The sequence below is a fragment of the Amblyomma americanum genome, chromosome 1 (assembly GCF_052857255.1).
Source record: "Amblyomma americanum isolate KBUSLIRL-KWMA chromosome 1, ASM5285725v1, whole genome shotgun sequence".
Classification (NCBI taxonomy): domain Eukaryota; kingdom Metazoa; phylum Arthropoda; class Arachnida; order Ixodida; family Ixodidae; genus Amblyomma; species Amblyomma americanum.
The window spans coordinates 48,154,186-48,226,274 of NC_135497.1; the positions used below are offsets into that span (position 1 = coordinate 48,154,186).

A 72,089-nucleotide genomic window follows, 5' to 3' on the forward strand; every position below is an offset into this window, starting at 1 on the left:
GAAAACGCGGGCTGTGAATGAGGGTTTTTGGTTGGAAGAAACCTCTGTCTTCGTCTCAAAGTGTGAGAGTAATTGACGCTACCATATTTAAGTGAGCCGGTGGTGCGAGTTGTCCAGAGCGACATGGCTACCGCTTCTGTTAGGGTGGACTCGGACATCATCACTTTTGCCTGTATGCTCAACGATGAGAAGGCCGTGGACGTGTTTTGCCGGGAATACGGGCTGCTCCCACCAGCACTAACCGCCCCGCCATCGGACCCGCAGCGCCGCGGAAGACTCCTGAACACTGAGCACTTCTGGGGGTCTGCGGAGACCTGGGCTTCAACCCCGGTAAGCCAACCTGCACGGGCTCTGTCGTGACACGGATGCGAAAGTGTCCGAAGGGTCTTCGGCCCACCTTCCGCTGCGGCACCTGCCGGAAAGAGCTCTCCCAACAAAACGAAGAAGCTGTCCTTCACGGCCGTCAGGCCACGGCCAGCTTCTTCGCTTTCAGGGATGCCGTCCACCGGGCCCAAGTGAAGATGTCGCGATGTGAAATCATTTGGCTTATGCACGCAACAGCCAAAGGAATGAACGCCAGGCTAGCTTCTGAGTGGAGCCAGGGGCGGTTTAAGATCGAAAGAGAGGCCCGCACGGATTGGACAAACTTCATTCGTGAAGTTGTGGCCAGGGACCTGCTACAGAGGCCACGCATGGGCGGCCCCGGGGAGGAAGTCCAGGTCGACGAATCCCTGTTCCGCGGTCGCTGAAAGGTGAACCATGGTCGTCTGATGGCTGCGGACGGCGTTCCAGGCCGTTTCAAAGGAAACTACGGCGGTGTGGAGGAACGCCGACCTTGGGTTGTCTGCCTGCATTGGGTTGCTATGGGAAAAACCAGACTTTTTCAAGTCGAGAAGCGGGAAGCGGCACTCTCAAGGCAATAATCACCAACAACGCGCTGCCTCGGAGGAAAATAGTCACTGACGAATGGCGGGGCGACAACAACCACCTGGAAGCTCTGCAGGACGCGGCCTGCGACATGGACCTCGAGCATGACACAGTGTGCCACGAAGTCAGCTTTGTCGACCCGACCACCGGTGCGCACACGCAGAACATCGAGCAAGCGTGGCAGAAAGCTAAGCGCGTGCTGGTGCGCACCGGTGGAACCAGCCGCGCACTCTTTCAGTCACACCTGAACTGGGTCTGGTGGGCAAGCGTAAACGGCCGGACAAAGTGCCAGGACCCATTCCTTCAACTGGCCGAGGCCTTTGCCCTCTAGTACCCCCAAGCGTAACCACAAGGAATGTCACAAACTGCCCTTATCAGGGCCACCCAATTGGTGACTTGGCAGAAATCGCATTTGCGTCCCAGTGGACCGGTGATCCCTCTCTTCTCACTGATCAATATGTCATTAAAGTTATGAAGTGCTCGGAATTAGGCGATCTGAGCTGTATTATTTTACTTTTGCCTCGTTAACGTGGACAGTTTGATTCCCGAGCAACAGCGCAGATAAAGCGAGTCGTTCACAATAACGATTCGTGAAAAACTGGCCACAAAAGTAAAGGTAATTTTTCATATCTGATTGTACTATGTTACTGTTACACTATGTTACATGTTATGCTGTGTTGCTGTGCCAGGTGCACCAGGGGGGACGGGCTTCGTCAGGCTTAATATGCCTTTTGCCCTGCCCCTCAAGTATGTACACATGCTTGGAATAAAGAACTTACTAGTGGGAATTGAGAGATGGAAATTAAGAAGAATCTTCGGACCTCTAATATTATTATCCTAGTTGCCACTCGCTTTTAAAGAATGCTTTGCAGTTTGAATGTCCAAATGGCCTATCAGATGTTTGCAAAACCTGTTAGGGGCGTGACCACGTAGAATTCCTACTACTCCAGTGTTCACATTCCACGAACCGCTAGTACTTTCTACACTCAGTTGACAGCTTCTTAATGTGGATTTTAACACAGCACGAGCTCCAGAGAGCTTTCTTAACCAAGAGAAAAAAAAATAATCTAGCCACTGTGCAGTGACTGGGCAATAAAAGGATGCACGCACATGACGTAACTGTATTGCCAACGCTGCTTCTGTCAACATCCAAATGTCGCACTTTTTTCAAGTGCCCACCATGCTTCACATTCTGCGATTTCCTTGCTTCAGTCAGTCAGTTTTTATTTGCAAGAAAATCACATCATCCTGCAGGTGGTAGAGACTAAAGGCATGGTTGCCTGACGAGGTCTCTGCCCCCGTAACGAAAGGAGCAACCTACAGCAGTACAGCAGAGCTAGTACAAAAAAGAGAAGCTGCGTTACAGATAGTACATGCATACATACAACATATGGCTGTACTCAAGCACTATGGAGTTTTTTTTTAAAATCACATTGAAGATTCACTCAAATATCCCAAAAACACGTAAAGTCAACAGTTGAAAACAAAATTCACATTTATCATTGTTACTCAACAATCTCAATGGAAAACGAAATTGCCTGCTGTTCACGTTAGAACCTTTTTTCTGGGTAGGCAGAAATCTAAAATAGAAGCAGAGTTATTTAACATGTCTATTATTTGGTATTCCAGATCTTGTTTTCCATAATTTGTTCTGACTTTTTATTTCTGCGTTTTGGGTTACAAATATCATATTGAGCCAAAACAGGAGAGTAAACACTGTGAAGTTTCTTTTTATATACTTGCTGTCCCAGTATCCATAGACTTTACTTGCTGGTAAAACATCAAATCTGAGAAAAAGTGGTTGCGCTGACAACAATCTAATACAGCCGGTGTGGTTCACAAAAATTCGGAGGACACGTTTTTGCAGTAGTTGTAGCCTATCACAGTTCCCTTTTGTCGTTGTTCCCCACACCACAATGCCATACAAAAGTTTAGAATAGAACAGGGAGTAATATAATGATTGCTTTAGCCACAGAGGTAGAAGAGAAGCTATTTTTCTAATGCATCCAACAGACTCCGTGAGTTCGGACAGCAGATAATTAACATGAGGGGTCCAAGACAACTCTTCACTAAACCATACCCCAAGGAAGTTTTGCACACTTACTTGTTCTACGATATGTCCTCTGTACTGTAAGTTATTTTTTTATTCTCATTGATTGGCTTAAATATCATGTACTTCATTTACACTGCATGAAACTGAAGTTTGTTCTCACCAGTAATTCAGTTAAACACTGCATAATTGAGTCAAAGTGTCAATTTTGCGTGAATGTGTGCATAACACGTTCATTTGAAAAAATAGCACGCGGCTAACACGCCGTCACATGCTCGCTACCGCCATGCACCGGCAGATTACGCCAGGTGTACCCGCCTGCGCAAGACATCACACAACTGAGTTTCGTGAATGCGCAGATATCGAGTTAATTTCAAGCCCAGCACGGCACTGCCATGCCGCAACACGCTCCCTATAGGGCCATGCACCTGGAGATTACGCCAGGTGTACCCACCTACGCGAGACATCATTTTAATGTGTTGATTTCAAGTATAGCACGCGATTAACATGGCGTAATACGCTCGCTAGGGCCATGCACCGGCAGATTATGCCAGGGGTACCCGCCTGCACGAGACATCACACACCAACTGAGTTGCGTGAATGCGCGCATATCGAGTCTATTTCAAGTGAGCATGGTCCCGCACGAGACATCATTTTCTAACATGACAACCAAGTTGCACGATTTCCTTTCCTCAGAAGAAACTAATTAGACAACCGCCACGGACGTGCTCTCTCGCTTGGTGAACAGGCGACGGCCGCTCCACACTGCGCTGCTCTAACGCGCTTGGCGGTTCCAGCGCGATTGAACGAGAGCGAGGCAAGAATGTAAGACAGAGGGGGTATGGGGCAGTCTGGCCACACTGGGTTGGACCTTATAGTCAGGATAGCTGGCAACAATGGAAGTTTTGTAATCTGGCCACACTGGAATAGCAGATGACGACAGGTACATTTCACGAAACCTTACCCAGCAGGGAATGCATCTTGCAGATTATTGTGTACTTCTAAAGGCATTCAAATTTTGCTGACGTGGCCAGCTGCTGCCGCTAGCCGAACGTTTATTTTTCAGGTGTGTTCTGTTTGGCTGCACTAGTTTTACTAAGTTGTGCACAACCGGGTCAAGCAGTTCAAATGCAGCTTACCACTAGCCCTTTCACCTCCGAGCATTTCAAATGATTCGAAATTCTAATTTGACCATGTTTTTTTTCTATGCCTTTAGTTCCGGCCAGACAGTACAATAACTGATGCTGGTGTTCTTTCCAGGCATAATATAAACCATTCTTAGTTACATCCACACAGAACAATGACTGTTACTAAATTAAGTCCCCCATGACAACAAAAACCTGCAAAGCAAAAACCACTCAGCAGGAGATATTGGTGCAGTTTATGATGTCGTTCATTGGGACAGAACTCTACAGGTGTTATATTGTTCTGTAGACCCCAGGTGCATGTCATGCGAACACCGTCACACAGCTATTGCCATAAGAGGGGATGAGAAGATCAGGGGAAATTCTTAAATTTTTGACTTGGAGATGAAATTCGGCACACTGGCTTGAAATAGCATCAGACAGCTACAAAGTTTCACAATATCTTCAGTAGTTTTTATTTTATCATTATACGTTGCTCACATGTTGCTTGCTCGTGGAAAGCCTAGCGTGACAGCAAAATGGGTTATGGGCATTCTGAAAGAAAAAAGTATAACTGCTCTCGGAATTACGTCCGGAAAGAACAGTAACTACCACTTGTGTGAAAACGAACCAAGCCAAACCTAACCGCTTAAGGTGCAATAAGTATGAAAACAAAACTATGCAGCAATGTACATAGTACATCTTGCAATGCTACGTTCTCGTGCTGGCCTGATCAAGACCTGAAAGGACATTCAGCACTGAGGATCAGTCCTAAGCGGAAAGGAGGTCCTGGTGTGGCCATAACTGAAGTGCCAGTAAATGCTGCCTTTGGACAGAACTTTAGGAGGCTGTTCCATCTCTACGAAAAGCAAGCCACCCCTCTTTTTTTGTAAGTGGTGGCCTACATCAATGAAAAAGAGTTATGTGAAGGTTTTTCCTTTTCTGCCTCAGAAGCAAACCAATTCTCTGCTTCAGCAAAACAGAAAACTGGACGAGATGGCGGTTGCTGAAGATAGGTAGGCCCAAACTCAATGACACGGGAAGGCAAGACAGGACATGCTTCAGTCTTGCAACTGGTTTATTAGGAAAGTGAATGAAAACTTAAGACAACAAGAAACACACTGCTCCTGTATAAGTACAAGCTCACAAAACCATGAGTGTTAAAATCTCAAGATAGTCTCTTTCTACGAGAGCGTGAGAGACAGCTTGGTTACACATTTCGTAGCTGAGCAGACACTCCATTGTGTCCCTTAGTGGTGCTATAAATGGCAAAACAAGATAACCATTTTTAAAAAGATGGGCCAGCAACCTTTGCATGTGCAAAGATTATTTTTGTGCTCTTTGATACGTTTGGCCTATGTATGAATGTCTACACTTGAGAGGAATCTTATAGGCAATACAGGACCAAGTGCAAGCTTTATTGAGTCCAAGCTCACTAAAAATGACGTTCTGTTGTGCTGTCGTGGTGAAACGTGAAGCGCGCAACACGGGGCTAACCAAATGCAGACCACTCGGGCTTGCATGTGCTGAAATCCTCCCGCATCTAGCTTCTCCACAGCTCAATCATTGTCCTTCTGATGCGGGGGAATTCCGTACTACACCAGTGTTTGCCATTGAGTTCTGGTTCTGTTATACTGCTGGCTAAGATTAAAGAGGTGGGTGCTGATGTTTCTCTTGAACTACTAATGCAAGAGGATGCCATGGCCATGCATAGGTTGCCCGCACAAAGGGACAGAACTCCAGTTATTCTTGTCCGCTTTTCTCGTCAGGAGCTTAGGGACAAATAGGTTGCAAAAAAGAGTGCCCTGCATGATGCAGATAGTTCTGTCGTCAAAGAGAACATGCCTAAGTATTCACGAGACCTGCTTAGGATAGTGAAAGAACGGGCGAAACGATTTGGCTTCAAATTCGCATGCAATGTAAGTAGAATAATACAGTTCAGAAAGAAGAGAGGGGTCTCTGCATTTGCCATTCAGTCAGAGTGTGACCTTGCTCTGTTAGCCCAGTATCCCGCCTCCCCAATGTAAAGGACTGTCATTAATTACTGCTTCCACATCAAGTAAATGGTTGCCTTGGCTTAAATAATTTCTCTGCCTACATCATCATTATCATCATCAGTCTGACTACACCCACTGAAAGCCAAAGGCCTCTCCCATGTCTCCCCAATTAACCCTGTCCTTTGCCAGCTCCGTCCACCCTATGCCTGCAAACTTCCTAATCTCATCCGCTCCCCAACCTGCCGCCCCTGCTACGCTTGCCTTCTCTTGGAATCCATTCGGTTACCCTTAAGGACCAGCGGTTATTTTGCCTTCGCATTACATGCCCTGCCCAAGCCCATTTCTTCCTCTTAATTTTGACCAGGATTCCATTTACCTGCATTTGTTCCATCACCCACTCCGCCCGCTTCCGGTCTCTTAACGTCAACCTATCATTTTTCTTTCCGTGGCTCGCTGCATTGTCTTTAACTTCAGCTGAACCCTTTTCGTTAGCCTCCACGTTTCTGGCCCTGGCCCATAGGTGAGTACCGGTAAGATACAGCTAATGTACACTTTCCTCTATATCATACATATTAATGTACGATCCTTATGTAACAAATCTGATGGCTTTTCACATTTTGTCTACAGTAGGCAGCGCAATATTGATGTAATTCTGTTAACTGAAACGTGGGCTGTGTGTGATGCAGATTTTGTGAAATTGCCCAGATATGATTCTTGTTTCCTTAATCGCCCTAATCGTGGAGGAGGCATTGCCATTTGGGTAAAAACAGCCTAAATAGACATGTCTTATCTGACCTCTCTATAACGACTCGACTGTGATATGCTTGCGCTTCAGACTGCGGACAGAATTGTTTCTGTTGTTTACAGGCCGCCATCAGGTGATCCAGTTATGTTCTTAACACACCTCTATATATTCCTTTATTTTACCTCGGAAGCTCAATACTCCATTATTATTGGTGGTGACCTCAATATCAACATACCTTCTAGTATAATTGGACAGTTGAATTATACAATTACCTCCAATGGTTTTAAAAACCTTATGCCACGCCCATAAGGATAACACCTACGTCATCCAGTACCACCGACATTTTTATAGCACACATTGCTTCGCCCGTTATTTCTGCTGGTACTATTGCTTGTGATCTGAGTGACCATGGTGCCATTTTTGTATCCGTACTACATGTCTGTCCACCAAGTTGCGCACAACTGAACAGTTTTGCTTATCAGTGTATAACTGATGTGATACTTGCTCAATTTCATGAGTATCCGTTGCAGACTGGAACTGTGTTGCTGCCTGTTTTTCTGTTGATGAGTCTTATTAGCTGTTTTTAAGTACTTTGAAAGAAATTTACAATAAGTCTTTTCCCTTGAAGAAAAAGAAATCAGACACTCAGCTCCGTAAGCCTTGGGTGACTCTAGTACACATCAAAATGATGAAACAGCAGTCCAGGTTTTTCAAACGTTTCATGTCTAGTCGTAACTGAGCACCTAGCCGCTTTTAAAAAATACCGCAACAAGCTAACTTGCGAGATGCGCAGTTCTAAATCTGCCGACCACTCACATTACGTCACTAGTAAAAAGGGTTCGAAAGCATTTTGAAAGCTTCTAAATCAATCATTTCGAAATGAGAATAAAAATATGCACCTGGGCCAGCTTGTGATCAAAGGCTTGCCCTATTTCTTTCCTTTTTTAGCAGATAAATTTAATGAGTTCTTTACAAGATTTGGACAGAGTAGTTGCCTGTTGAAGCTCTTCGTTTTCTTCTAAATGTAGGTTTAGAGACTTTCTTTCCATGTAACGACAAGTGTGGAGGTCTTCAGCACTGTAATGAACCTAAAATCGACTTCCATCGATTTTGATGGCTTCTAAATAAAACCAGTTAAGTTAGCTGCGGATCTGTTACCACCATGCTTAAGCTATATCTTTAACTCGCCGCTCACATCAGGTATATTTCCTGCATGAATAAATACGCAAGAGTAACTGGATGGGATAGAAATAAGTTGACAAACTATAGGCCAATTTCTATCCTTCTGTTTTCGAAGGCTCTTGAAAAAGTAATGCTCAAAAGAATCGATGGGTTCTTCTTGAAACATGCTTAATAAATGATAGTCAGTTTGAATTTCGAAAGGGCATGTCCACGGAACCTGCTTTACTCTTGCAAAAAGAAAATATTTTGAATATTGAAGCTAAAAGCTTGACTCTTGATATTTTCGTTGATTATACAAGAGCTTTCGACCTTCTTAAATACTATTCTGCAAACTTGAAAGCTATGGTGTCCATGGTCTCTCCCTTCAACTTCTTCCTGCATACTTAAACAGGTGCCAACAAGATATTTCAGTCGATATCCACAAGTCTCGTTCCGTTTTGATTCAGTACGGTGTCCCACAAGGTAGCCTTTTCGGTCCATTTCTATTTATCGTCTATACAAATGAAATCGCATCTATAGCCCATAATATAAGCCGTATTCAGTACGCCAATGACAAGTTTTTTCCATGGCTCCTCCACAAGGAAATATCAAAAGCGTTTCTAAATAAACTTGATGACATACTGGAATATGCCAGCAGAAACAAGTTTTGTTTAATTGGCAGAGGTGACTTCAGTATTAACATTTTATCAGATAATAATCGTGCAATAAACTTAAGAAATATAATTCAAGCTTCTGGCTTCACAAACCGTTCACCTCGCCAACCCATATTACAATTTCAAGCTGCTCTGCCCTTGACCTTCTAATTACCACGAACACATGCATTGTTACCAGTGCTGGCCCTATTTCAAGTGACATCAGTGACCACTGTCCTGTTTTTATGACCTGTCAAAAACACAAACTTTAGCCAAAAACTCGCAGAATCATTCAGTTTCCAGCATATCTTGAGCAACTCGCTCAAGTCGTTTAAAAATAGTATCAGTAGGTATGACTGGAGCCCTGTGTTTAAGGAAACTAATGTTGAAGAAGCATACTCCTAATCCATAGAAATATTTACGGGAGCGTATACAGGACATTTCCCATTTAGAACACTAAACCATTCCAAGAAGGCGAAGAAACCATGGGTTACACATGGGCACCTGAAACAAATCAAACAGAAAAACCGTCTGTACTTTCAGTTTCTTCGCACACAGACGGAGGGAAACCTTAAAGAATTTAAAACCTTTAGAAATAAGCTAAATACTACGCTTAGACGGGCAAAGGAAGCTCATTACGAGCATCTTTTTTCCTGACAAATGCAAAAAATGGCCACATATTATTTGGAAAACAATAAATAATGTACTCGGCAGAGGTAAAAGTGATTCGTCTCCAGAAACTTTAACGGTTAATGGTGCCGACCTAATTCGTCAAGCTCTTGCTAATCATTTTATTAATCACTTTACCAATGTCTAAAATCATAACTACAGCTTAACAACATTGCCTGAAATAAGCATCAGTACCCATGAAACCATCTTCCTTTGGCCGACGGACAAAACTGAAGTACGCAGATCATTTCTATGCATAAAAAACAGCAATGCCCTTGATTATGACAACATACAAATAAAGCCGATAACGTATGCGATTGAATTTTTGAGTTTAGTACTGTCTTATATATTTAACCTAGTAATAGAATTGGCTACCTTTCCTGGGGGCATGATGCGAGCAAGAGTCGCTGAAATCTTAAAGGTGGAAACAGAAATGAAGCAAATTATCGACCGATTTCTATATTACCTGTTTCCTCCAAAGAACTAGAAAAGATCATTTACTTATGCCTAATAAATTGCGTATCTATGTGGACCGATTTCTATATTACCTGTTTCCTCCAAAGGAGTAGAAAAGATCATTTACTTATGCCTAATAAATTGCGTATCTATGTGGTGCATCTTATGTGGGTCAAAGCGGACGCTGCATAAACGACCATTTACGAGTGCACGCCAATAGCATCCGCATGGGATACGGCAGCACGCTCGTAAAACACGTCCCTGCCTGTCATTGCACACCCATCCTTGGATGAAGCCAGAGTTTGAGGCGGTATAATCATCAGCACAAGCGCAAGCTGTATAAAGCATTCATCATAGATAAGAAAAGCGTGTCATACATTAGCACACCATCAATAGCTTGACAAGAAAAGAGATTGAATATCTTGAATAACCGTGACGACATGACGCGATAAAAGGAAATCTTCCTCGCCTTCCTTTGGGTTTTGTTTTCCTTTTCGGTATTTATTGCGAGCAATGTGATAAACCTGTAGTTGTAAGTCAGCGCTGTGTTTGTGCATGTCTTCTTTTTTCGTACCATGAAAGCACGCTGTTTTTCGGTGAGATGTTTCAGCAGAGGCCGGAAATGCTTTTAATGTAAATGAGTCAGAAGTGTTTTTTCCAACTATGTAAGAGATCTCACAGGCTTCACAGAATTATAAACAAAATAAATAAATATCCTTCCAACACATATATGCAACTCTGAATGGAATGCTTTGAATGATGTATCAGTTATGTTTTTCAAAGTGAGGGCCACCTGAAAGCTATCCTAATTAGCACGTTTGCTTTAAGAAACATGTGCATACTTATATGGTCACTCGGACTACACAAGACCCCACGCTTGATTCAAGATAGCTGGTAGTTTGTAATAAAGAGTACAAAATTGTAGTTGATATTTCAGGCCGGAAGTCCAGCGAGCGAGAGAATTAAAAATGATGTTAGAAGGATTTTTACTTGCCGGAACTGCTTTGTCTAACCGGCACAAAAAAAATTCACAGGGATGTCTAATTCCACTCTGTGTTGGTAGTGCGATAGCATTACCAGCTGTTGATGTCTTTACCGAAAGTGACGTCATTACCGGTCTGGTGGTGACGTTCGTTCTCTACAGCAGGTGGAATTGTTACCGTCTTGTGACGTTACTTAATTCCAGACAACAGGAATGCTCCGATCTGGCGGCGTCACTTCCCTTCAGCCAATCACCGTAACACTGTCTTCCCGATGAAGCACCTAATGCTATAGCATACAGACGAGGCGTCAGCCGTCGCAGCTCTATGACGGCAGCCTCCACAGAACACCACTGCGCAGACGCACTTGAGGTGATGTGCACCTGTTGCTGTACTTAACCCACCGAAAGTTGTTCCTTCCACCACCGCTGTTCTGGTCTGTCGTGAACGGCTGGACCTTCACGAACCATCGCTGGAAAAGCGCGTGGCGGATAGAGCTCCTCCACGACGTCTCCTCCTCCTTTCTCGTGAAGCAGAAGGGGTACCTGTCCTGCAGATGATAATACAAGGCACTTAAGCAATCCAAGATATACTCACAAATGGGCGGTGCATTTGTTTTACTGTGCAGGCCTACTTTTTGTTAATAACGCCTGCAAGACTAACCCATTGAGCGCAGCAGAATGGTTCCCTAATCAATATTTAATTTTCTGGCATGCTGCTTTTTCCGCCCATACAGGCGAAGTGATATGCTCTGCAAAACAGTGGTTGTGGGGGTGGCTGCAATTACAACCCCACTTTTCTCTCCAGGAAATGATCCAATGCTCTCTACAAAGGTTCCTTAAGTTGCACGTTGCACAGCTGCACGTGGAATTTCTTGCTGTTACTGACCTCAGCATCCCCACTGCTCAGGAGATGGCAAAGTTTTTATATTCAATTCTTCATTTACCAGAATACTGGACGGTCTCCAGGGCTAAAAGTTGCTGCCTACAACTTGACTGGGGCCCTGGAGCCATTTACAAAACGACAGCAGCCATTGATGACAGAGTACGGTAACATCAATTACAACACTGTGTAGTAGAAGGTATCAGAAAATACAGACCTGCTGCAAGATTCATCACGACAATCAATTCTTACAACTGAGAAAAGTGTGCTCATAGTTCTTTTGGGGATTTGAAGGCTACCTGTCTGTGTTTATTTAATAAGGCTGGCAGAGTGTGTTTTAAAGAGGCTGTGAAGGAGGCTCTAATAAAGTTGCAGCATGCCTGGGATATTGAAGCACGACGCTTCACGAATAGTGTCCAGCAAGAATTTTTTAAATGCGCTTTGTAGAAGCTGAGTTATCTGTAGTTAAAATTTGAATTTCAGTGTCTTCGCGCCTTTCCCTCTCCTCTCGTCACTTTTTGCACACTGGAAGGTAGGCGCTTCTTCGCCGACCCCCCTCCCCCCCCCCCCCCCCCCGGGAGCGGAGCTTCCCCACTCGCCGGAGCTAAACGGCTTATTGGCCGTGGCCATGGTAACTGCCTGACATCTGAAAGAATCTAACCAATGGCCACCTCTCACCTTGTCTACGCAGATGCGGGGGACGGAAGAGGGTGCGAGCACGAAAAAGTCGCCAGGAAGGGCTCTCCAACTTTGATGCGTGATTGTGGGTCGTCTGCTGCGTGTAGAAGAGTATTATTTGGCTCTGGTTTTCATGGCAACACAGTGCAGTGATTAAGTGAGTTAATGTGCTCTACTCAGAAGGCGTTTCAGAGAACCTTTAATGATAGCAATTTGTACTGAGTGCGAAAGTATGGGACTAACGAGGGTTTGGAAATTCAAGTTATAAAGGAGTAGCTTTAGGTTGCCGCAATGCCATCGAACGAAGGAAACTCTGGCTGTCATGCTGAAATACATAAAAAACATGTAGCAAGTGGTGTTCATAGTGATGGTCAAAGCTAATATTATTGTATTTTGCAAAGAGATGTCTTGTCGAGTGACGATCAATATTAGCTATGTAGCAAATGTACCTTTTTTTGCAGAACTGTCATATTTTCAATATTTGCTCTTGTGGTGCTTGCCCACACTAAACTGCAGTAGCTCATGTGCGGGGCAAATAATGCGTTATATAACTGAAGTTTAACCTTTTTGTGGCAGAACAGTACGCGACATCGCGACATAGCTCCAGTCACTGAAGAGATTTTTTTTTTGTAGCATAGTTGACAAGAGTGTCCCAACTCAAATGGCAAGAAAAATAGACACCAAGAATTTTGTGAGTATCGACAAGGTCAATATTTTTATCTTGAATCACTAGAGAATTTTCTAAAATGAATTTCTTATTTCTGGATCAATATAAAATGGCTTTCGTTTTCTGGTTGTTTATTTTTACGCGATTTAAATGGGACCAGGCAGACAATTTTTCAAGTACATCATTACAATGAAGCACAAGGGCATTGGGATCATTACCAGAAATAAGCACAGTACTGTCATCAGCATATATAATGAACTGAACACTGTTGTCAATATGAACTATGTCATTTGTGTATAAGTTAAATAGAAGCGGGCCTAATACACTCCACTGTGGTAGACCACAATATATTGGTAGTAACGATGACTGTTAGTTGCTAATACAGACACACTGGCTTTTATTGCTGAGATACGACTTAGGGAAAGCATGAGATTTTCCATGGATGCCATATGAAATGAGTTTTATATGTTATGGTCGAGAAGGTCAAAAGCTTTGCTGAAGTCAACAAAAAGACAGAGCGTATATATTCTGTTTTCAATGCTCTGGAATATATTTTATTTTATTGCAAGGAGCGCCGTTTCCATAGATTTGCCTTTTCAGAATCCGAACTGACAATCGGTCAGCGCCCTAGAGCCTTCTTCCAAAAGAAGTCTGCCATCTGTGAATCATTCGGAAAAGCTTGTTGCAGGCGTTTCCCAGCTTCTCCCGGCGAGCTTCGCGAAAGCAGGCTATTCTGAGGCACTCCTTGAAGTACTCCACTTGGTGCCAGGCCTCAGAGCAGAGAAGACGGCATAATCTGTCGCCATGCTTCCCTGACGGTGGTAAGAGACCTACTATCCAGAAAACTTCGTGCGGGATAAAGTGACGTTTGATAGAAACTGAGTAGAGGTACGCCTTGCATGTTGCTACAATGACGAGAGAAGTGTAGACAGAAGAATCCAGGAGAAACCACTTAAAAGAGGTACCTGATTTATAAGAAATTTACTGCATTAAGGATAGTTGCCGGGCCAGTTGGTACATGATCTTACCGAAAAACAGTGCGCTTACACGCTCTGTTACCAAGGAATAAAGCCAAGCCCATCCCAGGTAGACAGTTCATGGTTTTGGCAACACTAAAGTGTCGTCTGGTTGAAGCGACACAAAATATTTACTTTTACAAGAACCAGTGCACGTAGCATAATCACAGAAAATATTTTTACACTGGACAGAAATACAGCAGCACAGTGCCATGACTGACACACGAAAGGCTTCGGTGACAGTGCGAGACTGATCTGAAAACCTACACAACGAACCAGCGACGGTACAGTGGCTAAATCCTTGATAGTAGTATCTAACAGCCGTCTAAATGCTCGCGTGCGCGACAGATGGGAGCGCTTTACTGCGAAGCAACAGTAAACCTTCGCCACTAGTCTAATTAAAAGTGTGCCTCATCGCGACCTCCACCAAACTTTTTTGCTCACAGTGGAACGAAGCAAGTACATGGGGGGTTCCAATAGCAACGATGCGACGTGTTAGGCTATCATCTCATCATCTTAACATAAATGATGCATGTGCGTTTGTTCCGGGCTGCCAATCAACATCGAGAAGACAAAGATGGTTATAAAGAAACAACAAAGCATGAAGCTGTCAAACCTCAAAGTGAACATCAGAAGTAGCAGAACCATCTAACCTAAACAATAATTCGAAGCTAAGCAGCAGAAGAAAATATATCAAGGCCAGGATTGAGCAAACAGAAAATCATCGAGGAAACCTAAAAGCAGCAACAAGCAATGAGAGCATACATGAGCGAAATATAAGCAGTGGGAGACAAACAGCAAGTAAGCTCTGATATGTTGATGGTGCTGTTAAGTATTCACGAGGATGAATTGCAGTGTACGCTTGGGGTCCTAAGCAGAGAAAGAACTGTGGGCACAGAGAGTAAGCAGAAACCACATAAGAAGTCCAATAGTCTCCAATGAGAATAACAGACTACGATGAGTAAAGGAACATTAGAAGTGGTAAGGAAGCTCTATGAAAGCCAAGTAGAGTTCGGAGATCTAGACCATGAGAGAGAAATTATCAGGAGATTCAGAAGTGCCTGCAGTGAACTCGGTGGGCATTCTTGTGTTTTGAAGGAGCCTAGCGATTTTGCTAAAACGAAAAGCCACATCTTGAAACTTGAAGGCTAACAAAGAGGCTTGAGATTGAATTCAGGAAGAACAGTAGGCCACAGAGATGAAAATGTTAGCAGTAACACTGGTCTGTGGCAACGCTGATTTCAGAACAAGCCTGAGTTGTCAATATTCTGGAAGAAAATAAAAGAAAATGGACCTGGTCACGGCATATGATGCAGCGAATGAATCACCAATGGTCTCTTAGGGCAACAGAATGAATTTGATAAATTTTAATGGTACAAGGCATCTGTGGCCAAAGAGTACCCTAGCACAAGTTAATTTCGTCTACTCAAGTTGAGGTCAGAGACCCATTTCCCAAGCATTTCATTCCAGATAAGCTGAGCACGAGGCCAGGAAATGGCTTGCGCACATTATATCACAACAATGAGTTTCAACCCAAGAAAAAATACAGCTAGAGATAGCTTATTATAAGCTCACTAGATAAGATTAGATTTCTTCGGAGTGTGGCATGCAGCTGGTGCAAGACATAGATACTTAAAGATCACTAGAAGAGTCCATTGTCCTGAGGTAAATGTAAACTAAGCGACGGCGATAATGAAATCCGTTACACTCCTGCTCGAGCTGTTCAGAATCAGCTCAAGAGGGAAGTTTGCTCAGTGTGACAAAAAAAAATCAGAAGTTCACCCAAGAACTGGCATCTTGGCAGTATCAGGCTGCAGGTGCAGAAAAAGTAATCCTGTCTAAAAGAAGAGCTATATAGAGCACTAAGCATTTTGAGGCCAGTCCTACACTGACAGCTGCTAACAAATATTCTAAAACTGTTTTTCATTGCACAAACAATAATACCCAGTTTGTATTGGTCATGTGATTATGTTAATGAGACTCTCCTATAAATCCTGGCAAGAGCTAAACTACAAGTTGTCTCCGCTTAGTTTGTATAGCAGCAATGAAGAACTTACACACGTAGATTATTCATGTAGAAGTTTTATTCATGGTGTGACCTATGAATTTTAAATTATACTAAAATGTAATAAAGTGGAGTGCTTGTGCCTCAACAAAAAAGAGAACACAAGCTAAAGGTAATCACAAATTGCCCAAAACTTGAGTGTTTAACACAACAAAAATGAAAAGAACACCTCTCCACAACTGGAAGAAAACAAGGTGATACCAAGCACACATCTGAAAATTGTTTCTTCCAAATCCCGTCTGGTGCTCCAGCACTCATCAGCCAGCATGTCATGAAATGTACCTTAGTTCCGGTAGCTGTAAAGAGTACAGCTGTTCCGGCATTTTGATATATGGACAGTAACCCTCAATGACCATCAGGCTGAATGCTTTCACGTGACTTTTAGTAACAAGACTGTAGTGAAACGCTTAGCAAGTTATGCTGGCATAATAATGCAAACCGCTAAATCTGAGAGTTTGCTACCACGCAACTCTGAGATAACACCTAAAGTGTTGTAATCGAATGCAAAAAAAGATTGCCTATTTTATAAACAAAAGTCAAGAGTCTGCAATGCAATGGCACGACGGAAGTGAGGCAATGCAAAGGCACAATGAAAGTGTTGCAACACGGCAATAGCAGTACAATGTACACTTTAAACATAACAATAAAACATGATCTTTTATCCTTAATTATCAGAATTTAAACATCCTTGTTTTCCTTGCTCTCTTGCAAAATCAAGTTTAGATTGTGAAAGAAAGCAAAAAGACAAGGATACACAAAGTGATGGCCACACACAGTGCTCTTACTCTCAGTGTAGTTTTGAGCACGTCCAAGATCTAAACAATGGTTAACCAACTAGCCTAAACGCTGCCGTTATTCCAAAATTAAGCCTTTCACAAATTGGGAGCCCCTTTTACCATACAAGGTGTACCATAACTTGATCCAACACTTTTTTCATAATATAAAGAATAAACTCTAAAATAAACTCTGCTTGAAGATTTTGCACTAATACTTGTCTTTTTGATTCTACGAATGTAACATGCAAGTGTTCAATGAAATGACCATCTGCCCATCTTGATCATTGCTCGAAATCAGGGTATAATGCACCATGAAGGGCAGGCTCTGCTTGATTTTTATGATTCCTAATGAAGCAAGTACATGCAACTGTTCTGCTGGCTTGTATGCAGCAGGTTTGCCCAGCTAGGTGAACTGTGGTTTTGCTATAAAAATTAAATGGTACTTGGGAACCGGATAGCTTTCTAAAATGCATTTAACATATATATACGGGCTTTAACAGTGCCTGGTGTAAGCAACATCAGGGGGGGTGACCACAGCGGTGGTCTAGTGGTCTGAGCATCCACCTCGCAAGCAGGAGGTGTGGAGTTCGATCCCTAGTGCCGCCGCGTATCCACCGGTGATACAATGGGTACAAGCTTTAACCTGATCTGGTACTCGGCTTATTTAGCATGAAATGCTTGAGAAATGGGTCGTTTAAATGGCCAGTTTAAAACTTGAAATAAACATGCTGCAATATATGCAAAAAAACTTTTTGTGCTCTCTCTACATGACATCAGTTAATCATATCATAGTGTTCGTAGTACACAAAATGCATGTGCGGAACATATACATGCACTTCTTTTTGTTCATATCTTACATATGTGCTGTTATGGGCAGTTATGTGCTGGGAAAGAAACAGAAAGTGAGCAATGTTGTGTTACAGCCTTTCTTCTGGTGAAATTTGAATCATGTGAAGTGCAGCTGAAAGAAATTGTTTCATACATAAGTATATTTCATGCAACACAACAAAAAGTGCACAGCCCCATGATGAGTTGTGGTTTAAACTAACAGCGAGCATTTTACTGCTCTATTTGACATATGATGCAAGTCAGTGATGCTGGAGGCACAAAACTAAATACTGTGAGGTAACTAGAGCCAATATGAGCAATCATGCCTTAAAGAGATATTTTAAATATGCATGTTCCAGAATGAACTAAAGTTATCCTTAGGAGCATTCAGAGGAAGACAGTTTTGCTAAATGCCATTTGCCAGAATAGGCTTTTTATGAAACAGTTGCAAATGTAAAGAATCTGACTTCAAGGCCTTACTATGCATGCTCTAACGGCGAAGTAGTTGCAACAAGCAATTTGTATACTACACCCCTAGTTTTACGGTGGGTCTGTACTGCACAATTTTCATTCAAGGTAGTGAAAAGTATGTGCCATAAAACAGACCTCTGCTTGCTGAAAGCAGCAAATAAATACTGGGTTTTTAAGGCAGGAAAGAAGTTACAAAATTCCTTCTGCAGGTTTTGAACTTATTTGAAAACTATCATTCCCTGACCTGCAATGATTGAAGTTTTAACAAATAACATTTCCATTGTAACATTGGAAACGCTTTCTTATTTGAGGAACGACTTTTGAAAAGCCTGTTTTTCATGGCAACTGTCAAGTAGCCCTGATAAAGAGAAACCAGTCACTACACACAACCAAGCCCCTGTAGCCGGAAAATGGCACATTTTCAACCATATCCTCATGATGTAGCTTTAAAGTAAGTGTTAAACAATACAAATCTCTTGATTTATTTCTTGATTTACCACTGGTGCATCCATACAAAGATAACAGTAAAAGATGTGGTTATCTGTACATAGTGAGGGCTTAATTGAGAGGTAACTCGCCATACAAGGATTGTATGGTACAGAGAGAGTAGGCAGATGGTTTCTTGACACTCGCAAAGTGAACAAGAGGGAAAACCTCAGGGTGCCTGCCGACGTTTAAAAAAAAAGGACCTGTTTTCGTCTGGAGTCAGCATATCCTGAGGAAACTTAAAATCTCTAAAGTGCAGGGTTGTCCACTCTTAGTGCGAACACGCGAACGCATGGCTCTGCTCTTTGGAGGGCCACTGCTTTCGACATTTCCGCACATCGAAGTGAAGTGACAGATGGCACGAAGCACCACATCCAGGTGCACCTCCTCCAGCTCCATTTTGCAGCGAAAGTGGCTGTGTCGCACGCAGTGGACCTCTAAACACTGCGGCCACATGCTCGCATGTTTGCACTTAAAGTGGCCAGCTCTATACATTCCGTCACTGGCATAATTACTTAAAAAGGCCTTGCACAAGGCAAGAGGTTTTCCAAGCACTTCATATTGCTGACTTATCGTTTCTTTCACCCTAACTCTCCCCCAACCCATCATTTCCACCTGAATCCCCCTCCTTTCCTTTTTCCTTTAATTTATCGTTATACTTTTAGCTTAAGCCCTGCACCTCCTGATGTCACTTCTGGGGACCCTTGGCTTCCACCCTCTTCCCTCCTCCCTTCTTTTTGCCTTTTCTCCGAACCCGCCCTCATTTTCTCTTTCTTTCACATTATTTTGACTGCCCCTGGTATTTTATTCTGCCATGCTGTTTAACTCCTTTATCCTAGTTTTTATGTAAAGGCAGCCAGCCATACCAAGTCACCTGTTGCAGCTGGACACAAAGCCTTTCAAGCCCACTACCTCTCCATACCCCAGGAATCCTTTTTACTGAGCTGGCCTTTTCTTTTCACAGTTTCGCAGGTCAACCGGTTAGTCCTCGTTAGCAGCCATCATGTCTGGACAAGGTTCACACTCCCCATCCTAATGGCCTTCCCATATTGCACCCTCGTCCCACACACCAGGCCTTTCTCCTCGAAGTGAAAACCTTGCTTAAACCCCACCAATGATGAAGGCTTTTCCAGAAGACAATTCCTCTTGTCGAAATTTCGCAAGCCCCCTGAGGCTTTTCCCTCCCTTATTAAGTTTGTGAGATACAAGGGATAGGTGTTCAAGCAGCCATACCACACTAAAACACATTTTTTAGTGACACGAAAGGCTCAGCACCTTTAGTCCTGACCATTCTGAATCATGCTTTGGTGACTTAGTGTGTAAAAATACTGGACATGACAAAAACAGCTAATTAGTGAGGGCTATTATTTGCTATAGGTGAAATTATAACATTCTCTTACAATAGTGAAAAGAAACCACCATCATTGACATCAATGTACAATTTGGTTGTAACATAGGGCTCTAATATGACAATCTAGTTAAACGTAAATTCCCTTTTTGCACTTCAAAACTGCATGCATTATTTCTAGAAAGCACAAGAACAGAAGTTCATACATAGTGCCAAAGAAAAGAGTACATAATAGTACAACTTATGAGGTGTTTATCAGCAACTGCAATGAGCAAGGCTATGTAACTGGTAATCCAGAGTTGCAGAAAATCAGAAATAACTGCAATTCAATTGAGACGTTGTCTGAGATCTGAGTGGAATGGCTGCCATTACTTTAGAAACAAAATGATATGGTACCAATCATACCTGAAACAGAATAGCTTCACCCTTTGCAAGTCCCGCACTATACCATGTACCAAGATAGTGCTAAAAGTAGCCTGAATCTTTCAACCAACTGTAAGCATGTGAAGTAAAATAGGACAAGTTTGATGGTTACATGGTTTCACTTCTTAAGTATAGACACCAAATTTTTGCTTGCGTGTTCTCTACTTTCAAACGATGCATTAGACATTTGTATACATGGAGTACTCTGTGGTATTCGTGTACGACTGCTAAATAATTTATAATTGAATTTCTTCTGAACGCTCTTTCGGTTTCATCAGTCGAACGATAACTATGATGCATAGTTGATCTTTAGGTCACATGAGGCATAAAAACTGGGGTATATATTTGCAGACACATCAGTTTGTGTCATTCCAGGTATTGGAAGAGGCTGTTTTATATGTCGTAGTGAATTAAAATTATGTATTAGCAAATATGTTTTTCTAGTGCATGACGTGACCAAAACAATAACTTGACATCACAGTCGTCGTCCAGTTGACGAAATCGAAACAGCATAAGAGAAGAAATTCAATCATAAGTTATTTAGCTGTTGTAGGCAAGTACCACCCAGTAACCCATGTATTCTAATGTCTAACACATCGTTTGACAGAAGAAATTGCACATTAAAATTAGGTGTTCATAGTCCTTTTAGCAACCAATGATAAGGCATGAGGTCATTATTCAAATTTTATTTGCCATGCTGTGATATCGGGCCAGTTGAGTGATTTTCACAATTCCTGACAGTTCATGCTTCTTGCTCATTCCATTCACCTGATATTTATTTTGTGCGGGGACCTTTTCTGGCCACTGCCTGTGCACAAACATCAAGGCATCAGTCACCAAGAAAGATGGGTGTTAAGACTGATTGAGAACAGAACGAAAAATTTAAAAAAAGCACAAGTGTTTTGTTTTGCTCCCAGAAGGCTACAGAATTCATTTATGGTTTATGGATGTTCAACATCACAAATCGACTCAGGCTATGAGGGTCGCCGTAGTGAAGGGCTTCGGAAATTTCGACCACCTGGGGTTCTTTAACGTGCACTGACACCGCACAATAAAGGCGCCTCTAGACTTTGACCTCCATCGAAAATCGACCACCACGGCCGGGATTGAATCTGCGTCTTTCCGGTCAGCAGCCGAGTGCCATAACCACTGAGCCAATGCGGCGGCTCTACAGAACTTCTTTCGGGCTGAGATGAATGCTTGAAATATCATCATGAAGAGTATCATGTGCGGCCACAGAAAAAATCACTGCATTTTTCATTTTTTCTATCAAACGAACAGGCAATTACAGTCAATGATTCTTAAATTAGCTATGGTTTAAAGGTTTAATGTCTATACTTTGAGTAACTAAAAGGGAGGAAGTTATTCTAGTGCCCTTCTCCCTGGCATTGGACTGACTGGTGGCTCCACTCTAAACTGTGATCAGCCCTCAATGCACTTCCATGTCAAAGTACTAAGAAGTAACAGCATCCAGCATGATGTTGCACTTGTTTGACATCAATCTATCCCCTGGCACTTCGAGGTTCCTGGACACATTAAATATCAGTCAATACCTGTACTGTACATGAAGTTCCTCATGGTGTGGTGCATTATGACAAAAAGCATGATAACTAAGTGGATAAGATAAAGAAATCTGTGGGGAAAAGGGGGCCACAGCTGGCACAGGACAGGAACAACCGGAGAGGCATGGGAGATATGTTTGTCCTGCAGCGGATGTAGTATTGGCACTGTAGTATTGGCCCGGGGTGGCCGAGTGAAAGGAGCCATGACTCAGTGGCTTGAAAATGACGTAAGAGGATTCACTGGACAAAGAACAGGAATTTATAGACTGAATGACCCTTATGTCTTACGAGTGCATGCACCAGAGAGGTGATTGCAGCTGTGGACGCAGCTGTCCATCGAAGTTTTGAGTCTGTTGAGATAACACGTTGGGTAAGCTATTCCCTGTTTTGCTGCCGAAGGAAAAATCGTCAGCGAGTGGAGTTGCTTTGCTGTTCATTGTCAATATCTACTGCTCAAAGTAAAGAAAACTAGCGTATAAGAAATACAGCATTTCATATTATGCTTTGATCAAATGCAGTGAGAATGAAACAGACTAGAGACTTGTCTTATGATGTTTGCATTCTTTACTTTGCACGAGGGGAAAATAAATTTGTGTAGAGTTGACCTACTGCTTGCCACTGTCCTAGAAGAAATGAATCCGGGTCTCAGAAAATCTACCGAGAATACTGATGCTGCATGTGCATTTCTCTGAACTGTTCTGAAATATGTACATGTTACCAATTTTTTTACAACCTGATTACTGTAATCTTTGCAAGACATGTGAGGTTGATGGACTGGGAAAAAAGTCAGGAATGGTACCTTTGGTACTTGGCACCTGGACAAACAACTGGCCACTGGGTGTCCCCAGGGGCTCTGCTACCAGGCGCCTTAGCAACAGTAGCCGATTGCCCAGATCCAAAGGAACCATGTGAATGATTACCGAAAAGTTGAGTTTATGGACAGCAGATGCATGAACACAAAACAGCTTTCAAACATTGCTTCAGTGGGATGAATGGGTCCAAGCCTCTAAACTATATCTGGTAGTACACAAATTATCACAACATCTCTTGCGCCGAATCATCCAAAGACACATTCGACATGCAGTACGAACGTGGACAGTTTGTGTTTAATTGAATCCAAAAGTTTACGCTGATCGACCAATGTTACTTCAAATAGAGACAGAAAGCGCATTCACGTTGTACTGATGTTATCGTGAACATGCGACGAGACGCAGGGTTATAATAAAAACAAAAAACCGCTTTCAAAATTTGAGAAAATGCTAACCTTCTCACAAGTTCGCTGAACCGGAGACGTTGCCGTGCGGCTGCCGCCAAAGTCACTCGCAATGCACAGAAACAATAAAAATGCAGTGCTGCTGACTTTCCTTGAACAATTTCAGTCGATTAAACTTCCAACTGTTGGCACCGACCCCACAGTACACCTCTGCAAGCACGTCTAGAAGTTTGGCGCGCAGCCATGCCATTTGCCATTTCCAGAGCTGCAAGGGAAATTCATAGCGCCATTCGCATATTTGCGTCCATGCTCACGTCGCTAACGTTGCAAAGGCGCACAACGGCAAAAACATATAAGAAGTATTTAATCTTACGGTAGCTTTTTTTCGCTGACAACCTGAATGGTTTGGTATATTAAATTTTTTCTTTTCCTGTCGAAATAACGCAAGCGTTATTTCAACCCATGACGTCGCATCCGGATTGAAGAAAAGACGTCACGTCCGGCAATTATTTTGTTGTTTGAGCAATGCCTCCTGAAGAACAACATGCCTGAAGCATCAGGGGGTTTTCTGCCCACCACAGAGCACTCGTCAGCCATATGGCAGTGCTGTCCGATGACCCTCTAGCCGACGACACGGAGACGACACAGGATTTTCTTGTCACTGCCATTACAGCAAAAAGTATGCCTTTTGGAGTGTTGTTTCTTATATGATTTGTGTGGTGTGTTTAGTGTTACCGTATAAGAAGTGACGCATCAATGACTGTAGTTGCTGGAGGGAGTAGCAAGCGAAAATGCATTGCTGTTGCGTTCGGTTTTGAATGTCCAGTCAGCGGAACAAGAAGCCTGGCGTTTCGTACAATGAAATTCCTGCCGACTTAGAACTCCGAGAAAGACAGGTCAAGATAATTTGAAGAAGAATCTGGCAGGCAAACACAACATCAAATAATTCTGCAGTTTGCAGCTTGCATTTCCAGACAAGGAAATACTACTGTAGACAGTTTGACTGACCACCAAGACTGGAGTGGACTCTTTTACCCGATCTCAGCGCTCCTAAGAGTGTTACAGGGTCTCAAGAAGCTCATCAATATCATGCTCAAAGACAGAACGCAACTTCAAAGGCCACTGGACACATGCTTGCTCTACAGTGTGAATAAAATCGTGGGTTTGCCTGTCCTGACCTGTAAGAGAACAAGGACTGCGGCATATTATATGCAAGAAGTTCATCAAACCATTGCTAACAAACCATGCACTTGACATAACAGGCAAGAACGCAGTTAGGAAGATGTACAAGAAACCTCTTTCTCTAAAATTCTTGAAACTGCAGTATAAGAAATGATTTCCGCCGCCTTCATTGCACCGACACATGCCATTTTTCCTTGTAAGTGTGCAAGTGTCTGTGCCTTCAAGCGCAGTGTTTTTTTTTGCACAAGTCGCTCACCATGTCTGATACTCCCCTTGTTCCACTTGTCATTTCATCAACGTACGTGCTTGTCATTTGGAGAAATCCAGTCAATCAGGCCTGCTGTACGTGTTACTCCCGTCACTGTGCGCATGTGCATCACACAGGTACCTAGTAAGCTGTGTTTCTAGCAAAAAGAATAGAGAAGACGGGCATGGATTTACTTGAAATTTGTCAACGCTATTCAAGGAGGTACCGTTCGGCGAAAGCTCGTCGGAAAAATGACCAGAAACAGCTAGCACAGCTAGGCTGCCTTGACCTCCAATATCTGCTTCACCCGATCGAAACATCTCTCGCAATGCTCCGCAGCAAGATTTTAACAGACGTGCGATTCGCAAAGTTCTAAGAACAACATTAAATATGAGGGTTGTGCCCCTGCAGGCCAGCGACTCCCCGCGGCGTTTCAGCTTCCATCCATTGAGCGCCATATGAAGCCAACTGCGTGCCGCTGACACCAACAACCACCAAAATCCTGAAACACTTGGAAGAATTTTCAAGCAGCAAATCGCAAAGGAGTCTTACCATGAATCTGCTCTAGGAAATCGTTGTTTCAGAGAACAAATCGTTGCATGTATACCCACAGGCGACCTGTGAATTAGCGCAGAAATGTTGCCCATGCGATTCAACTTGACCGCTTAGGTTTTCATTATGACGCCTCAAACAGTCTCTCAACTCCTCCATGTGTAGATCAAAGAAACAGAGAAGGTATGGCACGTGTTATTTAATGAAATGATGACAGTTATTTGCTAAAAGGTTATATTTTATAGGGGTTTAACGTCTTAAAGCAACTCAGGCTGAGGGACGCCGTAGTGAAGGGCTCTGGAAATTTTGACCACCTGGTGTTCTTTAAGGGAGCTGCTGACCCCAAGTTCATGGGTTTGATCCCGGCAGAGGGGGTCGAATTTTGATTGAGGCGAAATTCTAAAGGCCCATGTACTGTGCTATGTCAGTGCACGTTAAAGAACCCCAGGTGGTGAAAATTTCCGGAGCCCTTTACTACAGTGTTCCTCATAGCCGGAGTTGCTTTGGGACATTAAACCCTCATAAATCAAACCATTCTTTTTTGTAATGATATGTAAGGCTTTATTACACACAGATTACTGTGTGGTATGCTCCTACAGCTGCTAAATAATTTATAACTGAATTTCTTTCTCGTGCTGTCAGTTTCAACAGCTGAACTATGACTGTGACCTTAAAGAGAGATTGCAGGTCATGTGAGGCATGAAAAACTGCAATATATTTGGTGCTTCTACATTTGTTGTCATTCCTCTTGAGGAAGGCTGGTTTCAGCAGTGCAGTAAATTAAAACGATAAAGCAGCAATTATATCACAGTTTTTGTATGCCTTGAATGACCTAAAACCTCTGTTTGTCGTCACAGCTCTCATTCGGCTGTTTAAACCGAAACAGCGGGACAGAAAAATTCGATTATAAATTATTTAGCGGTCATAGGCGAATACCACATGGTGATTCATGCATGCACCGCACAGTACACGAGCCCCTAGAATTTTGCCTCCATCAAAATTCTAGAGGCCCGTGTACTGTCATGTCAGTGCATTGTAAAGAACCCCAGGTGGTCGAAATTTCCAGAGCCCTTCACTATGGCATCCCTCATAGCCTGAGTCACTTTGGGACGTTAAACCCCCATAAGCCATAAACCTTTCAACAAGGAACTGTCATCATTTCTTTAAATAACTAGTGCCATCTCCGCTTCTTCGACCTACACATGGGCACCGCCATATTGCTGCACTGCAGCTGCACTTCCATTTCGGCGAGTGCAAGCCAGCCTAGAACTCGTGCTGCACTTCTTGAACTAGTGCAGAAAGTGCAGTCAAATGGAAGAGACTATGATTATGTGGCCACTTCCTTTGCATTGGGTGGGCGAGTTTTTTGTCCTAGCCATTACATAGAAAGAAGAAACAAAAAGGAAACGTGGAAACATTCACTATTAAGACAACAGCTTCCACTTGTAGTCCCGAAATGAACAAAGCCTGCCTGAATATTGAACCAAGCAACTAGGCTGTCATGGATCTAGCAAATTATAATTTTGAAAGTGGGCCTCCTGCTGTGAAACTGGCAACGTTTGTGCCCCTAGAGGCAAGCAGTGGCGAGAGGCGAGAAGTCACAGACGAATGTAGATAGGAGAGGTAGCTGAACAAGGAAGTAGTTCCCATAATTGAATACACAGAAAGACAAGGACCAGACATGTTTACGTTCTTTCTTCTATGTTTGTCAATTTGCTTTCACAAGTTAGGAGTAGATGTTTGTTGTAGTTTTACTTTTTGAGGAAAATGGGGAGGCAGTTGTTTATCAGGAGACATGCAGCCCAAAAGACAGCACAGGAGTGACTCACACAACATTAGTGTTTGCATTTTATTCCTACTGCTCTGTGTGCTTGCACCATTTGTCCCCAAATGGGGCATTGACATGATGTTATGTGGTGCTATGCTGGTAAAGCATGTGTGCTGCATGCATATGGGCGTGTGGCATTCAGATTCAAGCACCAACACACAGCTTCTAGAGCAGTAGGAATTATGGGGGCAAAACAACCTCAAGGATGTGGATGAGTAGTTTAGCTCTTCAACACGATAGCAAGGCAGACGAGTTGGTGATACATAATTAAAAATTCAACAGCGCCGAAAATGGGGACTTCAAGGTTAGTAAACACAGGAGAAGCGCAGGCAAGTTGATGATACATAATTAAAAAATTAACAGCGTGGAAAACTGGGAATTCAAGGGTAGAAAACACAGGACAAGCACTTGTCCTATGTTTTCTACCCTTGAAGTCCCCGCTTTCCGTGCTGTTATGTTTTTAGCTCTTCAGTTTGCTTTTTCTGAAAAAATTCTGTGCCAGGAGGTTTTAATACATGTCAGCCCACCCCTCATAAAATACTCCCTTGTGGGCCTTTGAGGTACAATTAAAAAAAAGTAATGCCCTTTCAAAATGTATAATTTGCAACTTTGCTGCAAGGTTTTCGGTGGCCCCTTCAGGGTGTTTGCCCAGAGCTTGTAGCGATTGCTCAATGTCACTTGGTCCTAAGAACCAGACCATCAACCAATTGCCCTTGTGCCTCTTGATGAGAAAATCTGAGGTAAAAATGACAATTTACCACAGCTGTGAACAGTAATGAGCTGGATGTATTGCCAGAGAATCAAGGTCATCTACTTGACCGTGGTAAGAATTTTGGGTTGGTTAGAGCATAGAAGGCTTAACATAATCTTCCATATCTTAATAGATGTGGCATTGTTGGCATGTGTAATTAAAAATTTGTTTAAATGTGTGTGGCTGGTGAGCTGTCAGCTTGGGCATGACAAAGTTGTAAGCTCAACAAGAAGTACCTGTGCTGTTTAAGCTCAGGGCAAGAGCTTTGAGCGAGGCCACTGCACTACGTCCTTGTACATTTGGATTTCGTGGTGCCCCAACTTCCTCCTTCCACCACCTCTATTAGGAATTTCGCCACGGGGCCAAGCGAAAGTGTTGTGGTGTAATTAAAGCAGTGGCATGGCCATAATGTCCATCCGAACAGCATTGCGTAAGGCTCATTTGCTGGATTGGCCTCGCAGTCAGAACTGAGGTGAGTTATAAGTGGGCCACTGTGGAAAAAGACAGTACAGCAGCGGAAAACATGTCTTGAATGGTGGAGAGCTATAGTTTGGAGGCAACCTTTGATGCCTGTGTTGCCATTGTGGTAAAAGTTATCTGTGAGACCATCAAGGGCAGCACCTGTTCTGAACGCATCGCATAGCAATAGATTAGAACTTCAATTTTATAGCTGGCTGATGGGCATATGAATGCAGGAGGTGTATGAATCGGTTCAGACTTCACACTGAGACGCATCAAATTCAGCAACCTTAGCACTCACAGGTACAGTAAAACCTAATTAAAGCGTACCTCGTGGCACTGCAGAAAAACTATGTGCAAAGCGGCAATATTGTCATGAAGACGACAAAGCTGGCAGTGGTGCGGGAATGGAAAGGTCGCGTTATAGGCGAGTGGCCATAAAATCATCTCACTGCCATCATTCGTCACCGCTTTTTATTCGGCTGGTCGCTACGTAGCATTTGATGTGAGATGCGGGGTATCATCCCCATCCTGGATCTTCAGAGTCTTCCGCCGGCCGTGTGCACCTGGTAAGCCCCGCCCGGCTGTGCCCCAGCTCTGCGGGCCTGAACCGACCTCGCTGCTCACCCCAGCCCCGTCCTCTGCTCTGACCACAAGACATGTTGACATGACTACGCTGTGGCGACCCAAGACAACGCCCACATGTGAGGACACCACCCCCCTGCCCATGCCATTCGGTGCGTCCAAGGGCTTGGGCCGTTGGCTCCTGGCAACCTGTGATCTGGAAGCTTCGTGGACCAGGATTCATTCACACATATCTTTCATCGTGGCGGCCAGCACTTCAACCCCATGCCATTTCTGTCGTACCGTCCTCTGAACCCATCTCCACCGAGCGCATCTCTCTGTCGGTGTGTTCTTCTAATCACTATCGGGACGATCGCTCGGCAGCCCCGGCTAGTGTCACGAAAACGACAAAGCTGGCAGTGCCGTGGGAATAGAAAGGTCGTGCTATATGCGAGCGGCCCTTAAAATCATCTCACTGCCATCGTTTATTGCCGCTTATTATTTGGCTGGTCGCCACGTAACAATATGCCCAAACTGTAAGCAGCCTGAGTATATCCGTTGACCTGGTAAAAGATGATACCTGAGGCATTTCAAAGAATGTGCAGGTGAAACCTTTTGATCACATCGCTACTAGCGCATCCTCGAAGGCATATAAGCCATGTCCAGTGTCCCAGCTGCTCTATTAGGCCATATTAGGCACGCATTTTTTTCCAACTGTACATGGTTAGCTGTCTTCAGCTTCCATGTAGGCGTTACTTTCATTGGATGGCGCTTTGCCAATGATGGAAGCAACAGTGTCGATACCAAACTGTGCTGAAGAAGTCTTGGACTGCAGTGTCTAACACAACACCAATCATGAAAAAAAAAAAATGAGTCTTCACAATGCCTCCTCTGCAACAAAATACCTCCTGTAAACAGGAGGTATTTAGGAATACCTGCTCTATTCCGAAACCTGGATTGGGAACAGTTGGGGATAAGAGTTAATGGAGAACACCTTTATAATCTGCGATTCACAGGTGATATAGCTAAGTCACTCAGGAGATGAACTGCAAAGTAAGATCAGTGAGCAGAATGGGGGGTCTAAAAAATTAAAGGAGTATAGACACCTAAATTTCGAGTGCTTGTTTGTAATGATGCGTGAGGCATTGTTAAACATGGATTACCACCTGGTATTCTTCAATACCCACAAAATAATTTATAATCTCATTTCTTTCTCGTTCTGTTTCGGTCTCAGTTTCCACAGCCGAATGAGGACTGTGACGCCGCGTGCCTACAGGTCACGTGAGGCATGAAAAAACTGCAATATAATCGCTGCTTCCACATTAGTTGTCATTCCGGCTCTTGAGAAAGACTTGCTTCAGCACTGTAGTAAATTATATCAAAAGGGAGGATTGTGGGACCAGTTGGTTCATGATTCAAGACTGAAAACGGTGAGAAAAATGGGACAAGACAGAGAGAAGCAACACACACAGCACCGATCAGTGCTGTGTGTTGCTTCTCTTTATCTTGTCCCGTTTTTCATGCTGTTTTCGGTATTGAGTAAATTATAACGATTAAGCAGCGATTATATGGGTGTTTTTCCATGCCTCACATGACACAAAAGCACTCTCTGACGTCGCCGCCATTGTTTGGCTGTTGAAACCGAAACAGCATGACAGAAAAAATTATAAATTATTTAATGGAAGTGGGCAAATATTACATGGTGATTCATGTGTAGTAGTGTTCTCCACATCACTGTAGAGAAGAAAACTTGCCACCACAATTACGTGCCTATACTCCTTTAACATGAAGAAAACCAAATGGAAAATGCTCTTGGCCATTCCCTTCATGCAAATGCTGAGTGGTGTATAATATTTTGTTACGTGGTGGCCGGCCAGAGAGGCGCGATGAACGATGGCAGGGATATGATTTGCACGGAGAGAATGGCCGAGTGCTCTGTACCGCACCATGGCCAGCTTTGTCGTCTCAGTCACAATATTCCTTTTCCCCATAACCATTGTCACATATAGGAAACTGGGTTGTGTATCATCGTTTGCGTAAGAACGTAAGGACACCGACAAGTTCCCTAGGCATCCGTTGACCACACGTCATACATGGCAAAATAACTTTTGAAAAGTAATTAAAATTCATTACTAGTTACTTTCCTAGAAATCTCACAGCAGTAATTAAATTACATCACAAATTTTGCTATCAAAAAGTAATGACATGACAATTACCTGCCTTAAGTAATAAACATTACTTCTTGATTTTGATGCTAAAATGTTGCGCATTGCATAGATTGTGCAAAATTTCTAGTTTTTTGTTTCCACCGCCACTGAGCTTGAAAATGGGCGTTGGAAATTTTGCCCCTTTAGTCAATTTGATTAGCCACTTTGCTGATATAGATGGTCTTTCTCATATCACTCTTTAATCAGAAGTACATCATTCAATGTGTAATATCGTCCCACCATCCTGGTTTTGAAGAATTTGTCACCCGCGTAAACAGCGGGAATACATTGAGTGCTTATCCACGCATCACCCAGAAATGCACAGGGGCACAGATTACTGATTGCGCGCTTTTAAGCCAAAAGCCTTAAGTGGCACATTAACGTCAATACCTGGCATTGCTGTCGATGTCCAGGAAAAGTGGTCCACAACCCCCAGTGACATCAGCAAAGAGAAAAATTTCTTCCAAGGGTGCAGAGAATTGAACCAAGGGCCTTCAGATTGTGAGGCGATCGCGCAAACCCATGGGCTACAAAACCGCATTGCTTCGTGGCGAGTAATGATTCATTTAATGTATGTGTTGCCCTAAGACTGTATGCTAATGACTAGGTGTGTCACTAGAAAAGAAGGAAGCAATATAAATTAAAAAGTGAATGTTTTTCGCCTTCAAAGCATGGAAGTAGTAATTTATTCTTGCTTTGGGGGTCGCCGCGGTGGCTCATTGGTTATATGGTGCTCAGCTGCTGACCCGAAAGACTGCCTTGATCCCGGCCGCAGCAGTCTCATTTCGGTGAAGGTGAAATGCTATAGGCCCGTATACTGTGCGATGTCCGTGCACGTTAAAGAACCCCAGGTGGCCAAATTCCTGGAGCCCTTCACTACGGCGTCCCTCATAGCCCGAGTCTATTGCTTTGGAACGTTAAACCCCATAAACTGCATCTTTGCTATGTATATTCTCATCTCCACAAACGCGTGGCCGAAGCATTGCAGAAACGACGAGAAGCATGGACTCGGTATGCAGCAAAAGTAATATCGCTAGTAATTAATTACTTTTCCATGAAATCATGCTGGAAAGTGGTTCATTACATTACTAAATTACCAGGCAACAAAAGTGATGAATTACATTAGAAATTACCAAGAAAAGTAATTTAATTACTGTAATTTTACTAGAGCAATTTAATTGCTGGCTAGTCTGCCACACACAGATTTCAAGGTGATTGCACACTGCTTTTCAATGAATGTGATATCCTGACATGGTAGCTTCTGCAAATGGTACGAAACAAGGCATTTTGCATTTTTAAGGCAAAGGTTTGTGCCACCTTCCCTTTTATTTTGTTGTCTCGCCCCACCCCTTTTTTCCCCCTACAATTTTTTTTTGATGTTATGAATGCAATCTTTTAGCAACAAGCTTGAATTAGCCCCTATGAAAAATTTTTTTGCTGGTCTGCACATGACTGTTCCTATGTCCAGGTTTTGCGCCATTTCCTAGTCCCTGGCATTTATTGGCACTTTCACTTCATTATTAGAACTTTTGTGAATGTGGTGGCACAAATTTTGAAAAGTTCCTTTTCAAGCACTTGCAAGTTGTTTCCATATTTTTGTTTTCCATAAAGGTGAAGAGTTATGGCACGTACAATCACTCAACTATTTTTTACCGTTCTCAGATACTTTGTCCCGTTACACTTGTGCATTGTGGAAGAGCCGCAGCTGCTCTTAAGATGCTTTGTGTCCTTGCCTTTCTGCAGGGCAGCAGCGGCGTCTTTTTCGCAGTGCTCAGGTGCATTAGGGCAAAGCATCCAAAAAATGATGACTAGCTTGGCTACCATTTTCTCTTGGTCTCTGAATGCATCATATGATCAGAATTTGGCAAAATTATGGACATGTATACCAGGGAATCGCTTCAAAAAGTTATCCAGGATTTGTATTGTGAATAAAAATAGCACAAAACGCATAATTTTTCGTTTTGTGATACTGCAGATTACACGAACCAAGAACAGAACAGCAAGGTTCTACTGTATTTCTTTGAAGGGCTGTGACAGTTTTAAAGGGTGTCTAGCAACCTATAATTGTCTAGAGGAATTTCGTTTACCTGGAAAATTCGGGGAATTGTGAGGGATACCATGAAGTGGTCAAGTCTGGGAAAAGGACAGACTGAAATTAATTAACCGAGGTCTGCTGCGAGTTTTAACGATACTGTGAGTGTCCAGCACATGGTCCTTTCTTATTGGCATGACATATTTTTGCTTCTAACGAGTATTAGGCATGGCAGCCTATCTGTTCTAGCTGTCTTTTTCTTGCCTTCAATTAAGTGAGCATTGTATATACTGGTTGGTTCTGTACAGGTTACCATACTCCTCATTAAATTTGGTCTGGTGCATATGAATAGACACAACTACGTTCAAAAGAATTTTCTGTGGAATAAGCCGTAGTCATAGTAATGTGCAGAATTCATGCACTTTCAGTATACTGATGCGAGGTGCCATGCCACTCCAGTGTGGCATCAAAATCGATCTGTAAATCTTGCTCTCAGGCCCCGTCAATCTTTTGGCTGTTGCAGAAACAAATAGAGGCTAGTTTCTCTGCGGTTCGAGCTGTGATGACGAGGTCGTAAAAAGCTGTTACTTTTTGTCGAAAGCACTTGGTGCTTGTCCTGTGGCATTGCTGCAATCGAAAGGGATGCTAGTGTGCCTTCATTGGAAAGGCAGTAAAAGGCAGTGCTTCTCAGTGATGAGCAAACCAACCTTTGTCAGCCCTCTTTTTCAAGGGTTCCTTCTTGAAAGCCTGATTCATTCTTTCGCAGTACAATGAGCAGTGTATGGAGCTCCTGAAAGCATGCAGTGTGTTCCGTTTAGATATTTTCTAGAATTTTCTCAAAGTAGAGTTGTTTGTTTCTTTTGTGAAAGCACATGGAATGTCAGCACATATGGCCACCACTCTTATGAACCAATAAAAGAAAGCAAAAACTTGTGAGCACAGTTTTAACAAACTTCCAAATCTAAGACTCCGGATCAGCCAGGCACTTTTCATCTAGTGAGAAGGGAAACAGCTGCTGAAATGCCTGCACAGATTCCTAGTTGAAATGTGCCAGCATCTGTGGGTCCGTTACGGCCAGGGATTCCAGTGTGGTGAAACCCATACACAAGAGTTAAGCGGGCCATGTCCCGTCAAGAATGCTGCATCTGGAGCAGCATTCCACAGCTGGAGGTGTCACAAAGGAGTGTGGAAGGCGTCGTCTTGTTAATGCTCTCACTCTTGTTGTAGCTTATGCTCCTGTTCAGCGATTTTTTGTGTCATTAATGTTTCTCAACAATGCCACATCACGTCATACGCCTTCTCAGTGTCTGAACTGTGACAAGAACATCGCCACCGCAGCCGTGGGCTCGTGCTTGAGTGCTCGCGTCGGCTACGGGAGGTCGTGGGTACGATTCCCGCGGCCTCTGGTCTACCAGCCAATTAATCCAATTGGAACAGGCGGTCCCCCGGCCTAGTGTCGGCTCTCCAGGGGTGCACTGCATAAGAAGGATAGCCTGCGCCGCAAAATTAACGTCAAATGCGGCCACAAGAACGTCTCCACGTGGTTAAAACCCGCAGTCCAAAACTCTCGCCTTGTGCCAGTTACAAAACTTGCAACGTTCACCTCTCTAGCCTCAAGAGATGTGCCATAGCACTCACCGCTCACAAACCCCCTTCGAGCGAAGTGCAGCGGTATTTGCTTGCTACCGTTGTGGCTGGCTCACACGCATCGGCAGGTGTGCATGACGGGTTAAAAAAAAAATGGGCTTCTACTGCACGAGGTGGATTTAGGGTTGCTTGATGGCGGAACTTATCTCTGATCTGTCAAGGGAATGGTTTGGGCGAAGACTTTTCTCCCAAGCTTCTCACCTTTGATGAGCAGAGCACCATGGCGGGGGAAATCTTAAAACCCGTGGGCACCCGGTGGCACTGGGAATCGAACACAGCACCTCCCAAATGTGAGGCGGATGCTCTACCACAAGGCCGCGCATCGGTGCTATGATCTTCGCCAAAAGGCAGAGAAGTGAAAAGCCGAAAGACTGTCGTTCGGTAGCTTACAAAGTCAAGCTGTCATGTTCCAATAGATTGACCGAAAGTTTGAGCTATAAAAGCGAGCACGAAACAACGAGAATTCACAGTGTGAGCATGTGTTTGAGGAAGGATCGCACATAAAAGGTTTTACCACTAAACGCACTCATCATAGTGCTTGCATGCGGCACAGCGAAATGGTGATATCGATATGGAATTCGGCAGCTGGCGCTTCTAGCCCTCGCAATAAAGAGGAAGTATTAATTTTTCCCTTTGCATAACAAACATCCAGTAGAACCCGCTGTTAGTGTTCGCGGTTGCTCCGTTTTTCCTGGTAAGTTTTTTTTTTTTTCATATGAGCCAGATAGTCCAGCTGCCACAGAAGCCCCTACAACTGAAACTCGATCGCCTATATCTATTGCATAATGATATTGTTGCATAATTCCCTTGTCGTACGTCGCGAAAGTCATCTCACGATGGTAGTTAACACCGTCCCAGAATTCGTTCAATGCGCGCGTATTGGCGACGCCGGCCAGAAAAAGCAAGACTATACACGTTCTCTATATAGGCACTTGTTCGCCGCTGCGTTCGGCGACTTCTGGAAGCACCCAGGCCAACGCCAACACACTTACAGACTATGTGATTTTTTGTGCGTCTGTTGGCACAGTTACACCGATGCTGCGACGCTAGCGCAAACGACAGCACAAAAACGAAACTATGCCGCGGCAGACTGCACAAACAGTGCTGTACGAAATGCACTTGCATGGGTTCGCTCCGACAATTTTGTTTCTGCCATCCGCTTTATTCTTGTCGCCTGCACCTTAGAATACACAATTTCTGGATTCCAATATAGCAATGATTCTATCGGATTAATGCGGCCACCGCGACAGCAGCAAAGAAGCACACACGTACCGCATTTTCGTACGCTCCAGACATGTTCCCTCTTCATTGCTGAATCCCTTCCACAATTATCTACTCAGGCTTACCGAGACTCATCGCAGTGCGTTTCTGAAGGACGGTATTTGCTTGTGTCAGCTTTGTCTCCTTTTCCCTTATATATCATGTTCATTCTACTTGATCGCCATCCACTGGGGGCTTTGCAATCCACTACCATTTTGTTCAGTACCTCTATTAATGTTTGCTTGGATTTTGGTCCAAGCTTTATTGATATAATCGCAATACCATCTGGTCCTGTCGACGTGCCACTAGCAACCTTCTCTTGTCGTAACGCGAGCGCATGGTTGCGCTCTCTGGAGGGCCACTGCGTCCGACATGGCCACTCATCGCAGCCGAGTGGCGCAGCAGAAGTTGGACCTGGGCGCGGCACTTCGCATCATCTGCCACTTCGCTTCGATGCGCGGCCGTGTCGGACACAGTGGCCCTCCAGAGAGCGCAACCATGCGCTCCCGTTACGACAAGAGAAGAAGGTTCCCAGTGGCACGTCAACAGGACCAGATGGTATTCCGATTATGTTAAAAAAGAAGCTAGGACCAAAATCCAAGCAAACATTAATAGAGTTAGTGAACAAAATGATAGTGGATGGCAAAGCCCCGATGAATGGCAATCAAGTAGAATGAACATGATATATAAGGGAAAGGGGTACAAAGCTGACATAAGCAAATACCGTCCCATAACAGTGACATCTGTGGTGTACGTGGTGGTGATGCAGATTATAAAGGACAGGCTGCAGGTTTGGGTGGCGAACAAGGGGGTGCTATGGAGCTGCAAAAATGGTTCTGGAAACAAAGGAGGTTGGAGGACAATCTGTTTTCACTGACACAGTATATAGAAGTTGCTGAAAAGGAACACAGGCCCCTATGGCTAGCATTTCTGGATATCAGGCGAGCCTACGGCAACATTATTCAAGAGGATTCGGGGGACATACTGGGCACATTGGATGTGGAAGATATGGAGTAATTAATCTTTCAAAAGGTATATATAAAGGTAACAGAGTGCTTATAAAATCTGAAAAAAATGTGTTGCAGCATGTAGACATACAGCGGGGGCTTAAGCAAGGATGTCCTCTGTCTCCTTTGTTGTTCATGTACCTGCAAGGGTTCGAGCCCAAACTAGAGATAAGCGGACTAGGCTTCAACCCTTTTTTCAAGCACGGAGAATGAATTAAACAGTCATTACCAGGACTAATGTACGCGGATGATGTAGCGCTAATGGCTGACAATAAGGAACATTTGCAGAACTTGATTACCATCTGCGATACAGAGGGAGATTAGGTTTGAAGTTTAGTAAGGAGAAATCTGCTGTCACGATATTTAATGATGAGGGCGGCCAGCATAGAACACAAGAGTTCACACTAGAAGTCGTGGATGAGTACAGGTATCTTGGGATGTGGATAAATAAAGGGGTGATGATGCGGTGAATGAATAAAGCTAGTAGGAGTGCAGCTGTCATGAAAAATAGGGCACTGGAATTACAATACGTATGAAGTGGTAAGGGGGATCTGGAAAGGTGTGATGGTTCCTAGTCTGACTTTCAGCAATGCAGTCCTGTACATGAGACCAGAAGTTCAAGCAAGGTTAAAAGTCAAACAACGCGGCATAGGGAGGCTAGCTTTGGGGCCACATGGCAATACACCAAATCAAGGGGTACAGGATGATATGGGATGGGCGTCGTTCGAGAGCAGAGAAGCTAGCAGTAAGATGGCATCTGAGGAGCGATTGAGAAAAATGGGGGGAAAGCAGTGGGCTAGGAAAGTATTCAGATACGTGTACAGAAGGAGGAACGCGTTCACATGAAATGGAGAAAGCGAACCAATCAATTGACAAGCAAATATCTGGACAGGAGTAGGAGGGCAAATCAGCAATTATCGTTTAAGAAAAAGTTAAAGAAACAGAGTTCTGTGGAAAACAGGAATGCTGACGAAATCGGCACTGGGAACACACAGGATCTTTAAGCAGAAAATATCTATGATAATTGTAGGGGAAGCTCTGTTGTTTGAGGCCAGGATGGTAGGTTTGAGGACTAAGACATAGAGTCAGGTATCACGAGATAGATATGTTGTGCATTGCGTGCGGAGAGGAGGAAACAGCTGAACACTTGATACTTCTCTGTAAAGGGCTTCACCCTGCAGTGGTAAGCAGCGGGGCTGATTTTTTCAAAGCAGTGGGGTTTAAGGACAATGAAGAAAAATTACATTTTAGGCGGATAGAAGTAACCAAGCGAAGGTTATCTGATTGGCGGCTAAAATCAAGACAAGAGTAAAATTTCACAAGTCATGCTTTGTGGCTTGAACCACCACACGATTTAGAGAGTTCAGCCTTATCCATCCATCCATCGATCCAGTGTATTCATACTAAGGGTGGACGGCCCTGTACATTATAAATATAAGTGAAGGGCATGAGTCTTCGAAAGGCACTAGGTGAATATTGCCCACGTGTGAACTATTGCAATTGTTAAAGATGCTCTGCCTCGTTCGAAGTGCCTGGAATCGTTTACAAGATACCCGGCAACGATTGTAACTCAGTCTACATCGGAGAAACAGGAAATCTACCAAGGCGGCTAAGAGCGCTGTAATGATTTCGGCAGGAATCAAACAACCTCAAGTGCTGTGGCAGAACATGCGCAAACAGGACATGAAATTGCTTGCGATACGATAATGTGGAAATCGTTGCCACTGAAAAATTCGTAAGCGTGGCTGGGCCTGTAATCCTTAATACTACAGACCATGCTGAATACACAGAACAGAACAAAGGGAAACCTTCACCAGGCCTATGCAAAGTCATTGCGCTGATTAGTTAAGGCTTCATAAGCTTCTTTCATGATCGGTCCTTCATTGTGGACAAGAAACCTGTAAGGATTCCGAAATATAATCATCGTGTTTGGCATGGTCAGGGACCGAAGTTTCATCCTACCTTTAACGCAAAGTGGGAACTCCACGACCGACAAAGGGTGCCCTATGCGCCTAAGCTAACAGCAGTTGTGCCCTGCTCCCAAAATATATTCCACAACTGACGTCAAAAAGCAGGTTCGCCAGCAGGTTCGGAATCCATTTTGTGCCACTTCTCTTAAACTGCCCTACCTGAATCCACGCACTTTTTGTGTTCGCAGAAAGCACAGGTGGCAGAAAAAACCTTCCAGAAAATTGGTGTACTGCAGTGGTGTTCTGGGGGGTACTTCTGTCAGTAGGTCATGCTAGATAGCATTTCAACAGAGTATGTCCCCCCCCCCCCTTTAAAGCACATTCACTTGCCTGTGAGATTGAACTTCTTTTAAAAGATTAGAATACAGGGTATCATTGCGTAATAATATGAGCAGGAAATAAATTGCCAGTTAAGCTTTGTAGGGGGATAGTTGGTCATGCATACTGATACTGGGAAGGGCTAAATTCTAGAGAAGGGAATCACACCACATAGGAAGACAACGAGGCACGAGTGCTCAGTCTCATTATGAAATAAATTGGTTTGTTGCATATTTTCATTCCTTGTTCGTGTTTCTTAACTGCTCAGACTGATATGATTTCTTCAGATCTAAGCCAACTTTCACAATAAGTCACATTGAAAGCTATGCATATAAGCAGAAGTAATTGTGAAGGCACGTTTCACTTTGCCATAAGTGTCACAAAGATACTCAAAATTGGTAAATTCATATTGGTTGGCATCAAGGAAAAGCTTTTGTTCATTGTAATAAATCTTGCTAATGTGTCGATATTTATGTATGGTACTGGTTATTCGAACGAGCTCCTCGACATGCGCATGGGCAGCCACAATTTCATGGCACTTAGGTACACTAACTTTATGCTTCTGTTAAGGTTTGTTGAACCGCTGTTAAAAAAGCTGGGATCACGTCATGGGAGCAGCTTAAAGGGAACCACTGGAACTTACAGAAGCACAATGCATCCTTCAACTGGGGCCATTGATTTTGGAGTTTAATTATTATTTTAATGTTAGATAGTTGTAATGCAGCTCTTTCTCTCTTATTAAATGAGTGGTAGACACCTTTGACGATGCCCTAAAATCTCAACTTGACAATTGAGAAGTATGATTATGTTATACGTAAAGTGTTTCAAACTGTACTTATAGATATTACAAGTTTTGAGAAAAATTTTATCAGTCTTTGGCATTGGCAAAGCAGCAAAGACTAATATTAAACATGGATCAAAATAATATTATTTTACCGCATATTCCAATATTGTCCACAATTCTTGCGGAAATTTGGAAGAGATATTAGGATGCCAAAATGTTTTAAACATTACGAATGTCTTCAAGTAGAACTTTTTGCTAGGCTTGTTGGTGCATGTTACTAAAAGAAGCGCCTACAGAGACAAGACGTAAGAAGTGACACGGGCAAGCGCTTACTGACAACTGATTTTTTATTCAGGGAAACACGCAATATATAGGCGAATAGTACCGGTGACAATAAGAGGTGGTAAACGTCACATGGTGTATAGGGACATAAAAGCAATAAAAGACTTGCATGGTGAATATGTAAAAACGATAAAAAGAGCAATGACACGTGGTGTACAGGCCACATGAAAAGGAAAGTATAAAAGGTTTTTAAAAACAAACATGAATTTCAGTTTTTTAGGCATGCACAGATGCCAGCTTTTTACACATGTTCCAAATTCAACCGCGGCCTTCTAGGAAAGCCAGTTCACTTTCATAGAGCAATTTTGACGGGTCACTTACGCATTCCAAGCCCTTTCGTTTGATGAAAAACGCCTCTTTTAACTCACGAGCTAAGCTGTCTCGACTTATGTCTAAAACAACAGTATCTTCTAAGCGAGGCACGCACTTACATTTTTTGACTAGTCCGTCCGTCCGTCCGTCCATCCATCCATCCATCCATTGCATTCATACTAAGGGTGGACGGCCCTGTACATTGTAGTTATAAGCGAAGGGCACGAGTCTTCGAAAGCAACTAGGTGAATGTCACCCACGTGCTAACTATTAAATTGCACGAGGATCTTGCAAATGTTAAAGATGCTCTGCCTTGTTTGAAGTTCCTGGAATCGTTTACAAGATATCCTGCGACGATTGTAACTCAGTCTACATCGGGAGGCAGGAAATCTACTAAGGCGGCTAAGAGCGCTGCAATGATTTCGGCAGGAAACAAACAACCTCAAGTGCTCTGGCAGAGCATGCACGAATAGGGCGTAAAATTGCTTGCGATGATGTGGAAATCATTGCCACTGAAAGAAATTCGCAAGCGTGGCTGGACCTTGAATCCTTAATACTACAGACCATGCTGAATACACTCAACAGAACAAAGGGAAACCTTCACCACACCTATGCAAAGTTTTGCACCGATTAGTTAAGGCTACATAAGCTTCTTCTTTCATGATAAGTCCTTCATTGAGAACAAGAAACCTGTAAGGGTTCCAATATGTAAATCAACGTGTTCGGCATGGTCAGTGACCCAAGTTTCATTCTACCTTTAATGCAAAGTGGGAACTCCATGACCGACAAAGGGTTCCCTATGCACCTAAGCTAACAGCAGTTGTGCCCTGCTCCCAAAATATATTCCACAACTGACGTCAAAAAGCAGGCTTGCGAGCAGGTTCAGAATCCATTTTGTACTTCTCTTAAGCTGTCCTGCCTGAATCCACGCACTTTTTGTGTGCAGAAAAAAATTCCAGACAATTGGTGTACAGCAACGGTGTTCTGAGGGGATACTTCTGTCAGTAAGTCATGGTAGATGGCATTTCAATGGAGTATACACCCCTCCTTTAAAGCACATTCACTTGCCTGTGAGACATTTTTAAGAGATTAGAATACTGGGTATAATACAGTAAAGCCTCATTAATTCAGATCTTGCGGGAGTAAAAAAATTGTCCGAATTATCCGAATGTTGAATTATCGAATGGACAACAAAAATGGCACATTTACAATTCTTTTATTGCATACCTTCACTTTGAGAAGAAGTCGGTGATAATCATTTGATTTTTCGCGGATAGCTGGGCGGAAAGGACTAGCTTCCGTACGTGCGACAATCCGTCCAGTGCGAGCGTGTTGCATGGAGCACCATAGCAGAACTACTCTAAAACAGCAAGAGTATCTGCGGCTTCTTTTGCAGTACGGTGCACCGGGAGTACATCGCACGGGTCATCTTCATCAGAAGCCTCACCTGCCACACCGAGAGCATCGCTGATTATCTCGTCATCGCTCAACTGGCCGGCGACGACAACGCCGTTGTCGATAGCAACGTGGTCGGCGAGCGGAAATTCGGTGGGGAGCAGGCCAACGAATGCCCAATCGTGGTCCTCTTCTGGCGTTGCAGACTCCAGGCTCTGGGATGTCTCGGGCCACACAAATCCACTGTGCCTAAAACAGCTCGACACCATTTCTGGCGGCATGTTCGCCCACACGTGGGCCAAAATATGCATCGCACTCAGAAGCGTGATGTTGTACTGCTGCTTCCGCTCCATGCAGGGAAGCATTCGTTCCAGCACTTGCTTGCGGTACCTTTTCTTAACGTACTGGAGCACTCCCTGGTCCATCGGTTGAAGAGCAGCGGTAGTGTTGGGAGGTAGGAACACTAGCCGGATCGCCTTTAAATTCGCAACGTTGCAGTGTGCGGAGCAATTGTCCACTATCAAAAGCACCTTGCATTACTTGGCACTGAAGCGTCGATCCAGCTCCTGCAACCAGGAACGAAATATCTCCAACGTCATCCATGCTTTCCAGTTTGCACGGTACTCGACGGGAAGTCGCTTGATGTTGTTAAAACATCTTGGCTACAGAGCCTTCCCGATGACGAGAATTGGAAGCCGCTCCGTGCCCGTCATGTTTGCTGACAACAGCACTGTCACCCGCTCCTTACTCCTTTTACCACCAGTGCACGGGTCCCCCTTGAATGCTATCGTTTTATCTGGCAGTGCTTTGAAGAGTGCCGATTCGTCTGCATTAAAGACGTCGTTGGGGTCGTAGGCTGCCACGTGTTCTTTAAGGTGGACGTTTTGCCAATCTTTTACGACTTCTTCCACCTCACCCCTCTCCCCGCACACGGTCTTAAAAACAAGTCCATGCCGGTCTTTAAAACGGGAAACTAACCCTGACGCCTTGAATGAATCAATATTCATTCGGAGGGCATAGGTCTCTCCTTGCGTGATGGGGTCCCTCTGCGTCCAGCCGGCCGGGAAGGCGAGCTTCCGTGCAAGCTACACGCAGGCGTTGAATATTCAAGTATGCAACACATTTCCTCAACCCGTGGCGCAGAGTCGCAGCCACGGCAGGTCCGGACGAAATAGGCAATGGCAGGGCACGCTAGGAAATAGTTTATTATCCGAACACGAGGTAAAGCACACTGCGGAAGAATGTTCTATCCGTAAAATAGATGTTCAGTAGCTCACCAAGTCGTTGACGTCAACCGGCGTTGGTGTTCGGGGTCCGTGGGGCACTTAGGTAAGGTGCGGCAGCGAGAGTCCCTTCCCGCCGCGCGTTCCCAGCTTTTATCCCTTCGGGCACTGCCTCCCAGGCAGCAAATCGTTGCCGTCAAGCTTAGGCGTGCTACCCTCTCCGTAGAAGGCAGCGCGCTGCCGTGACGTCACGTCAGTGCTGGGGTGGAAATGAGCAGAGCCGCGGGGGTGCCTTCTCTCCACATTCCTGGTGGCCAGCGTGCCCGTGTAAGTCTTGGTCGCCGCTGGCGCGGGGGACGAGGAGGGGATACCTGTGTATCCCACAGCGTGCAGATGAGTGGTCCACTCAACGGCACCTTCGAATCACGGACAGCGGCAATCCACCGCAACAATGCTTCCTCCAGGGCTGGATGGGCAGCAGTTCGTAGGCGCTTCCGACCGGCATGAAATTTCTCGCCCTCAAAGGCTTCCACTATTTGAGCGTCATTCTCGACGTATGTCGATAGCGTGCTTCTTTTCACATCGAACTGGCGCATAACTTCTCTGGAAGCGCCGTCTTTCAGTGCCTTGAGGATCTTCACTTTGGTTGATAAGTCCTTGGCCGCATACTTCGCGTGCTTTGCCGGTACTGCCATCGTAATAAAGAGCACCACGACCGCACGCACCGACACAACACACCACACCACGTAAAGAAACCACAAAATGGCCGCTCTGGTCGTTCTCGTTTGTTGTTAACTGAGAAGTGACTGCAGTAGCTATGCATTTCCGGAATGGAGAGCGGTGTCAGCCGTTTCCAGTGATGGCGATGATCCTTGGACGATGATGATGAACTGAACGTATAGCAGTGCCACTTTTCGTACGCTGGCTTGGCTTGGATTGGAATGGATACCAGCACCATTCTTGCCCTGCCTCCAGTCCCAATTACCCGTGTGTGCGCAATTCTGCGCCGAATTAACGAAGGTTTGCTGCCATAGGGCTATGTACATTTTTGAAGGGAGGGAGTGAGGATGCTGAATTATCCGAATTAACGGGGGCCGAATTAGCGAGGTTTTACTGTAGCGTAATAATATGAGCAGGAAATAAATTACCAGTAAAGCTTTGTAGGGGGCTAGTTGGTCGTGTATACTGAGAATGGGGAGCGCAAAATTCTAGACAAGGGAACAACACCACATAGGAAGATTACGAGACACGAGTTCTCAGTCTCATTATGAAATAAATTGGTTTGTTGCAGCTTATTTATCATATTTTCATTCCTTGTTTGTGTGTCTTAGCTGCTCAGACTGATATGCTTTCTTCAGATCTAAGCCAACTTTCTCAATAATTAGTCATATTATAAGAAATGCATTAAGCAGAAGTAACTGAAGGCACGTTTTACTTTGCCATAAGTGTCACAAAGATACTCAAAATTGGCAAATTCATATTGGCTGGCATCAAGGAAAAACTTTTATTCATTTTAAAAAATCTTACTACTGTGTCAATATTTATGCGTGGTACTTGCTATTGGAATGAGGTCCTCGACATGCGCATGCCCAGCCACAAGTTCATGGTACTTTGTACACTAATTTTGTGCTTCTGTTAAGGTTTGTTGAAGCGCTGTTAAAAGCGCTGGGATCACGTCTTGGGACCAGCTTAACGAGAACCACTGGAACTTACAGAAGCACAATGTGTCCTTCAATTGGAGCTGTTTGATTTTGCAGTTTAATGATTATTTTAATGTTGGATAGTTTTAATGCAGCTCTTGCTGTCTTGTTAATATGAGTGGTACACACCTTTGACGATGCCCTAAAATCTCAACTTGACAATTCAGAAGTATGATCATGTAATACGTAAAGTGTTTCAAACTGTACTTATAGATATACAAGTTTTCAGAAAAATTTTGTCTTTGGCATTGGCAAAGCAGCAAAGACTAATATTAAACATGGATCAAAAAATATTATTTTATCACACATTCTAAAATTGTCCACAATTCCTACTGAAATTTGGAAGGGAGATTAGGATGCCAAAATGTTTCATACATTACAAATGTCCTTTGACACAAAATTTGATTTAATATTGATATTCCTTTAGCTTTACAATAAATTTTTGCGTTTTTTTTACCATTCAGTTTTGAACACTACAGTAAGTCTTGTTTTCTGTTTTACAACATTTACTTATTTTCGCTTGTGCACCGACGTTCAGCTCTTCATGAGCACTACAATGAGCCTTAAATTTTATCATGTGATGATCACATGTTCAAAGGCTGTGTTCTCTCATGTCATGCTAATATATATTCCAATTCATTTTTTCAACACAGAATAACGATTACAAGCACCTTTTTTTGCCTTTATCGCTGTGATCATCAATAGCACCACCTTAAAGAAAATTGTAACTGATTTGTTGTGCTAAAAATTCGTTCTGTTCACCCATTTCTCTTAATAATTCCCTTGAGAGTAAACAAGGTGATGGAACGAAATATTATAATACATAATTTTTTAACGATGTTTCAGGCAAGTTGTTTTGATACTTTGAAAGTAACTGCAGCACAAACATCCACATTCCAATTAAGGAAGACACCCATGGACGGATGCTGCAGCAGCCACATGTGTGTGTGTGAGGGAAAGAGAAACAGCTTTATTACGACACAACACGAAGCACCATGAACATCCTGTGCCAGGGTCACCAAAGCCAACTGTTCAATATCAGCTTGTCCGAGGCTGTGGGTAATGCTGTAATTGAAAGGCAATGGGCCAGGAGGAAAGGGACTGTTCCAGGTTAGCATAGGGATTGGTGCTAATGGGGCATGCAGGAAAGGCTCTGAGGTGGTAGACGAAACAATGGCCAGGGGTGAGAAGTGTACCTTAAAAAGGATGCACTGAAGAATACGAAGTTGGGGGGCAGTGAGAGGTTTGTCTGGAACAGGAAGGCTACAAAAGAGATCCTCTCATGTTGCCACAAGACGATTATTTTTTATCGGCTTTATGTGAATCTGGGTGCTTGTGCTGCAGTTGCATCAAAAGTATTTTAGAAGCCTTTCTTAGACATAACATTATTTTAATGCATATAAGGCATTATTATTGTTACTGTAATTGTTAATTGAAAAAAAAACCCTGCAAAGATGTCACAGATTAGCCTCTTCCTCGAAGAGATAGACTCTCTCATTGCACCAATGGTTTTCTGCATGATCCTGCATAAAAAGCTGATAATTTCGGTCAATGTTTCAGGCTTGCAGCAGGAATGGGATTAAGTAAACACAACATCAGCACACTAAAAAAACCTTTACCTTATGGGGGTTATTCTTGTAATAACGCTCAAAGGGCTAGAAGCAGTAGTCGCTCTCTAGCACCAGCGTGCCAGCCCTAGCAGTCAGAGCTGGGACCCCCAACCCGCGGTGCGCTAAGTCGCAACCACGGCGGGTTCGGGCCAGAGGGGACAAACACGAGTATTCTACTTGGATGAGCATTTATTGCTCCCGAGCAATACAATTAGCAGCAAGCAAGAAAGCAACCGCCGCAACGAGGGAGTGTTCCGCTCGCGTACAGGGGTGAAATGCACAAAAAGGGTGGAATGCACACAAAATGGTGGGCAAGGTTCCGCTCACCTCGCGTGGCTCCTCGCTCACGGCCCGCGGCGGTCAGTTCACACACGGTGGCCGGGCAATAACAGCAGCAGTCTCCGTGGCAGATCTGCGTCTGTGCCTGTGCATGCCTCCCCCAGGAGAACCGCGCGACCAAGCCTTCTCCTGGGATGTGGAGAGGAGGTCTCTCCGTGCTAAGAGGGGAAGATCGCTGCGGGGCGTGAAAGGAAGCGGGGGTGGCGTGAGTGCCCTCCCTCACAAACCTCCCTAACGGCGCGCGGATAACATCGCGTGATAATTACGCGCGGCTGTTACTATGGGACTGGGGATTCGCCTGTATCCCCACATCCCCCTCCTTAGAACTGCCTTACGGCCGAGAAGGACCGCGTTCACCGAGGGGTGTACCGAGTAGGGCCGGCGACACGCCGTTTAACTTTAAAACCAATTAAGAAAAGTTTCAGCTCACAGCCACAGGTGCCGTTGTCGAAGGCTGTGGATGACAGGACAGGAAGGCAGTGCAGACGACCACCATGGACGCCCGTGGAGCCAAGCACTGAAGGGGGTCGATGACCGCAGGTCCCGCTTCAGAGGGTTTACTCGGCCAGGGCAGCCTTCCCGAGAGGCGCGGGCGGCAGGCAGAGTCGGGGCAAATATGCACGTTGCACAGCGTGCAGCAGGCCTCCATTCAGCTCGTTGTACTGTTCGCTCTTGGCTCGCCTTCTTTTCCTCTCGGCGGGGCCGGCAAAGGCGCTTCGACCCATTTTCCTACGGCCGCTGAGGGCTTGCGAGGCAGGCCCAGCGGGGTACCAAGCTGCTTTCGTGGGCGAAGCCTCTGCCGCGGGGAACGGGGAACTCCAAGGCGGCTTCTTTGCTGCAGCATTCGCTGTGGAAGAAAGTGGCGCCAGCTTCCCCAAATTTTCGCTCGCTCTCCTGCGGCCGACCGGAAGCTGTTTGTTTTCGGCCTGGTTGCTCGGTGGTGACAGCGGGCTCTTGGCTCTGGAATGAGGCTGTCCGGAGAACGGCCTGGCTTTGGATGTTCGAAGCAGCAACGGTCGTCTCTGCGTCCGTCAGCTCTCTTCCGGGCTCGCTGCGAAGGCTGGCCTGTGGCTGCAAGGCTGTCTTTTCTTTCTAGTTATTTTTACATTTAACATTTTTTTGTTTAAGTTAATCTAACCCCGCTCGGTCTTTTCCGAAGAGAAAGCGTGTGCTTGCTCTGGAAGCTACAGTGCAAAGTATGAAAGGGCTGTTCCATCCATATTAAGCAGGAGAAATTACTCCCTGCACGTTGGCCAGAGTTAGTTCTGCCGTGGGCGCAAGTTGTAACGAGGCGCTGGGCTCTGTTGTCGAGCCTTGCCTCTCAGTGCGGCTGCCTGCTGGCAGGGGAGGGTGTTCTCTACCGGCCACTCATTCCCTCTGTCACAGTTGGGTTTGAGATCACAGACATGCACCGGTCCGCCGATCGGTCTTAGCGTCAAGAACGCCAACCTGTAGACGAGAGAGGAAAGTTTCTTCCGAACTACATATGGACCCGTCCATTTTGACGACAGAAAAGCAGAGAATTTCTTACTGGCGTCGCTCAGGACGTGATTGCACCTCAACACCAGGTCACCCGGTTTGTAGTAAATTTCCCGGAGAGCGATCATACTGCGCCTTCTGCTGGGCCCGAGCAGTGCTCAGATTCCGGCGGGCTTTGTGTAAAGCCTCCGTCATCCTCGCGCGCACCCCGGTCGCGTAGTCGGCGTGTGCCAACGAAGCAATCGGGGTGTTGCTGCAAACCTGGAGAGTAAGTTCTACCGGGTTCGCCAGCTCCCTGGCAAGGTTGAGAGCGGCAGGTGTGTACCCAGTTGAGTGGTTCACGGTTGACCTGAGAGCAAACACAATCTCGGGGAGACAGGTGTCCCAGTCGCTGTGCGTCTCCACAAATGCAACGAGCATGTTCTTGATGTTGCGGTTCACGCGTTCCAAGGGGTTCGCCTGGGCATGGTACGTGGTTGTTCTTCTGTGCTTAATGCCAAGGGCCGCACAGGAGTCCACGAAGAGTTTGGCAGTGAAGTACGATGCATTGTCCGTTATCAACTCCCCAGGGTAGCCGAATCGTGTGAACACCTCGGTCAGCTTCCCCATGATTACGCGTGCCGTCAGCTTTCGAAGTGGGAACAGTTCCATTCATTTGCTGAAATGGTCTCTCACAATGAGCAGGAAGTGGTTTCCACTCGGAGTCCTGGGGTAAGGTCCCATGACGTCACAAGCCGCAATTTGCCAAGGACCCTGGCTATTGATCGGCTGCATAAGCCCGGGTGTGCGTCCACCACGCAGCTTGACCCTTTGGCACACGTCACACGAGCGGGCGTAGCGAATCGCATCCCGCTTCATGCCAGGCCAGGTAGCGAGGCGGCACAACTTGAGGTAAGTCTTAGGGCCACTCGCATGCCCAGCGATGCACGTCTCATGAAAGTAGCGTAAAAGTGCTCCTCTCATCGTGCGTGGCATCACCACCTTGAAGGACTCGTGTGTATCCTTCTCGGAGGGGATATATCTCAGCAGGATGCCATCGGAGTCGAGCAGATAGGAATCCATCGCGCTCACGGCATTACTAGCTGTGTTCGAGCGCCCCGCACGGACAACAATACCAGTTGCCTCCATGTGCGCCGTGGCCGCGCCGCCTGGCTCCCTGAGCCCGTCGAACACTTTTCGACAAAATGGATCCTCCCGCTGTGCCTCCAATAGCTCCTTTCTGCTGAAAACGCACACCACTGAACTGATGAATTCCAAGTGGTTCACGCTTTCGCCCTGGGAAGGCGGGTAGTCCCTTCCCTCAGGGCGTTGGGTGAGCTTCGCGGCAGTCGCGCTGCTCCGGCTGTTGGGCGCGGCGGAGTGGCCAGTGTTGTTACTTCCCACGCCATCAATGGGCGCGCGCGAAAGTGCGTCCGCCGCCACCACGTTGTTTCTACCCCTCCTGTAGCGCACGGTAAAGTTGTAACCCTGGAGGAGTAGCATCCATCGCGCTAGGAGTCCGCTCGGCTCGCCTAGGCGCCTCAGCCACGTGAGTGCCATGTGATCAGTCTCAATCACGAAGGCAACTCCGTCGACGTAATAGTCGAACTTCCGCAGAGCGAAGATAATCGCGAGACATTCCTTTTCTGTCACGGAATAGCTTCTCTCTGCGGTAGTTAATGATCGGCTAGCGAACGCCACCGGTCTCAGGCTACCTTCGTGATCTTGAAGCAGGATTGCTCCTAAGCCCAGGTCACAAGCATCCGTGTGGATCACAAATTTCCTGTTCAGGTCAGGCAGCCTCCGCTCTGTGGTTTCCACGAGCACGCAAGTGAGATGGCGTAGTGCCGCCTTTTGCTCGGGTCCCCAATGCCACTTCACACCTTTCCTCAACAATTCCGTTAAGGGGGCTTGCAGAGCTGCGCAATCTGGGATAAGCTGGCGATAAAAGTTCACCAGCCCTAGAAAGCGTCGCAGTCCGCCCATTTCTGCCGGCGACGGGAACCGCAATATAGCCCACAGCTTGTCCTCGCACAGCAAAAGGCATCCTTTGTCTAGCGTGAACCCCAACAGTGTTATTCGGGTCGCCGCTATCTGGGTCTTGTTCGGGCTCAGAGTGATTCCCGCCAACCTCAGCCTTCCCAGTACATCCCTGAGATGGTGTAAGTGCTCATCAAAGGTTGCCGAATACACGACAATGCCATCCAGGTAAGCAAGAGCGTGGTGCCACCTTGCATCGCCTAGGACACGGTCCATCAGATGCTGGTACGCCGCGGGCGCTCCGACCAGGCTGAAAGGCATTCGGGTAAACTGGAAAAGTCCCCTGTGACAAGTGAAAGCTGTTTTCTCTCGGTCACTGGGAGTCATCTCCACCTGAAAGTATCCTCTGCTGGCATCGAGCATAGTGAAGTACTTCGCTCCACAAACATTAGACACGATCGAGGGAATGCCTGGAAGTGGGTATGCGTCCTTCCGTGTCACCTCGTTCAGGCGTCGATAGTCCACACAAAAGCAGGTAGTTCCATCCTTTTTGGGCACTAGCAACACTGGAAACCCCCAGGGGCTGTTTGAACGTTCCACAACGTCTGTGTCGAGAAGTTCGTCCACAGCGTCATCGAGCGCTTTCCTCTTAGCCAAGCTGACTGGCCGAGGATTGCAATTCCACGGAACAGCATCGCCTGTCTCAATTTTGTGTCTAACCAGTGTAGTGCAGCCAGGCTGCTCCATGAATACAGCATCGTATTCGTTCAGGAGCAGAGACAAGCGCGCTTTTCCCTCCCCCGACAAACCGCCTGAGTTGTTCAGAGCGGGCGGGAAGACCTGCATGCCGCCGCGGCGCAGAGTGCCACTGCAGGGGGGACAGGGGGGGGTCCCTCGCGCTTTTCCTCTCGGCGCGGTCGACCGGCTGGTATGGCAGCTCGGCCGAAGGCGTTTCGAGGGGCTTTTTCGGGCGATCGTTGCATACGTCTACGCGCGTAGCATCGGAAAGCGAATGTGCTTGTGACGCTTTTGGGAGTTTAACGAACGGTTTCAGGGTGCCACATGCTCACTCCCTATATCCTCCGTTGCAGACGTCAATAACAATGCCCGTCTTGGCGAGGAAGTCTCCGCCAAGAATAACAAAACCGATAGGCTGGGGAGGTGAGCGAAGCGCTGGCGCCTCACTCGTTTCTCCCACCGCACCACAAGCCGTGTGGCACTACTCGCGTGCGCTGTGCCGCTGGCTAATCGGAAAGTGAGGTTGCTCGCTCGCAGTCGGAGTCCGTTCCGACAGAGATGCTCACATACCTCGTTGCCAAACAGGGATGCGCTCGCTCCTGTGTCTAGCAAAGCCATGAACTTACGTTAAGCAACCGTAAGCTCAATAAGCGGAACTGCCGTGTCGCTGCGTGGTTCCAAACGACAAGCCAGCGGGGCTAAGAGTTCGTGTGACTCACTGAGCACCGCTGTTGATGCCGCCAGCTGTGCAGTGTTGCTCATCGGCGGCTCCGTTAGATTCCCGAAAGCACGTGCTCTCGGTTCACGGGGCTTCTGCATTCCCAGGCGTAGTGCCCTCGTTGGTTGCACCGGTAGCAGAGGGTGTTCGGCCGTTGCCGGGCGGGGCAGTTGTCGCCTCGCGCCGGTTGACCGTTCCTCCCTGCCGGGCGTACCGTCGGAGTTTCCCTTTGCTCTAGCCTCCCCGGATCGGTATGTCGGTCCCGATTTTGCGTACCTTGGCCAGGTGCAGTGTGTGCTGCCCGCATAGCATACGTGTACGGGTCGAGAGCTCGGTCAGACAATTCCCAACCATTTCTCAGTTGCCCGTCACTGAATGCAACCGTTTCGGCACCCAGCGAACGAATGCGAAAAGTGTCTCCGTTCCAGCGATACGATAAAGTTCGTCCATTGCCCTCATGTACTCAAGCAAGGATTTGTCCGGATGCTGAGTACACAGCTCCAACTCGCGCCACAGACGACGGTTGTAATCTGCGGGCAAGAACTCCTCGCGAAACCTCGCTCGGAACTCCTCCATTGTGCGTGACCGGTAGCCAGTGAGGCGGAACAAGCGGGCAGCCTGATCTGTCAGTGAGACTGGCATGACACGTGCCTAAACCTCGCCATCGGTAAGCCCCGTCGCCTGCTGGCAGTTCAGCATGCGATCCAGGTACTCGGCGCTTACAAGATCATGATAGCCACCATAGCTGGGAAGGTCCACCCGTAGCCTCGGTCTCGACATTGGAGCGAGTGTTTGCAGGTTGTTCTGCACAATACCCGTGAGGCTCTCTATGAGGCGCAAAGCATTGCGCAACACAGCCTCTTGGGAGTTGGCCTGGCCAGGAAGTTCTGGCTGAGGGGCCGCGTGGGACGAGCAAGGCTGCGCAGGTTGCACCGTGCTCTCCGTACCTGGCGGCATAGCGCTTGGCGAGAAGTGCCTAGCGTCGCCGCTCGTCTGACCCAGTGTGTCGCGTGAATCACCGCTCGGCTCAAACGACATTAGATCGCAGGGGCTAGCGTCAGCCTCTGCCAATACGCCAGCAGTAGTTGTTACTGCCGTGTCAACCTGTTGCTGCTGAGATGCCATATCGGACAACCACAGCAGGGACTGGAAGTCAATCCCGCTGGCCACCATGGCTGGCCTGTGTGTCGCCAGCCGGTCACACAGACACCTGGTTTGCCACACCTCTGGCCACACATTGGGCGCCAAGAATATGGGGGTTATTCTTGTAATAACGCTCAAAGGGCTAGAAGCAGTAGTTGCTCTCTAGCACCAGCATGCCAGCTCTAGCAGCCAGAGCTGTGACCCCCAACCCGTGGAGTGGTAAGTTGCAACCATGGCGATTTCGGCCCAGAGGGGACAAACACGAGTATTCTACTCGGATGAGCGTTTATTGCTCCCGAGCAATACAATTAGCAGCAAGCAACAAGGCAACCACCGCATTGAGGGAGCGTTCCGCTCTCGTACAGGGGTGAAATGCACAAAAAGGGTGGAACGCACACAAAATGGTGGGGGAGGAAGGTTCCGCTCACCCCGCGTGGCTCCTCGCTCACGGCGGTCAGTTCACACACGGTGGCCGGGCGATAACGGCAGCGGTCTCCGTGGCAGATCTGCGTCCGTGCGTGTCCACGCCTCCTGCCAGAAGACCAGCGGGCCCCAGGAGAACCGCGCGACCACGCCTTCTCCCGAGATGTGGAGAGGAGGTCTCTCCGTGCTAAGAGGGGAAAGAGGGAAAGTCTCCGCGGCAGCGTCGCTGCGAGGGTGCGAAAGGATGCGGGGGCGGCGTGAGTGCCCTCCCTCGCAAACCTCCCGAACGGCGCGTGGATAACATCGCGTGATAATTACACGCGGCCGTTACTATGGGACAGGGGATTCGCGTGTATCCCTACAACCTGGTTTATTATATCTTCTGAGGCTCTCGAAAGGGAATCTGGCCAGGTTAGTGCAATTTCTGGTGAAATAGGCCCACTTCACTGTTACCATGGGTTCATTATGCTTTTGCAAACATTGATATTTTTGATTGATGAGGTTCAGGAAAATACTGTATTATAACCTGCAAAGCTTCTATATGAGTCACTATTCAAGGGAAGGCAAAAGAATGCATTGAGAACTAATAAATTTACCTGTTATTGATTCCATCACAAATACTGGAAAAATTCTTATCTGAATGCATCACAAAATTTTTTAACATTCTCTGTTCTTTCGAATCGTCAATATCGCTATATTACAGGAAAGGGCATTGCGTTAATTCTTGACAAATTTACAGATGCGCTGTATTCGTCATTTGAGACATTGTTTAACTGCGCTTTCTTTCTCAATGTTCAGAAAATCATTGATGCGGTGAGCTATGAGAATTTACCAAGCAAACTGTACTCACTTGGCTTTTAAGGTCCCCTTTTCACTATCCTGAAGAATTTTTTGCATGATCATTTATTATTAGATTAAATAACCAAACCGAACCTGGTGATAAACTGCCAATATATATAGGCAGGTAAACCACTGGAGTCTATTTCACCGTCTGTATTCTTTAAAAAATTTAGTAACTAATGGTTTCAGCTCAATAACTTAAGGTGCTTGGTCCTCCAGTGCATGGACAGTACAGTTTTGCTCACAGATCAAGCACACTTTGAGACAGCAATTCATTAGTTGCAGGAGAACGTAAATTGTGTGATTAAATGGTTTTCTGACAATGGAATTTCAGTTAACACACTAGAAAATTATCTGTTTCAGGAAGGCTTATATATAGAGTGGTATTTTTACTTACCCATCGTTCTCTCTACTACAGCTGTATACCAATAGAACATGCGAACTGAATCAAATATCCTGGCATATTCTTTGATACTATAGTAGTAGTTTATTATGGTGTGACCACTTCATTTATGTTTGCATCACATTACGGAAGATTCCATGGTTGCTCTTTAATGTGAAGTTTTTCGCTAGTATCTATGAAGGAAAATGGAAAAATTCAGACATAGCACTCTTAGATAAGGTATTACAATATTTGTTTCATGTCCTTCACGACGATATTGCCGTGTGGACAATATAGCTTGAAGAATGTTTGAAATGTGTTTTTAATAGCTAGCCTATGTCATCAATTGCTCGCATCTTCCTGTTTCTAGGTCTTACATCTTTCCATTGTCTTCTTTTACAAACAGTTACTCATCAGTGCTTTTAGAAATCAAACTTTTAAAAAAAATCTACTTCTCATCGAAAGTTTCGGAACTGCAAAGTATAGGTAGGCACATGAAGACAACGCGCTGGCTTATATGTGCCTGACAACTTTGATGGGTCACCCAATGAGCTCTTTACTGTGACATCTGTGCACAGCCTGAAGGTGCAACTGAAATTGCTGTATTAATCTTCAACATTTACTGCATTACCACTCGCAGTCTAATGACAGTGAAAAAGCCGCTGTTGTCTGTGTGCAGGTGTATGTGGAAGGTAAATGAAAGTGCCTTTCCCAGACTGCATCTTCGGAAAGAGCATAGATAAGGTGAGACTGAAAATGTTTAACCATGGCACATTACAAACCGTCATGTAAAAGCAATTCTACTTGATAGCACACTTCTTGGGAAATCACATTCCCACTGTGAGTGCACTATGATCAGTTTGACTGCAACATTTCTAAAAGAAAAAAAAAACTGTGCTTGTGTTGTGCCTGGGATAATTGTTTCTGGTACCTTTTGCTTCTTTTCATTCTTCTTTTGCTTCCTGTTGCAGTAATTATATAGTCTGCCTTATCTGATGTATCTACAATCTACAATTGTCAGACTGGGAGATGAATAGGAAAGAGGTCTGGGTACATTGTCAGGCATATCATGCCTTTTCATCAATGTATAGACAGGACGAGTGATGTACATTTTATTTTCTTCTGCTCAATAAATGACCTGATTTGAAGCTTTGTACACAAGCATTGTTACAAACATATTGATTTATGATTGACACATACTGTAATCTGGGGATTTAAATTCTTCTACAGGGCCTACTGGCACTTTTTGTGCTGTCTGCATCATTTTTGCACTGAGCTCAGGTTCATCTGATGTATATTCTTCCATGCTTCATCTTTAACGGGGTACAATGTATGCTTTACATAGTTTTCTTGCCTCAGCGGCTTTGATAAGAACAAATGTCAAGAGCTTTCAACCTGACATCTTAATAATAAGCAAATTATTTCTACTTCTATTTAATGAAAAAACTTCATCTTTGTGATGCCCACGTAATCAAATGGCCTATGTCCCGCATTACAGTTTAATCCCTACTGTAACTTTCTGCTTGATAAAAATTCCATACTTTTCACTGAAAATGAAATGGGTCCTGTATTTCTACAGCACTTACTTTAAGGAGCTTTAAACCTATTTTTTTCTGCGGTTGACAAGATATGATATCAGCTCGTTAACGTGAAATATAATTTGCCTTCACCGGGTAATTGCCATCTGGATTTACATACACGCAAAAGAAACATCCTAAATTGAGAATTTGGCGTAGTTGCAGCTCATATGAACCAAGATCACCCAGTCTCAACCAGAAACCTGTTGGCCACAGTTTTAAACAAAGAATCATAGTTGTTTGCTAATATGTGACGGCACACCTTCTCTTCCAAAGCATTGTCCCAGCTGGAACTAAGTGAATCTAAAATCAAAACAGGTGCACCTGAAACTCAACGGCAAATAGTTCCAGTTAGCGACTTAATAGAAGATGAAAGCTTCTGTCTTGGCCCAACAGTAGGTCAACTTCATAAGCATGGCAGATTTCAAATGGTCTCCAGCTATGGAAACCACAGGGTTCTATGTGGTCTCAGCTGGGATATGTCAGATTAAACTGTCTACATTTTCAGTTGGTACCAGTCAAAAGCCTGCAGGGATGCATTGCTGCAGTGTTAAGGCTTCTGCTGTAATCTTTCTGTGCGAGATGTGTCCTAGTTTTGATTAGTTCTTCTTTTATAAGGAGTAGCTCTTAAAGAGACCTTTTTGACACCGGCTGAACCTCGAGAAAGAGTAACAGGGAATACACTTTAGTGCCCGTGGCAGGAACTGCTAGAGGAGATGGGTGGGTATGCACTTGTAAGCGTGGCTGCAAGCCATTCTGGCCTATGCGGTTTCACCCATTTGGGCACCGTAAACTCATTGGGCTGCAGCCACAACGGGAATCATATTTTGAAAAATCTAAAAACTCATGCGGATATTATGGTCAGCTATAATTAACTTTTCAATAAATAAGGCCCGTTACTGTAAATGGCAAAAAATTAAATCATATATTAGATTACCAGCCTGCTGGTTAAATAACACATGTTAGTTTATTTTGATGCACTCCTCGGGCCAAAACATGCTGTTGTGCTCAATTCTACTCCCACATTAGAAGACTGATATACACAGGAACTGACATTAACATGTTATGCCTAATTTGGCTACTATAAAGATATTTAGCCATTCCAGTCATTTGAAAATAACTTGCACGCCACCAAAAGTGAAGATTATTTCATGTTTCTTGACTGGTATATACCAAACTTCAGGCAGGTTTTGCTCTCAAAAGCGGTACCCGAAACACACTGCAACATAACTTGCGCCCCTTTGTGTCTCTGAGTAGCTAGGAGAAAAAAACTGAACTTTACTTGCTGTTCAGTTTATTTACCTGTCTGCAGATAATGTATCACCATTTGGAGCTATAGCAGGTGTGCGGGGGTAAAATGGATGAACACATAGTACGCAGGTGAGCAAAGTTTTCGGAGTGCCAGAGTGGCCCTTTCTAAAACATATAAATAAAAATATTAAGGCACACACTGTGTCAGATAAAATGCTTGTAAGTAAAGCCACACAGATCTACGAGCGCAAAAAGCCTCAGCAACATGCCCCTACGGAGGCAGCTGGACTGAAATTTCTTTACTTGTCCCGCAGCACATCACTCCAGTGCTGGGGCATGCTCAATACAAGAGAAACAAGTAAACAAAAAATGTGTTCCAAAGAAGATAAGAATGAGTACCCAGGTAATTAGCCAATTACATGCTACCAATTGTAGCAATGCCTCTTGAAAGTGAATGAAATCATTTGCACAGCTTATAACAAAACTTGATGGCTCAGGAGGGGGGCAACGACAAATGCGTCGGTTCAAGTAACACAAGGGGCTTGGTTAAGGTCATGGAAATAATTGTTGAAATAAGCTCAGCTAGTGTAGTGCAACCAGTAATTGAATGTCGGTATGAATAAAAACAAGAATGATCAAATATTCAAAAGATTCCAAATGCATTTGAACTGTACAGTGCAGTCAGTTGTGACAAAAGGAGTGTGAAAGAACAATAACCCTAGCAACACTCATGACATACAGAACAAATGCCTTTCTTCTGCACAGCTTCAATATAAGCTTCACAGGATTTCACGTAATGCAAGGATAATCTCGTACAGCACGAATTATTCATGCTAGCCGCACCTGTGCCTCTAAGGCACACTGTTCCACTTGAACGCTAATATTCAATAATGTTATCACACCACTGGTTCACTTCAAACTTGCCGTGCCTTGACACAGGTAGGTACTGGTGAAGTAAAGCTATGATGAAATTGAATCGCTGCTTTTAAGCTACTCTAGAAAGGTCATGAAGCACATATATATTTTTGTATTTGGTCTATACAGTGCTCAAAATTCCCAAGCAGAAGCATGAGCATAAAAACTGTAAAAAAAAGCATTACACATTATAACACAATGTCTTCGATTAGAGCCATACTCTCATGATGCCCACAATGCCTTTTTGCTTTCTTCTTGATGCTCTTTCAAAAGATAAAAAAGAAACAAATGAAAGAGAGAGAGAGATGCCAGACCAGAAGACTTTTGTCAGGCTACAAGCAAAGACAAGAAAAAAACAACTGTCTGTCATACCCACACATACCTATTCTTTTACAGGTGACATGCTTGATATCCGGTATCAATGGCTGATAGGCTACCTCAGGTTGAGGTAGCGTTGGCTCAATGATGGACGAAAGGAGATGCAATAGCAGCGTGATGATACCGGTGGGGTAGCTGTACAGTCCTTCACTGCGGACGCATTTGAAGAAAGGTTGAATTAGAGAGATGCTTTCGTAAATGTGATCAAAGAAGCAACATCCCATTACAGCCTCTAGCGGTTCAGTCCAATGTGTTCAGGAGTGGAGGCTAATGAGTAATTACCTATGATCCATTAGCTTGCATAAAAATGGTTTAAAAAGGCAGTCATATTTTCTTTAGAACTATTAATCGCGAATCACGTTATACTGTTATCGCTTCAGGCTGAAAATGGGGAATGACATTCAGTATATTGAACGTAATTCAAATAAAACGACAACGTACCTTCCAGTGTGCCATTACCTCAGGTGCACTGTAATGGAATGGTTCTGCTATTTTTAAACGTAGTTTCGTTGACCAAAGGTATTAAGAAACGCAGCACTTCATACGACTGCGACATGGAACCGGGAATTTTACATATCGAGTAAACACTCAGGCCGCAGAATCAAAAGACGCACGCCGCTACAAGCACTTTTCCTTCCAATGGTCTACTTTTTACGCGTTGCTCCTGTACAGTCAGAATAACGAATCAAGCTGCGCCTGAGTTCTCAGCGTGCAACCAAATTCTATCATATAACTTATTCGCAACGATGCTGACGCAAAGAGCGCAAGGGGGCGAATCTAAAAGGCGCATAGCTGACACGCGAGCGTGTCAAAACAACACCTATCTGCAAGCGATCGTGTCGTGCTCGCATTTCGCACCTCACGGCGAACAAGACGTAAAGACCAAGCCTAAATGCATTCGCAGCCCTCATGCATCCCCACGACACACCACAAAAGTCATTTTACAGTTCTGTACTTACATTCGTCTGCAATCATGGTAAGCCGTTTCTCCAACCGGGCGTCGGGGGCCGGCCGCTCCGGCGTGGTGTTGGGTGCGGTACGTCAGAGCAGTTTTTGAGAACTCCATGCACGTAAGAACGTCTTCCGCAGCGCAGGGGCCATTTGTCAGCTTCCGAGTTCAGCCACACTGCCACAACATTAACGGGGCCGCACATTCAACAACAACAAGCTGAAGAAACCAAATCTCGACACAAACACTCTATTAAAGCGTACTAAAAGAGGTAGTGTAGCACACGGCCGATAGTACACATGGGGCGCTCAACCTCGCAACCGGCGAACGAAAAAGCGGCGCTGAAGTCGCAAAAACTAAAACGCTTTAAAAGAAAACTGGTAGCATTATTTTTGCCAAATGCGTGGTGCAATAAACGACGCTACATTTTGTTTGAATTACGAAAGCAGTTGATGGTTAGTGATCTAGTAAAAAAATGTGACTAATCGCAACCAACTGTTCCTGGCGGCGCTGCGAACGAAAGCTTTCGAAAGCGTGGCGCGAAGTAGCTGCAGGCGACGCAGCTGGGCTCAGGCAGAGAGCCGCGGTCGTTGCATGGCGGCACTATCTGATTCTAAGGCTTTAGCTATTTCACCGTAAGGCAGCGCCGCGGAATCGGGAGTGATGATGTTGGCCAGCTCCACTGGTTTCGGTTTTTAAATTTCGCATATTGCGTGGCTTGCTGTACCATCGCCTCCTCTAGCAAGATGCCTGCAGTGTGCGCCAAAGGAAGGAAGGAAGGAAGGAAGGCCTCAGACGTTGCTGGCACATACCCACTACGGGGGAGTGGCCAAGACACAGGCGGTTAATTACTGGATACAGGAAATTTTGGACGGGAAAAGCAGTGGAAATAGTATGTAGTCTGATAGATTGGAAGAGGGAAGGAAAGGGGTCCAGTTAACTTGGAGATCGAAGACGGACAATTGCTTAATGTGCATAATAGTACACAATGCCTGTAATGTTGCAATGTCTTACTGACAGAGATCAGGAAAAAGAAATTAGAATGGGAGTCGCTGCGTTTCTTGAAGAAAATGTTGCACAGCAGAGCGCACACTCCTGTCGCTTCGTCCAAGCAAAGAAGCGCCAATGGAAAGAACAACCGCGGAAGACACAGACAAGCCCAGTTGATGAAATGGAATTTGCAAAAGACGCTTCCTCAAATGAGAAAAGCGGCGGCAGAACAGCAGGAAGTGATCCATTGTCTCAGGTTCGGCACAAAAAGGGCACAGTGGGGAAGCTGCCAGGCCAGATCTGTGAAGGTAGAAATTTAGAAGGGGAACCCGGCAACGCAAGCGCGTGAAAGAGACCTCCAGTCTGCGTGAGCGCCAGTCTTTGCTACTCCAAGGATGCAGAAGATGCTGATATTCGGGAGACGATGTAAGAGCCGAGGCAGCAAATTCCTGAAATATTGTGTAGCTGCGAAACCTCACCGCAGCTGTATATGCACACGATGGTAGGACAGCAACAATTGGGCCGCTGAGAGAGGCTCTTGCTAAGGAATCTGCAACCTCATTTAAGTGAAAGCCCATGTGACCTGGTACCCAAAGCAACCTTACCGAATTTAGATGCAGCGGAATCAGGAACTTAAAGAGGCGTAATGGCCGAGAGTCAGTGGGCGAGGATAAGGAAGAGCAAATGGACAGAGAGTCTGTCATAACCACGACCTGGGAAACGGTAGATTCTAATTTTCGTAAGGCTAAGATTACTGCCAAAAACCTGCTGCCCTTACCTTTTTCTCTTTTCTCCTTTCCACTTTAGGTAGTAGCTAGCGATCCTTGTGGCGGCCGCTTGCAACATATGCGCGCATGCGCACATCACCGCGAGGTCTTGGCGCGCCCGTGCCGTAGCAGACGACGTCTCTGCGCCAGACGACGCCTTCCGCGCGTTTCCGACTGTTTAAGCAAACGAAAACAAAAGCGATACGTGCAAAAAACTAAAATTTCATTGCAAGTGGCCAGAACACAACGACTTCGCTCAAATACAATTGAATAGACGGGTCGCGCCGTGCTTGTCGAGCAGCTAGAGCAGCGCTGCCGATGCCCGCTACTGGCTGCTACCGCCGCGGCGCCTCACCACCCTGACCAGCCTCCCGCAATGGCGCAGATGATGGAGGAAGGAAAACTATTTTTTTTCCTTCCTCCATGGCGCAGATAGAAAAGTAGCTAGCGCCATCTCTTAACAACCATCCGCAACTTAGGGCACGGCGGCTACAATGGGTGAGCGAGCGACGCCGCAGGCATCTTTCTAGATGAGGCAATGGCTGTACTCTGCACAGCTTAAAAATGAAAATTCGTTTTGAGGAAAGCAAATGGCTCAGTGACAGTCTCACTTATCTCGCTGGTCACCCGATCCGCGCGTTTATTATAAAGAAGAGAGTGAAAAAAGAAAGGAAGAAAAATGCCGTAGCGGAGGGCTCTGGAATAGCGCACGGGCGCCTTTTGCGTTTCGCCTCCATTGAAACGCGACCACCACGGTCGTGCCTCATGCCATTTACTTTACGTGTGTGTACCCTGAGAACGCGAGCGTCCGTGCGCCGCCGCAGAGCGATTTGCGAAACAGTGCAAGCCCGCGCTGCCGCATCGCCTCTGCTTGGTGCGCGCGTGCATCATGCCATTGAGCGCCTTGCACGCTTTTTGCTCGAGCAAGGCCCGCTGGCAGTCTCGCTGCCGTGGTATTTTGTGCGCTACCTTAATTATTGCCGCTGCCTTTCGTGGTCTTCGGCTCTGCATCTCGTCCTCCCCACAATATGCAGTATTTCTTGCTATTCGAAGGAGTGCGTGTAATCATGAATCAAGGGAAAGGAAGGCATTATTTAATTAACGCTGCTTACCACGTTGGAAGTGCAGGCATGGAAACAAAGAAACCAAAACGTGCGTGCGCGCACGCACACACACATACACACACAAACACGCGCGCGCTCGCACACACACACGCACGCACGCACACACCAGTATAAGCATCTAGCTTCTCGTCGAGCAGTGCCTTGAAGGATCGCCATATACGTTTATTACTAAGTAATATCGCCAGAAGTTGCCGACTAGAAAAAACAAGTCAACTTTTAAAACAGCTATCAGTGACGGCGAAGAAGGGTCGAAAATGTTACGGTGAGGGAGAGGGAGAAAGTTTTAGGGATCGAGTAAAGGTGAGAGAGGACAGGATAATTTTTCAAAATAAGAGCCAGGGTGAGGGAGGGCCATGGATTCAAAAGTGACAGTGATGGAGGAAAAGTAAATATGAGGGCATTTCCCCACCTATGGTATCAACACAACACTGCTGAACATCCACGCGCAGTGAAACCTCAAGGCAATAATTTACAGATCACCTACACAAAAACATTTTTCCTGTGAATCCTTACATGGCTATAGAGTACGAAGAACAACTGGTTTGAAAGCAATAAGCTAATAATCTAATTGAGATACGAAATGTGGGTCGAATAAAGTGATATGGACTTTCATAATGCCGTATGATGCCTTGGCAGCATAAATCATTTTGAAGTTATCAAACCAAACCGAGGCCGACTAGACACAATGGGTGGTTTGTGTCAGGTTCCAGAAAATGTTTAACTGATAAACAGTCATTCATTCTGGAGGCGTTCCACTGCATGCCCAGCAAACAACGTACCTCCCCAGGTGCGCCCAGAAAGGATGGAATGTCTCAGTCCCAGTAAAACATTTATCGAACATTTCCAGGCCGTAGAGGCAGGACACAGAAGCACAAGCAAAAGGGAAGTGCGCCCACTAATGGCCTGGAAACGTTTTCTCGAGGGTGTTAAGCAGAAACAAGAATAAATCATAGCATTTTGGTCCCAGAAAGGTAACTGGGAGAACGTTTTTAGGACCAATGCTTTTCAACAAAAAATACAAATTGACACCTCGCTCCCTTTTCTCTCTCCCTCGCGCCAAAAGCTACGGGCAGAGAAGGTTTTGCTCTTGCACTCGCCGTTTTGAGAGATCAAACAGTTTTGCTCGAGCAGCCGAAGGAAGCGCATTTCACCCCGCATCTCTCTCGTGGGCAGTCGGCTCCATTCTGCAGGCGTGCAGGCGACGGCGGTCTGCCTTTTCATCGCACCGCCTGGAGCGGCGGTCCCCAACGTGCCACTCTTCCATAGTGTTTCCAACTTCAGCACGGTGCGGAGGTCTCTGCAGGCATCTCGAACTACCAGCGGTCCTCGTTGCGCCGCTGTCTAGCAGAGGCGCAGTAATTGCCTCCCGTCGCTCGCCCCGCTTCCTCGCTGGACGGAAGCCATCTTGCGCACACGTATTCGCGCAGCCCCTAGCCGCTCGCGCGCAAGCCCCAGCGCGCGGCAGCTCTTGCTCTCATCACTGGGCTGTCGTGAACTTCGTAGCTACGAATTCATGGCAGCTTTCCCGCGCACCTCTGCGTGCCCCCATATTTCCTTTTGGAACTGGTGCAGCGGCGCGCGGCGCATCGCAAGTCTTTTGCGCAGCTTCACGGCCCTACACCATAATGGCGCTCTTACAGGCGTCGTCCGCGGCAGCGGATTTCAAGGCAATGGGCGACTCCTAGCGCGCACTCTGGATCCCTCAGCGCTTCCGATGACTGTGGCGTGTTGTTGGTGCGCAGCGCGGCCGTCCACTGCGGTCATAGGCGGTAGAGATCTTCGGAAGCCCACCAGACTCTTGCTGCGAGTGCCCATGGATTAACCTGCTCTACCTACATTGCCGTCCTGTCGCATGCAGCGGTATAGTTTGTGTTGTGCTCGCGTCGCTGACTTTAAACCAACCCCACAGGATTACTTGTGCCTTGATCCCCTTTATCTCGCCTCCCACGCCGTATTGTGCCGCACGCGCGGTCTGCTATACCATGGGTGCGGCGCGACAGGGCTCCTACCTCAAGACGTCCTCCCTTTCCATCCGGCTCCAAGCAGTCCTATCTCCACACCTAGTCACAAGAAAATAAAACGGGGGTGTAACGAAGATGTAAGGCGTATGCTTGAGCGTTCGCTGTGCCGTGAGAAGGCGCAGGACAGAAGGCTGCGTTGAATTCATGTATATAGTTGCAGCATTTTATTTCATCCCCGGGTTTCCGTTGGCAACGTCGTCAAGGTTTATGCTCGTTTTTTTTTTATTTTCGCCTCGTAGAATTAATTTTTTTCCTGTTTTATAACACGCTCAAGCTTACTTCGAGGCTCGTGCGAGAGGAAAAGCCATATGGAGGTTTCAGCCTGCAGAACATCCGTGACCTGAAACCGCGTATATGTATCGTACGCCCATATCGTCTTTTCTTTTGGCACCCAGGTTGCTCTTTACATGCGTTTACTTTTGCGTGTGCATATATGCTTTTGTACCCTTTAGAATGTTTTGCTTAAGGTGCATCAACATTCAGCCTGTATTATGTTTTTATTGCTTTATTTTTTCAGATTTCTCAGAGCTAGAGAAAAATTTGACCACTATTATATGCTGGTGCCGTAGTGCTCCGTACAATGTGTGTTAAATGGTGCATACATATGCGTTTCCTGTTTGTATTCATTTAAATGCAAAGAGCACATCTAAGAAACTGAAATTACATCTGTATTGCGCTGATAGTTCCTGTTATATGGGCGGGATCGGGCGACTTTTTGAATTCATATTTCCTTTGTGTGTAAAATTTTGCTACATTTCATGTTCTTGTGACGGGAGCAGCGCAGCACGAAACAAACAATAGAGAGGCGGGAATCAATGCTGACTAACAACCATATTTTTAATCCACGTTCGATCGAATATATATATATATATATATATATATATATATATATATATATATATATATCTTGCTCGTGCAATAAGGAAAGAACAGAAGCATGACAAACGCATAAGATGTATACGTGGTAAAAGATTAGGACAACGCACGCAGATAATCAATTTCGCTGTCACGAAACGCTATCGAAAGTATGCTGACGCATATACGTCGCTCTTTTGTCGGATGTTGAAGGCTTCTTCAATCTCCCTGGTCCGTTGATCAAAATATGACGTGATGACCATTGTGTTGCTAAGCTGCAGGTCACATTCATGCTGTCTGCAATGTTTTGCTAATTCACTGCTATTGGCGCCCTTTAGGGATCTTTTGTGCTCTCGAAGCCGTTCATTCAAACAGCGCCCTGTTTGACTAATGTAGGTGCGTCCAAATGACAGATGTATTTTACAAACCCTCTTTTCACATATTTCACACGTTTTTTTTTCAGGTGATTTTTCTTTCATTGATATTTCTTTGCTCGCTGTTGACTTTGGCGCAAAGGCTTCTTAATTCGTTGGGTGCTGACATGAGCACTTTTACACCAGCTCTTGCGCCTACCTTTTTGAGATTGAGGGAAATGTCATTACTGTAAGGAATGACCGCGTACGGCTTCCTTTCTTGTGATGTGGTTGTGACATATTTTCTGCCTCTAAGTGCTTGCAGAATCCCTTCTGCGTGCCTGAAATTTGGCACATATGCGCGCTTATGTTCCTGAAGTCTGCATGAAAAAGAAGAAATACTTTTATTGAGCCAGAGCCGAGAAAACTAGCATTAACCTTTTGGGGCCGTCCCTGGGACGCACAACTTTTTGGACACGGCTAGTTGTGGGACGTTTCTTGGATGTCTTCGGGAAAAATGAGTACCTCCTGGGGACATTCCAAATGACCTGATGGGATATTTCTGGGAGATTTTGAGGAGGTTTTGTGTTTGTTGGGTGCTGTACATATATTTAACCCTTATGTAGAAGTCTAGCCCCAATTTACGATTTGTGTATACTAGGGAAAATTTATGTAGTGTTTACGAACATGAAGGCTATACCAAGCTGCTGGATGCTGAGTGACGATTTAATAGTTTATGAACTACCTTTGTGAAAAACTGTGTCTACTAGAAATGCCCAGCAACATGGTTTCTGAAGGTAATGTGACATGAATTGAGTCGCGCATTTCATAACTCCAGTCTTTCAATACCCGGAGTGCAGCGGCCTCATAATGAAGAATGATACAGCAAGAATAATCGTAACTACAAAAGGGAAGTGGCCTCTTTTATACTGTGTTAAGGCGAGCCGCGTTACCTGCCTGCTCTTCAAGTCGTGCTTCATAATTTCTTAAGAAATTTTGTGGCTTCATTTAGCACGCAGTCTCCTAAACATCGTTCGCCCCCTGTAGCACTTACATGAGAAACGGAAATGCCATCAGGAGAGCACCCTATGGAAGGCAACTGGTGTGAAGCGATACGCGTCTTGCATGTCTCAAAACCTTGGCTCTTATTTATTGCCGTTTTTCTACGAAACAGGCACATTTTTATCGTTAGTGGTTCAAGCAACCATGGCTAGTGTGCATATTGGTTTGCTTCTCGGGATTTCAGTAATGAGTGGATAAATGTATGATGTGAATTTTGCACTAAGAGTATTTTCAAAGACAAGAGGTGTATAAGTACTTGCAGCGAAGTGGCCCTTCGGATATCTGGGATATTTTAGAGAATGTTCCATGTCACAGACTCGATTTGCCCCTTTCCACGCTCTTTGCGTTTTATATTTCACCATGCATGCCTGAGGAGGTTTTCCAGACTGCTGCACGAGCTCTTTAGCTTGGTGCCTGGGCACCTCCAGCGAACTAGTCCGGCATAGATGACAGGCCTCTTCAGCTACACTCTTGAAAGAAAGGAAATACGATCAGGACAGAAAAAATTTTTAGCTGTATAAATGAAGGGCACTAAAGTTTGTAGAAATTGTATCAAAATAGTATTATAGGTGAAGAAACCTTTGGCACACAATTAAGGTGCGTAAATTATTTGCTTTCATGGTTAACAAAAATCAAGTGCATACAAATTCAATTGATGCACAACGGGATTGGCAAGGGAGATCGGTGAAATAATTATTTCTTTAATTTCAATACTAAAATTATGTGAAGTTTCAGGAAATTAAAATAACACTATATCCGAAGGCCAGCGATGAAGTCTATCGACTTCTGCTTCTCTAAGCTTTTGTCGGCATGTACACGTGTTTTTAGGTGTTTCATTCGAGTCGCATGTGATGACCTGTTTCCGGGCTTCTGAGCAAATGCCTGCGTAAGGGAGAGCTCCCGATGACCTCGCACGGGATCGAGTTTACGGTTTCCGAAAGCTGCTGTGGATACACAAAAACAAAAAAAGCCAACGCAGCACGTGGACTGATGACGAGTCTTTGAAGTTAGCGTAATCACGGTACGCGCAGATGTAGGCAATCTAGACTGACCTCCGCCACCTCCGCTTTCTCAACCTTCTCTGAAGGGTTGCCATTTAAGCATTAGCGTTAGCACAGGCAAACTCACGACAGCGAGAGAGATGGCTTAGAAGATGAATCACACAAAAATTTTGTCGGACTACTTTGGCCACAAGGGAGAATTTTAAAGTGGAAGCTTTACTACGCCGGCCAGCGAGCCGTTTCAGCTCGTCGCGCACTTCAGCCGTATGCCGTGGCTAACGAACGACTTTGAGTTGCCGTTGCCTAGCAACACCGCACCCGTGCTCCAAAAGATGACTCCGCCGTCGACGCCGCCGCCGTCGCCGCACGCTCCACCAGATGTGCTCTGCTGGGGTAGAGCGAGAGGAGCTGTCACCTCGCGGGGATATATATATATATATATATATATATATATATATATATATATATATATATATATATATATATATATATATAGAAGCGATTCGCCTCAGTAGTGCTGTTTTTTAACCTACACTGAGCACTTCGTGCAAGTTTGTGTAGGTGAGTGGAGGGCGGGGCTAAAATTATGACGTGAGGCGCTGCACTCACTCGTCTGCACGAGCATCAGCCAATAGCGTGATACGGAGCGGCGCCGTCCCCGGGTGCAGACGACAACGTCTGAATTTTCGAGTCGTCGTAATTTATTATAAATTAAAATGAAGAAATATATACTGCAAAACGTTTCTGCGTGGCGATTATTACAGTAGAGAAATGCAAAGGGCCTTTTTGTTTCCCCTCAAATGGAGCGCAACATACAGACTTGTATCGTCTGCTCGGCGGATGCATGGAGCGTATCACGCAGCTGTCACTAAGTTTCTTGCACAGTAAGTTCATCGTCGGATGACGGGTCGTGGACGGGTTCCTCGTGCGAAATACAAAGCATCCATGCTTCTGTCGTGGCTAGGGGAACAGCATTCTGCGACGCGTTCAAACCGGCGTTCCGCGGCATATGGGGTGCTACTTTCGATGGCTGTTCCTCGGCTCTCAGCCAGCAGCCTGACCTACCGCTTTGTGGCGCCGCCGTATTAATACACAGACGTGAAAGGCGACACTGTAAGCGCAGGGAAGCTTCGCACTAACATACTCAGATACGCGGATGACCATGCACGCTAAATACATTTTTTCGCGTGGGTCGCTCAGCGCCGATACCAACGAAACGAACGCGGCTTACCTAAATGCGAAGTAGCGTTCAGCAGACTAATATACACACATTCTGACGTGTAAGCAGTTTTTATCTTCGCAGAGGGTAAGGTTGCCACTCTCCGTCTCGTGGGTGCACCGCCATAACGCTACCATCGTCCAGGCGGACGAACTTCACAAACTTGCGAGACTGCGCTGCAACCGCTCGCGACATTTACAGTCACAAAATGGTGTTGTGCGTTTTAAACGAGCGCCTTGTTTTTTTTTTTGCTAGCCTACAACTCCAAAGAAATCGGTGTAGGAAGTGTAGTTATCGGAGCTACGCTGTGCAGTTATCGGAGTTACGCTGTGCGTAAAAGAAATACGTTCGTGTAGGTGGGCGGAGATACACTTTTTTTACACTGGTAAAATGGCAGTGGCTTAGTTCAGCTATGCCAGGATATACGTAGCGAGAACTGTAGTTCTCCGCTGGATACGCACGTTGTCGAGTTTGTTGTTGTGACTAAAATGTTAACCATTGAAGAAGTATTCGGCGAGACACATCGTTTATTTATTCAATTATTTTGACAGAAATAAACACTGCCCGATGATTGGTAATGTAACAGGCAGTTGTCTCAATGCTGGCTACACGGTATTTAGAGTGGTTGATATCTCTCAGATACACAAGGTCAATCCTTCGGGTCCAGCATCTGAAGTACCCAGATTCCAACCCGACCGCGGCGGCTGCGTTTCGATGGAGGCGAAGCGCTAAGGCGGCCGTGCGCTGTGCGATGTCAGTGCACGTTAAAGATCCCCGGTGGTCGGTATTATTCCGGAGCCCTCCACTACGGCACCTCTTTCCCCATTCTTCTCTCAGTCCCTCCTTTATCCCTTCCCTTACGGCACGGCTCAGGTGCCTTTCGATACAGTGAGAGAGATACTTTGGCATTTCCTTTCCACCAAACCCAAATTTTCATAAAACGCTGGTGCACTTTAATGCGTTTAGCGGAACGTTAGGTGCGATCCATGCGACGCCTGCAGAGGAGTCTGACACCGCGGACCGCGGCCGTAAGGTTAAATTAGTTTTTGGGAAAGGATATGGCATAGTATCTGTCTCACATGTCGGCGGACACCTGAACCGCGCCATGAGGGAAGGAATAAGAGGGACTCCGGAAGAAAGAGCGGTGACGGCGGCGACGAAGCCCGCGGTGCACCCACTCCTCCTCCCCGGTTGCCATGGTAACGGCGCATACGCACAACTTTCCTCTCGCTTGTACCGCGAAATGCTCGACTGGTAGTTTAGTGTAGCTCCCGCTACAAAAATGGCCATAGTGGCAAGCGCGAAAGAGACGAAACAACGACAAAACGAAGCGAGGAAGAGAGAACGCGCTCAAGAGATGCCATAAGAACGCGCCGCACGAGTCGAGAAACGCCGTAACGGAGATGCGGCTAGAAGAAGTCGTGCCACGTCCCGGAGTGACTTAAACTGCGGAAGAGACCGGTTTGAGTTCTCTATAGCGTCGGAATGAGACGCTGCGTAGACGACGTGCCGAGGAAACGAAGCTTTCGCAATTCAACTAGGGTTAACCAGAGCTAAACCACAGCCCATTTTAACGCGACAGCATTAAGGAGCTCGTGTCGCAGAGAAGCCGGTCTCGTCGGCGTCCGCGTCTTTGGCCGGGAGCGAAAAATGGCGCATCTCAGTGGACACCTGAACTGCGCCGTAAGGGAAGGGATTTTAACGCGACAGCGTCATGGATTGATTGATTCATCGATTGATCGATCACTGGTTGATTGATTGATCGCTCGATCAATCGATTCATTGATTGATCGATTGATTGATTCATCGACCGATTGATCGATCGATTTTACCCTCCCTACAGGCGCGATCCGGGTGTCCAGCGAGAAATATGAGACAAGCGTCATTTCCTTTCCTTAGAAGCAATTGTTCGTTTCATTTTCTTTCCCTTACGGGCCGGTTCGGGTGTCCGCCGAGATGTGTGACAGGCGTCCTTTCCTTAAATTGTCCAACGGGCCACGCGTCGCGCCGAACGGGTGATGGCGTTCCGTGTACTCTCGCCAACGCTGCTACACGCTGTGGCGTCTCACTCTTAAAGACGAAGCTTAAGCGTCCTCCAAATTTTTTCGAGCATTGAATCGACAAGCCCACAACGTCCACTGCGCATTGCTCCTTGCTGCCACCAATACTCAAGCCGCTTCTTCGCCACATCAATCGCTGCGACTGCGTTACTCTGCGTCCTAAATCAAAGCGCGGTTAGCTGCGATGACATGCAGCCCAACGCAACCAACACCCCAACGCTATGTTCGTACAGCTCGTACTACTCGTACAATCTTGGTTGCCAGACGTTGCAGCGCACGCTGCAGCGCCCGCTGAAGTTGAGTTTGCTTGAGAATAAGAGGGGGTAACCCCGCCTTTCGGTTATTTCCGAAATTCTCCTGCTATGGCAGGCAGGCTGGCTGCATGCCTATTTCAGCTCATTCAGTTGTCCTATCCAGCCTTGTCCGTATTATTGCCTTTTTTGAATATCAATATTGTGTGGGATGGCAAGAATTATCTAACGGCTTGGAGAGAAAGGTTGAAGAACAAAATCCAGATGGTAATTTGAACTCATTTGCCGATATAGTGCGATCATGTTTGGTGGTTGAGCGCAATGACCTCTGCAGCTGGAAAATCGTGGGGTCGATTTCTCAGCGGTGTGTCGACTACGTCAGACGCCTAATGCAGTTAAATTAATGGTTGATCGCGAGAGGTTGGCCACTCTGAGCGCTGCGACCTATTGCTGCAGTGCCGCGTGTCTGCCACGTTTCCATAATAACAATAATTGGTTTTTGGGGTAAGGAAATGGCGCAGTATCTGTCTCATATATCGTTGGACACCTGAACCAACACCTGAACCGTAAGGGAAGGGATAAACGAGGGAGTGACGGAGAAAAGGAAGAAGAGGTGCTGTAGTGGAGGGCTTCAGAATAATTTCGACCACCTGGGGATCTTTAAGGTGCACTGACATCGCACAGCACACGGGCGCCTTTAGCGTTTTGCCTCTTAAAAACGCAGCCAC

At 45.5% G+C, this 72,089-nt stretch overlaps 1 protein-coding gene across 11 annotated transcripts; it reads right to left on the bottom strand.

Annotated features, from left to right (window-relative positions):
* Window positions 1-4,553: 4,553 nt before the first annotated feature.
* LOC144112757 (uncharacterized) lies at window positions 4,554-59,987 on the bottom strand. Of its 11 annotated transcripts, none has more exons than XR_013310447.1 (7): window positions 59,669-59,939; window positions 58,714-58,859; window positions 53,372-53,592; window positions 46,895-47,081; window positions 12,323-12,416; window positions 11,146-11,312; window positions 5,134-9,161 (listed from the first exon to the last, which is right to left on the bottom strand). XR_013310447.1 is itself a non-coding variant. In XM_077645578.1 (6 exons), the coding sequence occupies exons 1-6, from the start codon at window positions 59,773-59,775 to the stop codon at window positions 4,588-4,590; spliced, it is 837 nt and encodes a 278-aa protein (XP_077501704.1). In that variant the 5' UTR covers window positions 59,776-59,987; the 3' UTR covers window positions 4,554-4,587. The 11 variants fall into 11 exon arrangements, 7 of the variants coding, with proteins under 7 accessions (XP_077501704.1, XP_077501702.1, XP_077501707.1 ...); XR_013310446.1 differs by having other exon boundaries at window positions 12,323-12,419; XR_013310449.1 differs by lacking the exons at window positions 5,134-9,161; window positions 12,323-12,416 and adding an exon at window positions 4,554-4,656 and having other exon boundaries at window positions 11,167-11,307.
* Between the last annotated feature and the right edge of the window lie 12,102 nt (window positions 59,988-72,089).

Bases quoted from the DNA above. Each gene is read 5' to 3' on its own strand.
- LOC144112757 (XM_077645576.1), bottom strand. From the start codon at position 59,775: ATGGAGTTCTCAAAAACTGCTCTGACGTACCGCACCCAACACCACGCC. The intron at 11,313-46,894 runs GTGAGCGGAACC...TATCATCTGCAG, and splicing joins TGAGCGAGGAGCCACGCGAG to GACAGGTACCCCTTCTGCTT. The intron at 4,657-11,166 runs GTGGGTTAAGTA...TTTTTCTTTCAG, and splicing joins GGTGGAAGGAACAACTTTCG to AATGCCCATAACCCATTTTG.